The sequence below is a fragment of the Mustela nivalis genome (assembly GCF_964662115.1).
Source record: "Mustela nivalis genome assembly, chromosome: 2".
Taxonomy (NCBI): domain Eukaryota; kingdom Metazoa; phylum Chordata; class Mammalia; order Carnivora; family Mustelidae; genus Mustela; species Mustela nivalis.
In genome coordinates, this window is record NC_139021.1 from 50035888 (window position 1) to 50107976 (window position 72089).

Below are 72089 nucleotides of genomic sequence, written 5' to 3' on the forward strand. Positions count from 1 at the left end.
GAAGCAGGCTCCCTGCAGAGGAGAGAGCTGGATGCTGGGCTCTATCCCAGGACCCTGTGATCATGACCTGAGGCTTAACCCACTGAGCCACCCAGGCGTCCCTTGATTCACAACTTTAAAATGTCCTCCAACCCCAGGCTTCATATTCATGTCATTCACATTCACATAATGACAACCTATTAATTTAGTTCTTCAGTTTAAACACTGTCTGGTCACTTTTGAATACTTGTTTTCTTTAATAAAGAATTCATCAACAAATATTGATGAATCTTCTTTCATAATTTATTTAGAATCTGACCTCTTGTCCCCACCCCCACACTCTGAACCACTATATCTTTTCTGAGTTTTAGAGTTCTAGCCTTCTAACTGCCCACACATCTACAGACACACACACACACACAGAATATTTTCTATACTTATTCACAATAAGTAGGTATTCTCCACGTGGCAGTAAGAGTGATTATTGGCATATCATATAAGTTCTGGGCTAACAACTCCAATGCTTTTCATCTCTCTCAAAGTAAAATTCAAAGTCCTTACTATGCTTTGTCTGATTGATAATATTGAAATTAACTCCTTCCATGACTTAATGTGCTTACTGTCCACCAGTCACACAGATTTCTTCATGTTGCTAAACACATTAAAACTCGAGGACATTACATTCTGTTGTTCTTATCTTTAAAGATCATTCCTAGATATCACCCCTCAAATCTTCTTTTCTTCCCAATCTTTGCTCAAATATTCCCTTATCAGGAAGGTTTTTCCTGAACACTCTTTTGAAAATAAGATTCCCTGCACTCTTTCTGCTTTTATTCACAATTTTTGTTCTGTTTGTAACACTTACCATCATCTGACATGTTATGTATTTGTTTGGTTGCTTATTTTTTGCTTTCCTTTCCATATTATAAATTCTATGATAGTAAGACTTTCATTCTGCTCATTTTGTCCAGAATAAGATTCATACATAGTTAACATTCTATAAATATATTTTAAATGAGTAAATGGATATGGATTAGAAATAAAGTAAGTATGCATCAAGATGGGGTTCTGGGAGCACCTGGGTGGCTCAGTTTTTTAAGCAACTGCCTTCACCTCAGGTCATGATCCCAGGGTCCTGGGATCAAGCCCCACATCAGGCTCCCTGCTCAGTGGGATGCCTGCTTCTCCCTCTCCCACTCCCCTGCCTGTGTTCCCTTTCTCACTGTGTGTGTGTCTCTCTGTCAAATAAATAAATAAAATCTTTAAAAAAGAAAAAAAAAGATGGGGTTCTGATTTTATAGGTGAGGTAGACAAGCAACGGAGTCCTGGTGAATGGCACATACTGTCTTGGGATTCATTTTGCAGTACCAATTAGTTCTATAGATCTGTCTCTTGGTGCTCTCAAATTTGTCAGAATATGGCTACAGTGAATTCTTGTATCAATTTATCTCTAAGCTGAAGAGATTTAGCACAGATGCTTCATTACTATGAAGGATCCTACTTGAAATCATGATTTTAGACATGACAATAACATTGACTTCGAGCTTACAAATCGAGATGCTTTCTATGGAATGACATGGCAACCATCAAACAATAAATTTAGAAAACCAGCCATTTTTTTCACTTATCTTCTAAATATTTAAATTCTAATATTTTATTTCCAAATTTTAAAAAGGAATATGATAGTTTGGTAAGGATGATCAAATAATTTTATCTCTCTCTATGTGTATGACTTTGTACCATGCTATGCTAGCTATATCTGTATCTCTACTTCAATCTTTATTAAAAAGCCCAGCAAACATTAATAAAAAAGAAAATTGTGATGTTGCTGCAAACATTTCCTCTTCTAATTTTAACACATACATACACAAATACAAAATAGGAAAGAAATTAATAGAATACTACCACTCACATATACATATACACACAGAAGAAATATGGTTAAAAATGTTAAAATATAAAGTTTTACTGTATGTATCACTCCAAATACTAAGCAAATAACAAATAAAATTCAGAGAGAAAAAGTAAAGAAGAAAACTTCAATAATCAATACTAAGAACCAGCTATACCTCAAATTATAAATTAACAAAACTAGCTTTTAAATGCACTGCTCTTTTTACAAAATTAAGGGACAATGTTGAGTGTAAATGCACTCTTCTGCAGGCTATATAAAGCAGTAGGAGTTTTCCATATATAGATAAAACATCCCAAATAGAAGCAAATGAACGCCTGCTGTTGTATGTGTGTGTATGGGGAAGTGGTGGATTGGATGCTGGACCCTCTATTTACTAAACCTTTCACTTTAGCGAGGGAAACAGAGCATAAAAGAAGGAGGAGACGTAGAATATAAATTAATGCTTCAGCTACTAATAGTGGTCAGCTGAAGAAATCACTGTAAAGACCCTACATAAAAAAGGGTTGGCAAAGAGGTTATGTTGTGATGTTGTGAACCCGAAACACAATCAGCTAGTGCAAAGCAAACTTCCAGGATAAACTGTGGTGAGACGGTACAGTAAATAACACGCATAATCCCAACAACTCTGCCCAAGCTTCTTTTTCTTTTTTAATAAGATTTTAATTATTGGGGCACCTGGGTGGCTCAGTGGGTTAAAGCCTCTGCCTTTGGCTCAGGTCATGATCTCAGGGTCCTGGCATCCAGCCCTGCATCCTGCTGTCTGCTCATCAGGGAGCCTGCTTCCCTCTCTCTCTCTGCTGCTTCTCCACCTACTTGTGATCTTTGTCAAATAAATAAATAAAATCTTAAAAAAAACCAACTTGTTAAAAAAAAGATTTTATTTATTTATTTGAGAGAGAGAGCGTGCAACCTGGGGAAGCAGTAGAGGTGGAAGGAGAGGGGAGTAAAACATCTCAGTTGGGACTCCATGCTGAGCATAGCACATGGATGCAGGGCTGTATTCCAGGACCCTGAGATCATGACCTCAGTTGGAAACCAAGAGCCAGACCCTTAACAGACTGAGCCACCCAGGCACCCCATCTGCTCCTAGCCCCTTTTCTAAGCAAATTTTGGAGAAAAGCCAAACAAGAAAAAGCCATGCATTCATTCAAAAATAACTATTAATGATAAAGCAACTACAATGTCACTAAACCATATACAATGAAAAGTGAAAGGAAAGGAAAAAAATACACAAAAGACAGGTGAAAAAAAAAGCACATCTAAAGAATTATATTGCAGAGCAAAAGAACTATGCAATATAAGTCAGAGGTTTTATATTTGCTCAAGAAATTTTTAGAAATATGACTTTTCTGAAATAAAATTTCAAAGAAGAAACTCGGGCTCAAAGAAAGTATCACAAAATAACATTTGACATCTATATATTATTTTAAAGTAACATGATATAATACGAATAAAAGAATAATATCTGATACAATTAGCAATCAGAGGGAGACAGTGGAAGTGAAAATACTCCACATACAAGTGAATTTTATTTCAGGATTATAATGCTGATACAAAATCGAAAAATTTATTCTCTCATTCACCATGTTCACAGAAAAAAGATTTATAATTTGTGCTTAATTTGATAGACTTAAAAGACATCTTATAAAATTCAACATCCTGGGGTGCCTGGGTGGCTCAGTGGGTTAAAGTCTCTGCCTTCGGCTCAGGTCATGATCCCAGAGTCTTGGGATCGAGTCCTGCATCGGGCTCTCTACTCAGCAGAGAGTCGGCTTCCTCCTCTCTCTGTCTCTGCCTGCCTCTCTGCCTACTTGTGATCTCAGTCTGTCAAATAAATAAAATCTTCACAAAAAGTAAAATAAAAATCAACATCCTGATTATAAAAAGAGTAATATAAGATAAAGGACTTCGTATCTAAATTTTACGCAAACATGAAATCAATATAAACATGAAATCAAATCAAACATGAATCAATATAAAAGAAAAAGATATTTTTAAAGATAAAATACTGATCACTCTTCACACATAGGAAAAGATTGTCACAATCATCATTTAAAAAAAATTATTTATAGAGGGACTCCTGGGTGGCTCAGTCGGTTAAGCCGCTCCCTTTGGCTCAGGTCATGATCCCAGGGTCCTGAGATGGAGTTCCACATGGGGCTCCTGGCTCTGTAGGGAGCCTGCTTCTCTTTTGCTTCTACTCTGCCTCTGCCTGCCACTCTGCCTGCTTGTGCAGGCATGTTCTCTCTCTCTCTGATAAATAAATATATAAATAAATAAATAAATAAACAAAATCTTTAAAAAATATTTATGGAAATACTTGCCTTAGCAATTTGACAAGACAAACCTTAAGGAATATTTCTCTTAGAAAGGGAAAGAATAAAGTATCGTCATCTTCAGATATGTTTGTGTATCTGAGAATGAAATAATCATAAAATGAATTTCCTGCTTTCTTTTTAATTATGTGAATATTTTTCAAGTTCCCATTTAACTTGTCTATTGGAATTTTAATTTTATCTCTTTATGGTAGATTGACATTTTAATTCCATAACTTTTTACTGTATGCTCAAAATTAATATTCCACCAAATATGTAAAATGTAAAGATTTGGTCAAATAGTACAAACTTCTAATTATAAGGTTGTTTGCAGAACCTGATGTATATCATGGTGATAATAATTAACAATGCTGTGCTCTATAATTGAAAGTTACTAAGAGAGTAGGTCCTAAATGTTCTCGGCACCCCCAAAGGTAATTACATGTGGTGGTGCATGTATTAATTAACCTTACTGTGATAATCACTTTGTAATTTATATGTGAATCCAATCATCACATTGTACTCCTTAAACTTACAAAATGTTGATGTCAATTTTATCTCAATAAGCTGGAAAAAAGTAAACAATATAGATCTATTTACCCAATGTATTCTAATATAACTTTATGCATGCATTGTCCCAAGTATTGGATCTTTATAACCTATAAATCTCACAAGAAATATTATACATATTTTTTCTTTAAACATTCATTTAGATTTAAAAGGAATGAGGAAGAAGGAAGAAAATAATTTTAATTAATTTCTTTATATAGTCACCATATTCAATGTACATTTCTTCTTGAAGGGCTGTTTCTACTTGATATTATTTGCCTTCAGCTTGAAGAAATTCCTCTACCATTTCTTGTACTTTGTACTTCTATTGGAGACAAATCATCTTAGTTTGCATTAATCAGAAAATATTTTGCCTTCATGCTTGATGGTTATTTTTACTAAACAGAGATTTCTGGGTGTTGGTTGTTTTCTCTCAGCACTATATAGGTATTGTAACTTTGTCTTCTGTCTTCGAATTTTCTGATAATAAATCTATGCTCATTTAAATAATTGTTCTTTGTGATAACCTAACCTTTTCTTTTTCTGGCTACTTTTAAGAGTTTTTATTTAAATTTTCTTCTCAACAATTTGTCTGTAATGTCCCAGAAATAGCTGTTTCCTATTTACCCTTGTTAGGGAAATTAATAAAAAAGATGTGACTGCCAATTGACCTGTGAGCTGGACCCAGACACTCAGAGGCTCCTCACCCCTTCTCTGCCCTTGTAATGTTGATTCTACTTTTCTTTCTTGCTCCAAGAGCTTGCTATATCTCACAACATAGCTTGAGATAGTGATGTGGCTGAGAACATCTACATAGTATATGTGACTAAATCCATTGAAGGCCTCTTTATAAATTTTTGAGATTTGTCAAGGGGGGGAAGGATCCACTCACTTGGCTATGGTCCAAAACAAGCCTTGTATGTAAGTTCCTTTTGCTCATTAGAACTGCTACCTACCAACCTGGAGGGACCTGCCTCTTTCTACAGTCTCTCCCTGCCCTCTGGTACAGCGGATAGTTTCAGATTATAGTTGGGAATCTCCAAGAAGGTTTTTAACCAACAATCCTCTTTGGGCTCACTGAACTTTTTTTTTTTTTTTTTAAGATTTTATTTATTTATTTGACAGAGAGAGATCACAACTAGAGAGGCAGGCAGAGAGAGAGAGAGAGAGAGAGAGAGAGAGAAGCAGGCTCCCTGCTGAGCAGAGAGACCGATGCCGGCCTTGATCCCAGGACCCTGAGATCATGACCTGAGCCGAAGGCAGCGGCTTAACCCACTGAGCCACCCAGGTGCCCCATGAATTTTTAGAATCTGTAATTTGATGTACTTTACTAAATTAGGAATGGTTCTGGTTCTTATTTCTGGAATTTTCTTCTGCTAATATGCTAATATTTGCTCCGGGTGAGGAATCTAACATTTAATATTTCAGCTTCACTGTATTTAATGTATTGACCTTTATTCCCACCCTCATGCTCATAAAAAGATTGCTTTTATCAGGCATCACATTTCTATTTCAAGTAAAAAACAGTAGAAAGAATAAGGGAACCTAAGATAAAGCACCATGCCATAAGCCTGTTCCTTGAAATGAGGTAAACAAAATGTTTTTAGGAAACACCATCAATCAGACACTGTTTATGTCTCTCCAACTATATATGACTTACAAAGATCATTTGGCCCAATAACTGATGGGGAAAAAAAAGATTAAATATTTGAAATTTAGCAAGCCACTTACATGATTGATAATAATATTCAGATAATTATTTTAATAACTATTTAAAACCTTAAACTAATTTCCTAAATTTTTGTACTTAAAAAAAACAAGAAAACCTAATTTTGATGCTTGCTTTCTCAATGTTTGACCATAGAAACATCACCTACATTTTTTTTTTTTTTGAGTTTTGATCTCCTAACCAACAGAATAGGGAAAGAAGGGTGAAGGAAATGATTTCCCTCCTGTTTAACTCATAGACTTTTTGTAATGATCAAATAAGTATATGTATCTGAAATTATAAAGATCTATATAAAGGAAACAAAGCATTCAGAATCTTGAGAAATGATGATGTGATATACAGGTACATGATTATTAGAGTTCAAAACATCTTTTGAAAATCAGATAAATTATTTACCTTGTTCATATTATATAGGAAAATCACATCTTGCCAAACATTTTGATAGTATCTTATGAATATTTTTATTTAGTTCATTTCTAAAATTAGATTATTTTTCAAAACTATTATGTTGGCTGTAGCATTTTTTGAAAAATCAGATGTTAGTGCATAGCATTAAAATAATTTGTCTAGGTTATTAGTCTTTTTATTTCTTGATGTATCAAGGCCAATTTTTGTAGCAAACACACTGCGTATTTCCAGCAATAAACAGAAGCCCAGCATATGTAGATTAGCATTAATCACTATGGTTACATTAGTTTTGGAACAGTGGCAAGGGTCATGTGAATATACTAGGATCACCTCTTTGAATATTTGCTCATTTACTCTAATCTGACTTTTCATTTACTATTAAAAATTTGCCTGTTTCAAGGTTCTTAGATATCAGAGCAAAAAGTGCCAAGAGAATAATTAAATCCATAAACACATTTTATATGTACATTCATTTTTAAAAAAAAATTGTTTGAATTTCTAAAGAAATAATTAAGCTTTAAAAAGCACACAAATTTTATTTTCAACCTCGTATATGTTCTGTGCATTCTTACATATGTTCCCCTTCAGTTAAAACCAAAATTTCTCATTGATGTTTATAAAATAATATGTGAAGTGAAGAAGTCAGACATATTTCATAAACATGTGGTACTTAAGGAGTTTTTTATTTGATGCATCTGTTTCAGAATCTGAAAAAGTTACATTTTCCATTAATAATTGTATATACTCATAATATTATGGATATTATTTCAGTCTATTAACTTCCAGACCCTCTCAAAACATTTCATGCTCTTTTGTCCTGGATTGCAGTAGTTCTTTATCCTTCATTCAGAATCACACAGAAACCTAAGGTTTCACTTGAATAGACATTCTAGCATCAGCTCTGATGCTAGAAACAATGAAATCTCACTGACAGCTTATTTGGAAACAGTTGGAATGAATATGAATTTCTTCTGTTCATATCTAGGCATACATTCATTTATTCTTTCAAAGGGGTTTAACTCAGTCCTTAGTATGTTCTAGACAATCATGAAATGTTTACAAGAAATCAATTTGCTATAAGTCCAAGCCATTAATGGTGAGATAGAAGTCAGGGATATCATGATAAAAATTCCTAGAGCTGATCCTTATAATCAAAGCCATCGGAAATCTAATGAGCACCTGGTAACTACAAATATTAGAGTGGACAGAATATAGATTGCAGTAATTTTGGTTCCCAACATTAGTTAGGTATATATAGGATATTAACTGAGAGCATCTTCCCAGTAAGAAAGGAGATGTTAGTCACTTCCATTTTGTATTCTTTTGGAGTCTAACTGAAGCTTGAGATTAAATCAGAATTCCAAGACTTTCATTCTTTATGAATAGGAGACATGTTTCTATAAATAGCTTATGAATTGAAATAGTCAAGTTTCAAACGAAATTATTAAAATATTTGACAGGATTTTTCAGCCAATTTCAATTCATGTTTTAAAATTTCTGTACTTGACTTCTACAGCCTATATTTCCATTTTAGAAACAACCCACTAATTTTTGATCATCCACAATCACTTGACATAACAATTAGCAATGCCCAATACTTGATCTAGTAAAGTAAGCCAAACACAGCAATCATTATTCAAGAGAGCTTATCAGGTATAGGGGTGACATCAAATCATTAACATTAAATTCATTTTAAAAAGTGGATATCATTATTTAAAAATAGATTAAATTTCTACATATCGTTATGTTTTGTTTTTCTTTACTGAAAAAAGCCAGATATTTTGAAATATCAATAATACTTTTCAAAAAATCTTAAGTAACATTAATACAAAAAAGTATACATTGAATATAATTTTACCTGCTGAAACATCCATTTTCTTGTTGATTTTATCTAATACTTTTGGCTTTCAATTATTTTATATAATAAATACTCTGATTTATAGTAATTTCTGAAATGTGTTAGTGCCTTAGTGCTTTCTAGTGTGAATCCTTTGACGTTTATTTACATTAGATTATTTATGAAATACTTTTTAAATTTATTGCATCTGTGCGTTTTCTATCTAGTGTGAATTCTTTGAGGGTTTTGGACAATGATTTTTCAGCGGTAATGACATTCAAGGGGTTTTTTGAACCATGAAAGACCCCAAATACACAAGCAATCTTGAGAAAGAACAAAGTGGGAAACATCACACTTTCTGATTTCAAACTATTTTACAAAACTATGATAATAATAATAGTATGGTATTGTCATAAAAACAGACACATAGGTCAATGGAACAGAGTAGAGTCCACAAGTAAGCCCACCAATATATGGCAAAATGGGTAAAGATGATCAAAGATACAAATTTCCAGTTTTAAAATAAAGAAGCCCTCCAGGTGTAATAATATAGAGTATGGTGACTATAGCTAATCATACTGTATTGTATGTTGTTTTCCTTTTTTTATTTGAAGTTTTTATTGAAATTCTAGTCCATTAACATATGTGGTAAAATTGGTTTTAGGTGTAGAATTTCATAATTTATCACTTACATGTAATACTCAGTGCTCATCAAAAATGCCCTCATTAATACATACCATCCATTTACCACATCTTCTGACCACCTCTCTCCATCAATCCTCAGTGTCTTCTCTATAACAGAATCTTTATGGTTCGCTTCCCTCTCTTTCTCTCTTTCTCCCCTCCTGAATGTTCATCTGTTTTGTTTCTTAAAGTCCACATATGAATGAAATTATATGGTATGTCTCTATCTGACTGACTTATTTCACTTAGCATAATATACTCTAGCTCCATACACATCACTTTGAAATGCAAGATTTCATTTTGGATGAATGAATGAATAATATTCCATTGTATATATACTGCATTGTATATTTAAAAGTTGCTAATAAAGTAGATTTTTAAAGTTCTCATCACAAGAAAAGAATTTGCAACCATGTTTGTTCACAGATATTAACCAGACTTATTGTGTTGATTATATATATATATATATATAGTCATTATTTGTATACCTGAACTAACATAATGCTATATGTCAATTTTATCTCAATAAGAAGATAGGATATCTCATCAATAGAATAGAAAGATATTTTTTAAACCTAATTGAAAGTCTAGAGATGAAACATACAATATATGAAATTGAAAGGCACTGGATGAACTTTAAAACAAATGAAAAATTATAGAGAAGGGAGTAAATAAACTTGAAGATAGATCAATATCAAAAGAAAAATTTGAAAAGATTGAACAGAGTCTCAAGAATCTGTTAGGTAATATAATACAGTTAGGTGGAATGGTAGAAGGAGAGAGAGAAATCAGGGCAGGCAAGAAAAAATGTTTTTGATGGTAGGACCAAATGCAATAGCACAATAGACAAAATGCAGAACTCTATGCTACTTGCTCTGAACTAGAGAAGGCTCCCAGAGAAGGCTGAGTTAAGACAGCATAAATATATACACACATCATCTCTACTGACCCCATGGAAATTAAAAGGATAATAAAGAAATGTAAGAACAAAAATATGCCCACAGATATGATAGCTTAGGTAATACAACCACGTTCTTAAAAGTCACAGGTTATCTCAACTCACACAAGCATAAATAAATGACCTATACTATTGTTTGAAATTAAATCATCAATCAACAATCTTCAGAAATAAAAATCACTATGCCTAGGTGTTTTCACTGGAGAATTCTGTCAAAAGTTATGGCAGAAATAATGCTAGCTGTCCACAATATATTCAAGAAAATACAAGCAAGATGTAACACTTTTAACACATTCTGTGAGTATTACCCTAATACCAAAACCAGATAGAGACCTTATAAGAAAAGAAAACTACAGATTACTAACCCTCATGAACATAAGTATAAAAATCCTCAATAATACATGAGCAAATCAAATCTAATGATGTATAAAATGAATTATACACTATGACCAAGTGGGATTAATTCTAGCTATATAAGGCTGGTTTAGCACTTGAAAATTAATCAATGCAATCCACTTTATAAATAGCCTAAAAAATAAAAATAATATGATTTTATCAGTTGATATAGGGCTAGCATTTGACGAAATCCAAAACCCATTAATAATACAAAATCTCAACAAAGTAAGAATAGAGGGAACTTCTTCAGCTTGGTAAATAAACCCATCAAGAGAAGAAAGAAAGAAAGATGGGCATGGGAGAAAAGCAATATTAGAGAGACACTAAACAGATCAATGGTCCCCAGGAGTTCAGGACCCAGGACCACACAAAATATGAATAGGAAAAGCACAGGGGATTTTTTTAGAGTGGTATATCTATTCTGTCTGATACAGTAGTGGTATGTGACATTGCATTTGTTAAAACTTGTGAAACTTTACATAACAAAAGAGTAAATCTTGCTTTCTGCAAATTAAAAGGTCACTTGGGAGGTCATAAAAATCTCTGGATGAAATGCAAACTGTGGAGAAACAATCTAACTGTTGCAAATATAAGAACCAATCTCACTGAAGATGGCAGAGAGAAATGGTACCAAACTAAACAAGTTTTTAAATGCATGGAGTAAGAGTAAAGACTAAAGAAACAATACAAAGCACTGTCTTCTAGTTGATAAAGTTGTTTCCCATATGGTATCTATTAATAATTCTGAAACCACTCTATATGTATAATGAATTAGAACAATTAAATAAATGGATGACAGAGAGTAGAGACCATATTTCTTAATGTTGAAGTGGGAAGTGATAGATAATCAAAAGAAGGCTACAGTGAGTTATGACCACATGAATCAGAGTAATTCATGTTTATCTTCTTTTTATGTGGACATGAATGGATTAGTATATACTCCTGTATTTGTTTGATCTACCAGCTCTCAAGACCCGGAAACAACAAACATGATAATAGCAGTGAGTATACCTAGATACAAGATTTCGGTTTCTAATACTATTCTCCAATAAAAGGAATTAGGACTCCTGGGTGATGGCTGGTTCCCAAAAGGGAGCAGAAAAAATACAAGGTGATCTTGGAGCACCTTGCATTGCCAGAAAGTAAGGAAATGTTAAATAAATGCACACACACACACACACACACACACGAAATATATTAAGGAGACACAGGAGCTAACTGAAAAAATTCCAAGTTCTCAAAGCTGGAAAAAGTTGAGCAAAAGAAATAATATAGTGCTGTGTTAAAATCTAAAGTTTAATATAAATTTCCATTAGTCCATGTTGACACAAGTAAATGACTGAGTAAATATTTCATCCAGACAAATATTTCATCCAGAAGAATCCCAAGTGATCTAAGAAACTAGTCTGCTCTCAAGGACTTGGTACAGAACTCCCCACTCCTAAGTGAGATCTGTGCATCTTGACATCTTTCCAATGAGTACAGTATAGAAAGGGAAAAAGAAGTAACTTTACAATGGAGAAATCTGACAAGCACCAATAATTAAGAAGTCATGCTTCTAGTATGTAGCCTAGATGTGATATAATGAGTTAAGACAGCAGTTTTTCTATGGGATCAACCTTCTAGAAAACTATGAACGCAGTTTGGCCATAAGGAAAACATCAACTGAGAGACAAAATACCTGCCCAAGTCTCTACAAAATTGTCAAGGTCATCAAAGCAAGGAAAATCTGAGAAAAATGTCATAATCACAGAGCTCTGAAAAAAGGTAAGACAATGAAATATAAAATCATATCATAGATAAGATGCTGGAACAGAATAAGGACATTAGGTAAAAACTAAGGATATCTGAATAAAGTATAGGCCTCACTTAATAATAATGTCTCAGTACAGGTTCATTTATTATAACAAGTGTACCATACTAATGTATATTACATAATAATGAAACAGGGGAAGTAATAATAGAAGAAAATGATAGGCACAAACATATTATTATATAATATACTCATACATATTATTAAAGAAAGCACAAAAATGTCATAAAATGAATATAATTATATGTCACTTCATAGAAAAATGAGAGTGTTTGGTTGCTAGTGAAAAAGTTTCATTATATTTAAGAGTTGTACAGCATTTATCAGTCACATATACATTTTTGTTCTCAATGAAATATTATCATTGGCATTTTGAATAATGTGCTAAAATATTTCCATGGCAGTGTGAGATACAATCTTCCACTGTTTCTAAGTATATGAATGGCCACTGCAAGCCGCCTTCATTACCAACATTCCAGAAGCCCTTTTTTTATGGTTTGAAGGAAGAGGCCAGGGTTCATAGCAGTCTGTCTGAAGAAGATGATGGTTGAACTGGATCTTGAAGGAAAGCTGGATCTTAGCAGCTGGATATGAGACACAGTATCATGGACATTATAGACACAGGTGATTAAATGAGCAATATAATCCATATGCATACCATTTGCTAAACTCTTCAATACACAAAAAATATGCATGGTTCCAAACTCAAAGTTATTTTTTGGATGATTTTTAGAGGGCTCTGATGTTTGTATTGTAGTTTGTTTGGTAGACATGGACATTATAAAGGGTTTTGAGTTGGAAAGCAATCTCTTCTAGGATAATAAACCATAAAAACTGCAGAGTGAATTATCAAGAAATGAGATGCAGAAAACCTAATGGAAGGCCATTAATCCTTGAAGTTCAGTCTCCAATGCTTCCTTAATGGCGACTAGTACCAATAAACCTATAAATCTTATATACCAGATTCTACCAAGAGTTACCTCCCTTTGGGAGAACTTGACCTATCTTCTCATCTTCTTTAAATAAATACATGCAACTATTGAGAATGTGTCTGCAGATGCCCCTTCCATACCCCTGATTCACTCAGCTCTGAATAAAAGTGGACCATGACTTTCTTTTATAACTCCAAGAGGAATTTCCAAGTAAAGGTATATATAGTCCACATAAAATTATGAATATGAATCTTAGTGAACACGTGATATTCTTTAAAATTCTCCCATAGTGCAAAAAGGGGTCTTATGAATAATTTTACTTGAAAGAAATAGACAAACCCACTGGGAGTAGCCAGGAGAAACAAATACATATCAATGCAGTTTCTTTTATGTGTTTTTCCTTATTCTTCCATGGAAAATACTAAATTTTAAGACCTAATCAGTCTTCAGGTAATTGATAATTCAATACAAAGTAGATCCATTCATAGAAAATAATTATGCAACGTGTGTCATTTTCAAATGCTTTAGTTGATTCTATTGAAGCATAGAGGGATAAAATACATGTCTGAGAGTCATCTGAGAAATGCCATAGGATGAAGGTAAAGGAGCAGGGTCCCAAATTAGTGGAGAGAAATATGAAAAACATTTTCAATTTTAGGAAAACAGCTTTTCCACAGGAGAAGCAGGAAAATCATTTCAATCAAGAGAGTTATTATCCAATGTGCATAAAAATACAATAAAAATTATTCATCAGGAAAAAATACGATATGATGCTGACTTTGTAGAATGGTATCTGAACATCTTTCTAGGAACTACAGAAACTCAATCCAAGCCTGGTTCTGGGGAGAAGTTGTAGTTGGCTTGCAGTCATGTTGGTTTTACCTTTAGAACAATAATAGTTGTAGGTATGGCCGAAAGGAAAAGCTATAGGTTCCTCTAATAGTGAACCCGTTGCCAAAAAACACATTAAGTGTTACTTGTTGTGTATATATATATATATATATATATATATATATATATAGTTTAGATGATTAAATAACATTAAATAACATGTAAGAGAGAGAAGCAGAAGGTGTTGCTTGTTCTCATACCAAAACTTCTATTTAGAGTTTGTGGCCTCTGTAATTTTGGAATCACATAAATGAAACAAACCTTGTTATGTCTTAAAGACTTGAGACATTTTACTGATGTTAATAAGCTTAAGGCCTCATAAAGCTGCATTATGATTTTCTCTTGCTTAGCTCAATCAGATATCCCTATGTAATAATGAATCTGGCTAGTCTTTGTTCCTTTGTTCCTTGTTACTGGGAGGTAGCCTCCAGATCCTTGGAATTTCCTGAGTGACAGTAGAGACTTTCTTTTTTTTTTTTTTTTTTTTTTTTTTAAAGATTTTATTTATTTATTTGACAGAGAGAGATCACAAGTAGGCAGAGAGGCAGGCAGAGAGAGAGAGAGAGGAGGAAGCAGGCTCCCTGCTGAGCAGAGAGCCCGATGCGGGACTCAATCCCAGGACCCTGAGATCATGACCTGAGCCGAAGGCAGCGGCTTAACCACTGAGCCACCCAGGCGCCCGAGACTTTCTTATTCTTAGTGGTGATTCATGGTGAGTCCCTTGGTATCATATGCCACCAAGATAATTCAGGATGGGGGCTGGTCATGCTAGAGAGACCAGCCATGTGATCAGGGGTTGGGGCTTTGAGTCAGGTGATATCAGCTTGACCTCTAGGGAGAGAAGGCACTGGAGTTTGAAATCAACTATGTGGCCAATGATTCAATTAAGAATGCCTGTGTAATCAAACTCCAATAAAAACTCTGAACATTGAAACTTGGGTGAGCTTCACTACTTGGGAATCCTTTGTTTATTGTCATACATCTATATGCCAGGATGATTGTATATCCTCATTCCACAGAGAGAGGACAAGGGAAACTTTTGCATTTGGAAACCTCCCAGACCTTTTCCTATCCATCACTTCTTTTGGCTGATTCTAATTCATATCTTCTTTCTATAGGAAAACGGTAATCATAACCATAGTGGTTTTCTGTCTTATATATGCTGTCCTGTGAATGAACAAAGAAGAGAAGGTAGTGGAAACCCCTAAATTTGGGGCCAGATTATTTGAAGTGAGGATGACCCTAGGAACTCACAGCTGGTGGCTGGTGTGTGAAGTGAGGGTAGTCCTCCGGTGAAGGACTATTAAGTTTGGTTTGATTCTGGTAGTTGGTGTCAAAAGTCATTGCAAATATTTTCAAAACAAAGTTTATAAAAGATACTCACTCTTACCAATTTCCTTTTTTCTCACCTTGCATCAGAAAGAAAGAAAGAAAGAAAGAAAGAAAGAAAGGAAGAAAGAAAGAAAATATTATAATTCAGCCATTAATTCTTGGTACATGGGTATTTCTTAATTTCTTTCTTAATGGCCTCTACCTACCATCATGGATGAATAAAATTACAGTGAACAAATTTATTTTTAAGTGAAAGGCAAGCATCATGCATTTTAAGACAAATAAAACTCATTATTATTATATAGCTCTGCTTAATAGTTAAATAAAATAACAAAGGCTCTGATATTAGCTCATAGATAATTATGAGGAAAATACATCAACCATATCAACTTTGACTCAGACCACCACTTCTTATTCAGAGAACCTAGAAAATGGTCCCAAGTCTAATTAAAACCGTAGAATCAATGTAAGCACTTAAGAACTCTATCTCCAATACTGAACCCAAAGGCTAGAGTTAAGTTCAGTAAGTTAACTAACTTGTATTTCAGCTGTGATTCTCAATATTAAAATAGTGTTGAACACAACTGTAACCAGCAATCATGCTTCCTCCTTCCACCAACCTTCACACTCCAGTGACCAGAATGCCTTGACAATTTACAAATTGATAGATGCTTTCTTGGGCTGTTGTTATTTTCTGATGACACCAAAGTGCTTCCCTGGCCAAAAAGAGAATTAAACAAACTACATGAGCAACATAAAGACATGAAATTCAACTTTTCTGGGAGAAATACAGATTCATTCAATCTTTTTCTCTATAGATGTTATGAAATTTAAAACTGCTAAGAAAAAAGTAATTGGAATACTAAGAACTTAAATTGTGCATAATTTAATTGAACTCTTTTAGAAATTATTGAGCAGAAGCTCAAGAAATGACTCATTTAGAATATGCACTAAAAACAATGCAAAGTAGTAAAATGGCATTAGGTCCAGCTGAGGTACAGTTATTCAGAACATCTTGTGAAATCTTACTCATCACTTTCAGATTAAATTTAGATTTGAAAAGTGCTTTATGAACAAGCTATATTTAGAGATATAGTAATAGCCACAAAGTCTGGAAGTAAATAAGCTTATTTAGCATTTATGTATATGGGAAGTAGAAGGGAATTTTATTGCAAACAGAGGAAAGTTTGCTAGTCTAAAAAACCTAGAATTTTAATTCAGTAAAATAAGAAAAGAAAGAACCTTACAGAATTTATATTCCATTAAGTGACTTGAAAATCAGCTGTCTATTGCCAAAAACACTCTATTACTTTAGCTAAAGGCTTCTGGCATTTTAAATTATAATGAAAGGTGAATATCAAGATAACCATTAAAACAGGAAGATACATTTTGATTCTGGAAGACAAGAAAAACTTTGCATACATTTTATAATCTACTTATCAACTAATCTTCTGCCTCCCTCCCACATAAATCCTAGTTAGTCCTCAGGAACACAATCCCCTTAAATGTGCCAGGCACTGTCAAGCTTCATGCTCTTGCTAATGGAGTGGTCTCACGTAGATGAAGTTCAATTCCTTCTTAGAACTTGATAAAGAATGTCTTAGAGTCTTATAGGGGGAAGATCCTTAATGAAGAAATCTCTGTGGCTGATTCTTACCATCAATACAGCCTTGCCTGCAGAGGCTCAAACTCCATCACCAGAGAACTCTTGACAGCTAACAGACCCACATAGGCAAATGTGCAACGCGGTAAATGGTGATAAACACTTCAGAATAGAATGATGGTTGAAAAGTGTAAACTTGATAAGATATTAGAACTGATTTAAAGTTATTAAAAAGATGTCTATGGCAATTAAGCTCACTGAAATGTGAGGCATTTCTGCTATGCTAAGAAGAATAAGGAATTTGAAGTCTGAGTCATTTCAACATTTATCAATTTTAGTTTCTAATTTGTACAAGAAAATATAAAATTACTTCATACATTTTTATTCATGTGTTAAAGATTTTATTTAACTCAATTTCATAGGGAAAATAGGTAGGTGAAATAATCCGTTCAAAGAGGAAGTCAGGAAGCAGAGATTTGTGTGTACCAAAGAAAAGTTGAAATTCCATATAAATAGACATAAAACTGGTTTTCTCCATGCAAGGAAAAGTCAATTGAACATCCATCAGAAATCATTGATTTGCATGTCCATAGATGAGAATTATATTTCACTGCTGTAAGTTTTCTACACCATCAAGATTTGTAAAATAGCCCACCCATACAGAAAGGACAGAATCACCAAAAAGGTTTGTTCTAAACAATGCAGCTTTCTGATAAAAATATATAGTATTGTTTGTTTGTTTGTTTCAATTCTTGTTATGATCTCCTTTTGCAATTAAAAATTATTTCAATGAAAGATCAATTTTTTAAAAGATTTTATTTATTCATTTGACAGACAGAGATCACAAGTAGGCAGACAGGGGTTGGGGGGATCCCAGGACCTTGGGATCATGACCTGAGGCAAAGGCAGAGGCTTTAACCCATTGAGCCACTCAGGTGCCCCTAAAGATCAATTCTGATTACAATCTAAAGCTAGTCTTATTCTGCAGCCAGAATATTTTTTTATTATATAAGTCTTCTCAGGTTTGCTTTACTAGTAGTTTTTATAAGGACTTGACTATAACAGACTGGACTTATAAAAGGTTCCATTATTTGCTCTCTTGATTCTAGGAAGCCACGTTCAAGAAAATCTCTCTACCAGATTTTTTCTGTGATACCTATAAATTTAGGAAAGTTCCTTTCTTCTCAAGGTCTCTGAAATACTCTGAGGTTCCTTGTCAGGTGGAAAGTAACCTTCCTCATCACTTATAAAACTGGGACTTTGTGGGGCACCTGGGTGGCTCAGAGGGTTAAGCCTCTGCCTTCAGCTCGGGTTGTGATCTCAGGGTCCTGGGATCGAGCCTCGCATCGGGCTCTCTGCTCAGCAGGGAGCCTGCTTCCCCCTCTTTCTCTGCCTGCCTCTCTGCCTGCTTGTGATCTCTGTATGTCAAATTCATAAATAAAATGTTTAAAAAAAAAAAAAAACTGGGACTTTGCAAGCCATGCTAGTTTTCCAGAGAGGGTGTGTAAGTATTGGCTCCATATAATAGAACTTAGTTCCTTAGTTTATCCTGATTAAATGGGCATCATTCTCAAATATATTACAGGCAAAGCCATGGTTGCATAATTAGTTTTTGCCATTATATTCTGATAAAAAAAGGAAATACTCTGTAAGAATCTCTGCAAAAAAAGTATACTGCATATAAAGAGACTTAAGTAGATTTTTCTGATTTGGGAAAAGAGGTAAGTTAGAATAAGATATCATTTAAAGATGTTTCACTTCAGTTTAGAAAACGGATTCTACTAAGTTGTTATGATTTCCTAATAAGCACAGGAAGCAAAGGACTTCCTAACATATTTTGAAAATAAAACATTAAAGTAACATCCACAATGTACCAAATAAGTTAATATGATCATCTCCTATCAATTCAATCAATGAAGTTGTCTACTTCTTGAATAAAAAGTTCTGGGAAATCCTGCACATGTCCTCTTGAACAGTCTGAAAGTTTTCTGGGTGATACCATCACCATACCTTATCCCAAGAATTACTATTTGAAGTGTCAGTATCTTGACGTACCCAGCACTTTCCACAGGGCTATGAGACTGTGCTCTTTCCTTAAGACACAAACCCAGGCCAATGGCTGATTACAGAATCTTTACAGAGGCAAGAAAGGAATACAAATCCTATCTCTAGGTGACAGAGACTTAAGAGAGCTGTGATGAATTTATCAGTGGTAATTTCAAATGTAAAAGTTCTGAAAAGGGTCATGACAAGACAAGAGAAATTGACCAAAAAAAAAATGAGGTTTCTATGGTATACTAAAAATGCTAATGCTGTTTCAAGAAGCATTTTAGGAAAAAAATTATCTAATTATACTAAGACTCATTTCAAAGATCAGAGTGAGTATTTAATCAGATTTATAAAAAAGGAAGAACATAATTTTTTGAGGAAAAATTTGATGTGTAACATAAAATAATCTTGAGACATTATATAAACATTCTACCAAATGATATTCTAAGTACACACCAAAATTATAATATTAAGTAAAGAGAGTTAGTAATACTGAACATAAGTGTTTTTATAAAACTCTGTAGGTAAAAATTTTAGAATTCTGTTTCAGTTTCAACATGGTAAATAATGATTATTTTTCCCACCAAGACAAAAATAAATAGGGAAGAAGGTTGTCAAAAACTTCTAGCAATGTGCAGGGATCTGAAGACAAAATGTGTACACACACACACACACACACACACACACACACATCTTTTCTTTTAAAACCAGAAGGCAGGGGTGCCTAAGTAGCCCAGTCATTAAGCGTCTGCCCTCAGCTCAGTTCATGATTTCAGGGTGCTGGGATCAAGCCCTGGGTCGGGTTCCCTGCTCAGTGGGAAGCCTGCTTCTCCCTCTCTCACTCCCCCTGCCTGTGTTCCCTCTCTTGCTGTGTCTCTCTGTCAAATAAATAAATAAAATCTAAAAACAGAACAAAAAACAAAAAAACAGAATGCAAACAACATACACAGTTCTATTTCTTTCTTTTTTTTTAATTTCTTTTTCATTATACCTGTAGGGGCTTGCTTAGCCAGAGCGACTCCATCTCCATTAAACAGCCATTTTGTTGTTTATGCAGTAAAACTTAAACTGACCCTGCCCGCCCCTCCCCCCGGGGAACTTACTTAAAAGCAAGTCTGGAAAACCAGTAAAATATTGTGGACCAGTCCCTGATAACAGAGCCCAAATACAAGGACGGGTCAGGTCAGGTGGAGATAACAGAGCCTGGAATGCAAGGAGGAGTCAGGCCAGGCGAAGACATCCAATCAGTAAAGCATGCATACTATCTCCCTAACCACCAAAGAATGTAAACCCTGCCTTTTGGGCACCGAAGTAGGGCACCAATTCTGACCAGAGTAATAGGCTAGTTCAAACAGCTACTGCAGGATAAACTGTGATTCAATTGGCCACCCATGTGTGACCTAGCATGACTATGCAACTTTCTTCTGTGTATTAGTTTACTTAGCTAACTTAAGATTAGGCCAAAGTGTCAAGTTATCTAAAGATTCTGAAAATTGTCTTTAAGCTGACATATTACAAAACATAATCAATACTGAGATTAAAAAACAAATAAAAATATTTATTCAACTTAGTTAAAAATAAATCTTTCTTCATAGTATTAAAAGTTAGTAATGTGATTGATACTTTTTTTTCACCACTGAACCTGTATATGTTTAAGAAAAGCATATTCCAATAGATTGGTATTATACCTGATAAATCAGAGTAGATATAGCTGATTTTTGACCTGTTTTTATTAAACTGTAATTAAATTAGCCTTGTCTGCCAAAGTTTAATTTATGTGAACCTAGATTCATAATATATCTCTAAATTACATCTTATAGAAGTTAAAGTACATTTAATGCACACTTGTGTTTTAGAGATTAAATTTCCTTATATTTCTGGAATTTTAGGATATCTAATTTATATAAACAATTATTTATTTCCCTAAGTCATTCCAAACCAACTCTTTTTAATTTAAAAGCCTTGTCATCTAAGTTATTAATAACTCCTGAAAGAACAAAAATATTACACATTCATTCAATGAAAGACAAATGTCTTCTTTGAATTATAGACACATAGATGAAAGAGAGATATTAGAGCTTCAATTCCATAATTTCCATCATGGGTCAAATGTAAATACAGCAACACAAAAATATTCATTGGACTAGATATCCCAGTCGGCATAGGATTCTTAATTGATTTAAGCTTGAGTGGAAAAAATAAACAAAAAGACCAACAGAGCAGACACTTCATTGCCTTTCATCCAACAGAGAATAGATCTCTATGAATCTTACATTTAACAAATATTCAGAATATAAACTCAGACTTCAATCGTTGCTGCTATCAATGTGGAATGACTTACCAAAATTAAACAAAAAGAAAAATCCCAAAACTAAAATCAAAGCACATTATAGAAAGGAAAAATTTAAATTAGAAAACAAAAGAAACAAAAATGGGTTCTAGTACCACTTGGGATTCACCACTGGGAACCAAGAAGTGATAGTGCTAGTATTCAACTGCTCCTATCCAGTGAGTTTACTCATCTCTCAGAGTTTAATTCTTTCAGTATCTTGGTGGAAGACCTCCCAAACAGGTAAAAGATCCATTTTTTCTAGTTTAATAAAGATATAATTGACATAGAACATTGTATGTTTCCTGTGTACAGCATAATGATTTGATACATATATATAGTGAAATGACCCCCACAATAAGTTTAGTAACATCCAATACCTCCAATTTAAAATATGATTCTCATACAGATACAAAATGAAAACCTGTAGAAGATTTAACTTATTAATGAGAAAAATTAGAATTTATCATAACTAAAGTCACAATATTAAAGCTTAACTGTGTTTTATATGAAAATATATGGTATAATAAAATGTGCTTAATAATGATATCTTAATGTTAATGCCATTTATAAATTACTGTTTCTTCATTTTTCAAGTTGAAATTTAATTCAGTTTTATGTTTTAGCCCTGAAGAGATGTTTTTGTTGTGTGTACCTTTGTGTTGGGGCAATTTTATTTATGTCCCATATTTCTGGGAATGGCCAGCAATCCCTGTACCAGGGGATGAAAGATTACTCCCAGCTTTGCTGTGAAAGAGAGGGGAAGGAAAGGGGGTCAATGCTCAGAGACAAAGACCCTTTGCTCTTCTTTGCTCCTGCTTTTATTGGTCCTTCAGGATAATCACAAATCCTTCTCTCTGTTTTTCACTTGTGTGATGTGTGACAAGGAGTCTGACTGAAACTGGGAGGATCTGTTTAAGGGAAAGATAAGACATGCTAATCTGCATGGTCTATGAGTTCTGCTAAACATAGGGACAATGCAAAGGGACAATGCAAGAGGCCATGCAAAGGGCTAAGGGACAATGCAAAATAGCTCTTAGATCACAGGGCAGCTGTTTGGGCTGAGAAAACTTCCTGAAGGCAATTCCCTGCCCCATTCCAAAAGTGCAGGTCCTTGAATTCCACAGGCCTATGTCCTTCTCTGAAATCTTCCCTGCCCTCAGTGGACTTTGTTACATTTTAGCAAGCTGGGTGTTATGGCTGAGTTCATGCTCTACATTAACCCCAATATCTCCCCCTTTTTATTTCTTTCAAGGGGCAGCAATTAGTTTTTGAGACAGCTGCTCTGTGTAAATATGCTTCACATCTCTGGCAGTGGATAGGGCATTTATTCCAATTTTGAAGACTATGATGAGAAGAAGAACTAATTATTGTAATAGCAGCCCCTAAGAATCCCCATTTTGGGCAGGAGAACCATGTGGCTGGGATAAGCCACTGCAGATTGTTGCAAAGATATTGCCAAGCTTCTCTATGAAGCTTATGATTCTTCTCCACCGTCAATGAGTTGAGCATCTGATCCTTTAGCTGCTGAACATCAGAAGTTAAATGATCATGGAGTGATCCATGCATTTGTTTCTTTATCTTTTCCCTGTCACGTGTGATCTGGTTCCAAGGCATGGGGGTAACACAGATGGATCTGTCAGCCCAGTCACACAAGAGGCCTTGCCAATAGGCTAAGGCTTCTTGTTTTTCCCCAAGCTATTCAATAGCAGCTTCCATTAGTTGAAAATGTCCTGATATATTTTTTTAAGATTTTATTTATTTATTTATTTGACAGAGATTGCAAGTTGGCAGAGAGGCAGGCAGAGAGAGAGGAGGAAGCAGGCTCCCCGCTGACCAAAGAGCCAGAGGCGGGGCTCCATCCCAGGACCCTGGGATCATGACCTGAGCCAAAGGCAGAGACTTTAACCTGCTGAGCTACCCAGGTGCCCCATCGTACTGATATTTTTTTGATCAATAGTATGTTGAAGTTGAAATTCCCTTGTGGTATCAAGAGCCAGCTGATCCACAAAGGCAGAAGTCTGAACCACGTGAGAGAGGCAGGTGCCATAGTACTAGCAGGAATAATTGAGATAGCTGTGATAACGCCTGGGAAGGGTAGACCCAAGGCAATGAGTAGACCCAAGGAGCACTTGGGTGGGCTGATGTCAGATAATGCCTGATTCAGAATGGATTTGGATTCTTCCCAACCTCTGGTAAGCTTAACAGGGATAGTGGCATGGTTGAAAATAGGGAAAAGTGTATCTGCTCAAGTAACAGTCTTCCAGAGGGGGAATATATAGGCCCAATAAAAGAACGTGAGGCAGGAATAGAAAGACAGGAATACATGCCATGGTAGAACTGGTGTTAAGGGTAGACACAATAGCCAAGAACATGTTTTCAAGAATAGAGGGCTTGATGGTCTATTGTAGAATCTCCTCAGCTTTCTCGGTCACCTTCTTGAGATCTCCCCAGGTCATGAATTTGGCCTTGTGGGTGCCAGTCAGGCACATGATTATTATTTTTCTTCTAGATTCAGCTGCCTCCTTGGAGGGACTGGATTCTGGCTGTGCCGGGTCATGGTAATGTTTAACATTTCTCGTTGCCATGCTAGGAGTTCTTCTGGTCCCTGCCAAATGCCCATGTTTGGGTCCTTCCAGAGAACTTGGGCTCATGTTTTTGGTGGGAAGTGTGGTTTAAAATGCTTTTCTTTGGCAGAATTTAAATTAAAAAGAGTTAATCAATGGTTTCTGTAATTGTGCTACAGGACCCTTATTTCCCGCTTTTTGTTTTTGTATCATGTGTTTAAGGGTAGAAATGCTTTCTCAATAATAGCCTTATTATGACTGATTTTCTCGGAATAGCTTGCTGTAATTTATTGACAAATTCCATAAAGTGTTCTTGGGGGCTCTGCTTAATGGAGGCAAAGAGCCTTGAGGAGTACCCTGATCAGGAATCCATTCCCAAGTTCATTTTGCATGAAGAGAGCATTGTTCAAGAACTGAGGGTCCATAAGAACTCGTTGCCCTACTGTTAGCATGGACCTCTCCCCTGAAGCATATTAGCAACTGTAGAACTCCTGCTAAGTGATTGAGCAGCTCGTTTTTCACATAAATCGTCATAGTCAATAGGCCACAACAAATGCTGAGGGGCCCCAAGTATTGCTTTACCTAAATGCTTTTGTTTACAAATATTTTCTCACATTTCTGTAAATCATTCATATCTTAAGGGAATGTTTTCTTAATCTGGAAGATCAAACATTAGAGAATCAGCAATGTTTTAAATAAAAGTCACAAAACTACTAATCTTTTAGCTCATTTAGTCCCACATTACTAATTCTTGTTGAATTTGAATGCAAATTTAGTTAGTTCTGGAGTTTTAAGACCTTTCAGTTTTTTAGGTTTTTTTTTTTCAGTTTTTTAAAGATAACAAAAATCGTATTTGTCCTAAATCCTATATATGAATCTCTTTGAAGAGGAAGCTCATTTTGTAAGAGAATAAGAACGATTATAAATGATGCAAATCAAAAAATGGCTATTGTTAATGATCTAATATGGGGATTCTTTATTATGCTATTGACAGGAAACTCAGTTATTTCTGTGATACAGGAAACACTGCAATAACCAGAATATTGAGTGTTGATGACCTTACACCACACGGCAACATACCAAACAAAAAAGCCTAATTAGTCAATGAGAATTTTTTCATGATTTAAATCTTGGGGACGTTTGTTAGAACCTTACAAAGATTTAAAACACATACCCATATGGGATTAGGGGTCGTCAAAGACTTGATAAAGGCAAAGCATAGGAACTGGTTTTCTGGAGATAGCGGACTTTCAGTCTCACACCAGTGTCCTTATAAAATCACGCCTGGTCACCACTTGCCAGGAATGTCCAGCAATCCCTGTACTGAGGGATGAAAGATTACACCCAACTTTGCTGTGAAAAAGAGGAGAAGGCCAGGGGGTAAATGCTCAGAGAGGAAGACAATGTGTCTTATTGAAACTGGGAGGATCTGTCTACAGGAAAGATACTATATGCTAATCTGCATGTTCTATGCATTCTCTTAAACATAGCCTAAGGGACCATGCATACATCTTAGATCACAGGGTGGCTATCTGGGCTAAGTAAACTTTGGGAAGGCAACTCCCTGAGGCATTCCAATGGCCTAGGGGTCACATAGGTCTCAGCATTCTAAGGCCTACGCCCTTCTTCAAAACCTCCATTCAGCCCCAGCAGCCTCTGGGTTAACATTTTAGCGAGCCAGGTATTACAGCTGGGTTCATGCTCTACATTAACCCCAATACTATATTCTTTTATTAGTACCGGTTTCAATATTCCTGCTAGTGATTCATTTGAGGGTGACTTTAAAATTATCAAACTCTTCAATCCAGAAAATATTTCCATACCACTTTAGGTACTTGTTAGTATGAACAAAACCTGGATGTGGCCATTAGGAACTGCTGAATTAACAAGATTTCACATTTAGATTCCTCACATTGGGCCTCATCTTTCTACTAGGTATGATGACTGACATTGAGGGGATGATAGAATGTAGCACATATTTTCAAATTCACTCTAGTTAACTGAGATATGCGGCATCATATACTTCTTTGCCTGTGTAGGTTAAAATCCAACCGGAAAGTTGCCGTTTTTTCTTTTAGAACTATATCACTAGTCTCAATTCTTTCAGCATTACCACTCTAAGGGTCTTAAGAGTCACAGAAAGAGACTATATGGAAAGACTTCAAGAAGAGGACATTTTCTAAATAATATCCACATTCTAACTTGACTTGAGCCATTTTGACTTGAACACTGAAGACTGGAGAACTGCCAAAGGATGTATTAATGGAGTCATTTAGGTTCTCAGTTCCTGGAAAGCATATCACAGGATCCACTGCAACCTTTCTAATGGCTATAATTATCTACCTGTTAATATTTCTCTGTTTTACCCTGTTTAACCTAATAAGTGCAAAACAATTTGGAAACACTGAAATATGATTAATTTCAACACACATTTGTTCCTACAAATTTTTAAATAAATGTATTAAAACTTTTTTAGCATATATTTAGAAAGGCATATTTATGAAAAACTGCCCACCATATAAATAAATGCACAAAGACAATCCTTGCTGACAAACCACCCTTATACAGTTAGGAAAACTCCAATGCTGATTTTCAATTTAAATAGGTTTATTAATATTTATTTTAAGGAATTTTATAAAATGCATTGAAGACAAATGTGTTTTATGACATATTATTGAAAACACTCAAGCCAAGATGAGTATATTTTAAAAAAAAGATGACCATATAATTTATCATCCAAATCAGAATTATTTTAATATTTCTCACAGAAATATTAAAAATATTAAAATGAAACTAAAAACAGAAATGAAGCCTAAAGGGAAATGAAATTTTACTTTACTATATTGGATGAATATAACGAAAAAAGTGCATTAGTTCTTTCTTTTTATTTAAATTCCAGTTAGTTAACAGCATTACAACATGTGCCCTCCTTAATCCTTAATCATGATTAACTATTTAACCTATATCCCACCAACCTCTCCTCTGGCAAATATCAGTTTGTAGTTCAGTCAGTTAAGCATCTGCCTTCAGCTCAGGTCATGATCCCAGGGTCCTGAGTGGGGCTCCCTGCTCAGTGGAGAGCCTGGATCTCCCTCAGCTACTGCTCCCTGTGCTTGTGCTCACTCTTTCTCTGACAAATAAATAAATAAAATTTTTTAAAAATCTTTTTTCTTAGTTTTCCTTTCTTTCTTTTTTCCCTATGCTTCTTTGTTTTGTTTCTTAAATTCCACATATGAGTAAATCATATGATATTTGTCTTTCTCTGACTTATTTCACTTAGCATAATATGGTCCATTTCCATTCCATATCATTGAAAATGGCAAGATTTCATTCTTTTCTTAAAAAAGAAAAGCAAAGCTGGAGGCATCACAATTCTGGACTTCAAGTTCTATTACAAAGCTGTAATGATCAAAATAGTACAGTAGGAGCACAAGAACAGACAGAGAGATCAAATAGATCAGAAGAGAAAACCCAGAAATGAACCCACAACTATGTGGTCATTTCATCTTCAACAAAGCAGGGGAGACTATTCAAGGGGGAAAAAACAGTATGGTGTTAAGAAAACTGGACAGTTTTAAATTTTAAATTAAAAAATATAAAAATAATATTAAAAAAAAACTTATCAAACTCAATACTCAGAAACCAAATAATCGAGTTAAAAAATGGGCAGAAGACATATGAATTAACATTTTTACAAAGAAGATATCCAGATGGCCAACAGACACATGAAAAGATGCTCAACATCTTTTATCTTTTATGCTCAACTCATTATCAAGGAAATATAAATCAAAACTATAATGTGATATCACCTCACACCTGTCAGAATGTTTAAAATCAACAACAGAAGAAACAGCTATTGACGAGGATACAGAGAAAGGGGAACCCTCTTGCACAGTTAGTGGGAATGCAAACTGGGGTAGCCACTCTGGAAATAGTACAAAGTTTCCTACAAGAGTTAAAAATATGACTACCCTATGATCCAGCAATTGCATCACTAGGCATTTACTCAAAGAATACAAAAATACTAAAATATTAACTTAAAGGAATACATGTATCCCAGTGTACATGTATCCCAAATGTCCATTGACTGAAGAATGGATAAAGAAATTGTGTTATATAAATACAATGGAATATTACCCAACCATAAAAAAGAATTTAAGATTGCTTTGTCTATGCATTTATATGGTTCCATATAAATTTTACGATTGTTTGTTCTAACTCTGTAAAAAATGCCAGTGGTATTTTGATAGGGATTGTATTTATTGTGTAGATTCCTTTGGGTACTATACATATTTTAACAATATTTGTTCTTCCAATCCATGAGCATAAAATATCTTTCCATTTCTTTGTGTCCTGTTCAATATATTTCACCAGTGTATTATAGTTTTTGGAGTACAGGTCTTTTACCTTTCTGGTTAGGTTTATTCTGAAGGTGTCCTATTGTTTTTGGTGAAATTGTAAATGGGATTGATTATTGATTCTTTATTTTCCTGCTGCATCCTTACTGTTATATAGAAATGCAACAGTTTTCTGTATATTAATTTTGTATCCTGTGACTTTACTGAAGCCATTTGTCAGTTCTAGCAATTTTCTGGTGGAGTCTTTCAGGTTTTCTACCTAGTCTATCATGTCATCTGCAGAGAGTGAGCATTTCACTTTTTCCTAGTTGATTTGGAGGACTTTTATTTCTTTTTGTTGTCTGATTGCTGTGGCTAGGACTTTCACATTAGTTCTTTGTAAGAGGTTGAAAGTGGTATCTCAATTGCTATAATTTCTGTTACATTCAAGTAACAATGTTAAAAAAAAGTTTAAATCTAATTAAATGTGCTATCCACTTTCCAAAAGAGAATATGCCCTGAAATTAAATAATTATGGTTAGCATTTTCAAAGACTGACCTTAAAATATAATTTTCTCTTGTTCTAGTGTTACTCAAATGACATACTATGTCAGAATGGAAATCACACTTATTACATGGGATATTACTTTTTCTTTGAAACATCTGGTCTTTATTTTTTCCAGTTAATTCTATTTCATAAAGAAAGGGACTATGTTTGTTTATATTTAAAGCTTACAGTGGAACTTTATTAATTTCAACAGACCACAGTGACTGCCAGAATGAGAGGGTTTTTTTCTCTTTTGTTTGTTTGTTTCAGTCATGAGATGTTAAAGAACATCTCACCAAGAAGATAAGAAGTTAAAAGATAAAAATTAATGTGAAAAGTAATTGGTCTGTAATTTAAGACATCTGAAACCCTAAATGGTATTTAATAGCATTTCCCAAAACACATCTTATTTTCACATCTTCATTTTACAGTTTAAAAAATCTCATTAAAATTTTTTCAGTAAAGGTCTTGTACCTTGCTTGCTTGTTCATTGCAACTACATCTTAAAAGTAATGAATTTCTGTGTGCCCCATGTAAATGACTAAGTTGATGGACCAGTTATCCCAAGATTATTATGAGATTGCAGATGTAATTGCGTAATTTTCTTCTAAATTAGAAAAATAAACTTTACCACATCATGATATACTTTAAAAAGAACATTTGAAAACACTATGCTATATATTTTTACTTTTATTTCTCCAAACAGAAAACTGAATGAAGAAGATACTTCCAGGATTTTATATGTTTATATAACCTATTAAAGTTAATTCAAATATATATTACACTGGGCATTATTTTCCTCAAAAACTTCTGAGATTTTTGAATTTCCAGATACTGACTGGAAATTATGTGGATTAAAATGACCTCATGCTAATATCAATACATGTAGTTTTCACCATCAGCAATGCCACTAACATTTCTCTGTCTTTAAATCATCAACTTCTTCGTTGGGCTTTCATACCTTTTACCTTGACTGTGATTATTTTACGTTTCCTGTGATTATTCAAGTTAATAATATTTATTTTTGGTCTTATAAGTACTATGGTTTCCTTTATAGACCATATTTACAAACATTAGTTTTCAAATTTAATTTGACTATTTTAAAGGAATTTAAATATAAAATTAATCATTTAGGAGAAGTCAAGATCGTTAAATAAAAGACCATTAATGGGAGGCCTGGGTGGCTCAATGGGTTAAGCCTCTGCCTTCAACTCAGGTCATGATCCCAGGGTTCTGGGATCGAGCCCCACATCAGGCTTTCTACTCAGCAGGGAGCCTGCTTCTCCCTCTCTCTCTCCCTGCCTCTTTGCCTACTTGTGATCTCTCTCTCTGTCAAATAAATAAATAAAAGGTCTTTAAAAAGACCATTAATAAAAGAGATGAAAAAATAAAAATAAATAAAAGAGATGAAGTACACAAGAGTTTATTCATTTTTCCTTCCTTCATCTTGTCCTCCCTGTCTTTTTTTTCACAAAGTTCTCCTGTTTACCAAGATTTGTGTATTGAAGATACAAAAAAAAGAAAAAGAAAAAAAATGAACACGGGTCTATTCCCCTAGGAGCAAACAGCAATCAGGCAGAGCAATGCCAAATCTAAAATCTAGACTCCACTTATTTTTTTAAAAATTATATTCATAGCATCTGCAAAACTGAGTATTGCATGCTTCACTATTTAGTTTTTGACCTACATTCTAAATAGTTTTTTACAACTGATATAATAAAATATTGCAAATACATCATGTAGCTGAGTGAAAATTTTAGAATTTGATAATAAAAGGACTGATAGGTGAGCATAATTGGAGTTAAAATTTTTGAGACAAAAATGTGAGCTGATGGGGCACCTGGGTGGCTCAGTGGGTTAAAGCCTGTGCCTTTGGCTCAGGTCATGATCCTAGGATTCTGGGATCGAGCCCCGCATCAGGCTCTCTGATCAGCGGGGCGCCTGCTTCCCCCTCTATCTCTGCCTGCTTGTGATTTCTCTCTCTCTGTCAAATAAATAAAAATGTGAGCTGAAATTACACATAGAATGCCTAGATGACTCAGCCGTTAATATGTCAGACTCTTGGTCTCCGCTCAGGTTATGATCTCAAGGTTGTGAGGTTGAGCCCCTTGTCCAGCTTCACACTCAGTGTGGAATCTGCTTGAGATTCTTTCTTTCCCTCTGCCCCTCCCTCACCCCCAAACCACACCTCATGCATGCACTCTCTTTCTCTCTCAAATAAATAAATAAATCTAAAAAAAAAAAAAAGAAGAAGAAAGAAAGAAAAGAAAAAGAAATCACACACACGTAGCCAAACTTATTCCAGCAAAAAATCAACAACCAGTTAACAAACTATTGACCAATCCTGTTGGCTTTAGAAGGGCAGTAGTTTGTCTGAATTCAACTCAGTAGTCAACTCAATAGTATGTATAGAAGAACCCCGCCAAATTTCTGTTGTTCTCTGATCTTCCTATCTTAGTCCCTGATGGACTGAGCAGTATAATAAAGATCATAGGCTTTCCTTTTAACATTTCCTGCAAATACACTGTGGAGAGAAAGACTGGAGTTTTGTTATAGAATAATGCTAGGCTCTAGTCAACTATGCCATTCCAAGGAGCTGAGAAGCTGAGAGAAGATTTTATACCCACTGCCATGGTTCCTCCTCACTTATGTAATATTGGGTTCAAACTCTAACATTTTAACTTATATGGTGTTCAACAAGTAGCCAGTAATTTTAAAATAAAAGTTTACTAAGTGAGCCTGGTGGTGGGTATTATGGAGGGCACGTATTGCATTGAGCACTGGGTGTGGTGCAGAAACAATGAATTCTGGAACACTGAAAAGAAATTAAATGAAAAAATAAATAAATAAATAAATAAATAAGAGTTTACTAAGAAGAGTGAGTACCCAGAATAGAAGAATGGATGGTTATAGTCAACCATCATTTTTACAAATAAATGCTATTTGGATTTGATTGCTATATTCTCAAATATTGAAAATAAATATAAATATCTATTCCAAAGCAATATCTGATTTTACAGTACTTTTGAGTAAACATGTAGCATGTGCCATGTGGTAGGTAGAATTCTAAGATGGTAAACAAGATTCCTGCTTACTTCCTTCCCCTTGAATATGGGAAAAACTGTGAATATGACATGATATCATTTCCATGATTAGATTACTAAGTAATTGACTCAGAGTTAATAAAAAAGGATATTATTATGGGTATATCTGACCTAATCAAGAAAGGTTTTGAAAAAGAGATGCTTTTCCTGTTGCCCTTGAAGATGCACCTTCCAAGAGTTACACTGGTAATACAAGGTAATGGTAATACACTCTTCCAAAAACCATGTGAGCTTGGGAGAGTGCTCCAAGCCTCATATTATTCCATCCCCTGTAGACACTTTAATGGCAGCCTTGTGAGACCCTGATAAAAGGCCCACTTAAACCTTATCCAGACTTGTGACCCACAGTACTGTGACATGATAAGTGGTCATTGTTTTAAGCCCCTGAGTATGTGGTAATTTGTTACACAACAAATACACATCTAAAAAATTAAAAACAAACAAACAAACAAACAAAAACCTTAAAAGCTTAATGAGAAATTAAAAGCTTCAAAGCTTAATGAAAAATATTTCATAGACATCACTATTTATTATACTACTAAATACCAAATTTAGAGGAGTAGTTATTGTTTTTGGAGGGAAGGGGCTCATAGACTTTTGTATCTTCTTCAGTATAGAAGGATGCCCAGAATATACAAGGGAAATTCACACACATACACAAACAAACATAATCTCTCATACACATTCAGAAAAACTAAAATAAAGTTACACTGGGACACATTTATTGTTTTCATCGTTTGAACAAAAGCTGGTAGGGCATGTGAGTGGCTCAGTCAGTTAAGCCTCTCTCTTTGGCTCAGGTCATGATTCCGGGGTCCTGCGATCCAGCCCCATTTTGGGCTCTCTGCTCCGCACGGAGTCTTCTCCCTCTCCCTGTGCCTCTCCCCGGGCTTGTGCTCTTTCCCTCTCTCTCAAATAAATAAGTAAAATCTTTAAAAAATAAACAAGAGCTAGTAACATATTGTTTACCCTTCTAACTAGCAATCTATGCCAACTTGCAAGAATTTGTAACAATTTTAAAATATTTTATTACTTCATACATTTATGGGATTTATTACCCTAGGAACTGGTGACACTCAGTAAATGTATTTGAATAAATAAATTTCTTTTTAAGTGAAATTTTATTTTTTAAAGATTGTATTTATTTACTTGACAGAGAAAGCAAGAGAACACAAGCATGGGAAACTGTAGAGGGAGAGAGAGAAGCAAGATCCTGGCTGAACAGGGAACCTGATGTGGGGCTTAGTCCCAGGACCCTGGGATCATGACCTGAGCAGAAGGCAGATGCTTAACCATTCGAGCCACCCAGGCACCCTTAAGTAAGTTTCTTGATATACGCTATTTAAAGGAAGATAATTATCACAGTAAATATCGAAATATTTCCTATATGTGAAATGAGATCTTTAGTCTCCACTGAGTATATAAAACACCTTTCTCATAAGAGTGCTAAGATTTGAATATCCTGAGCATAAAACTTCATTGTAATCACTGTATTTCATTAGAAGTTATGTCCCTTATAGATTTTGAGATCTTATGTGTCTCATTTACTTTTATGCCTGGTTCATGTTAGGTACCCAATGAATGCTGGCTGAAGGCTATTTGAGCCTATATTTACCTCTTTTTCTCTAAAAGTATTAATGAAATTGTCAAAAAAATAAACAAATAAGGAAACTGGGGAAAATGAATAGGGGTATTAATGGCCAAAAAAATTGAGGGATTTTGGAAGATAAATGCAAAGGGAAAATAGCAAGTTAATAGTGGAGGAACAAGGCAGATACCACACTAAAAATGCAATCAGCAAAATTAATACTACAAATAATAAGATAAAGCTATAGTACATATCTCTGATGTAATGCATTGAGAAAGGCACATCATCATTTTTTTCTAAATCTAAGCATGAGAGCACATTATACAAATGCTAATTGAGGGACATTCTGGAAATGACTGGGCTAGACATTTTAGAAATGTGAAGGTCATGAAAGACAAAGAAAAATGAATCATAGATTACATACCAAAGGATATTAAACATATGACAACAAAATACAACTTGGGATCCTGATTTGGCTCATAGATCTCCCCACCCTTAGCCAAAAATATATTTGTGGGAAACTAGCAAAATTCAAATAAAGTCTATAGTTTAGGTGAGAGTTTTGCATTAAGGTTAAATGCGTTGGTTTCTAAAATTATATTATTTCCATATAAGATGTTAACATTAGGAAAAGCAAGTGAAAAGTATATAGGAACACACTCTATTATTTTTGCAACATTTCTAAAGGTCTAAACATACTTAAAAATAAAAAAAAATTATGCAGGAGACAACTAATTGTGGAAATTAATATAGAACTCTAGTAGTCTAGATGCATTGTGGTTACATTTCTATTTCTAAGAACAAAGAAAGAATCTAAGTTTCTTGTTTGAAAACCAAATGGAGCCAAGTAAGATGTCTCAAAAAAAAGAAAGAGGACTAAATTAGCGCTACTTTATAAACATGAATTCACTAGGCACTTTTTAAAGATTTGGGAAGAGAAAAACATATGTCTTTTTAAAAATGTGCTTGAAGGAAACCTTTTTGCAATAAGTTTCTGTTTTCATGATTTCATGCCATACAACCCAATTTCTTCTCTGCTACCATGCTATTTCCAAAATGCAATTCTGTTATTTCCTTGGTTAAAGCCTTTCCATTTACTATTGACCGAAAATCCAGTGTACAAAGTCCTTGTTATATAGCTCATGCTTTGGACAAAGATCATGACTCGTGGCTGCCCAGCATGTAAACACACTATATTCAGATAATTTCACTGTCCTGTCTTCATTACACTAATGAATACAAACTGTCCAATCCTTGCTTTCTCCTTTAAGCTCCTTCTCACCTTCCTTTGTGCTCTAACATACATGACCATTATCTGTCAATGAGATGAAATAACCTGACTTACAAATCTGAGATAAATACACCAAACAAGCAATAATAGACTCTATTCAGATGTTGATGTTGAGAATTCCATCCCTGTTCCACAATACATACAGAAATAGTCGTAAGCAGGACAACTGTCATTGACACTGGCAGATGAGCTTGGGTCTGTGCTCGATGGTGTCAGCACTGTGTTATTAGACAAATTCTGCCTCTTAATCTGTTGTGTCTGGACCTGATTGTTTAGGAGCCCCCCCCCCAAAAAAATGTGATACTCTTTTAAAAAAGATTTTATTTACTGGGGCACCTGGGTGGCTCAGGGTGTTCAATCCTCTGCCTTTGGCTCAGGTCATGATCCCAGAGTCCTGGGATCAAGCCCCACATCAGGCTCTCTGCTCAGCAGGGAGCCTGCTTCCTCCTCTCTCTCTGCCTGCCTCTCTGCCTACTTGTGATCTCTGTCTATCAAATAAATAAACAAAATCTTAAAAAAATAAAAAGATTTTATTTACTTATCAGAGAGAAGGGAAGCAATAGCTGAGGGAAAAGCAGACTCCCCTCTGAGTCCCGCTGCAGGACTCGAGCCCAGGACCCTGGGATCATGACCTGAGCCAAAGGCAGACCTTAACTGGCTGAGCCACCCAGGTATCCCACTCTGATACTTTTAAAAATGCACTATATTCTTTTTGAAAACATCCTTTTCTGCTTGCATTAGTCTGATTCCACTTACTGCTTGCAACTAAGAATTCAGATTCTTTTAACTCTCCCATTGTGCTTCCAAAGGATACTTCTTCAAAAGCATACTTCTTCAAAAGCATGTCAAAGATTTGAATGAGCAAAGGCATAATTAGAAAAACTTGAATGTGATAAAAACTGCCATAACTTAAAAATAATTGCTCAGGTTTCAACTGAAGTCCACTATCTTCTCTATAGAAAACTTACTTTACCACATTTTAATTTAATATATTTCAAATACAATTAGCATGTTAAGTGTAGAAATGAAATTTTCTTAGTGTTTTTCAAAAAACAGGTTACAATTAAAATAATGGTAAAATAAAATTTTGATAGTATCTTACTAGCAGGGAAATTTTGTAGATCTGGAACAATCCAGATTTAATATCTGTAGAGTTGTTTTGTTGATAGTACTCTGTATGGCTCCCATATTGTGATTATTTTTGGGATTCCTAAGTTTGGACAACTGTTCTGGCAATAATAAGCATTCGTTTTTTCTAACCTTGCTAAGTGTGAACACTGAGCAAAAGGACCTTCCTTAGGAGGCCAGGGGAAAATAAAATAAAACAAGAAGTAAAATAAAGGATTTTCTAATATAATGTCTACAATTTGACAATTAAAAAAATTTAATTGAATGGTTCTTAGGACAACAAAACCTGGTTTTTGTTGTTGTTGTTGTTGTTTTTCTTATTTAAACCACCTCAATACATGAGCAAGAAAATAGGGGGATAACTATTACATCCAGGTCTGCTTCTGGGCCATTTCTCTGGATATGCTTACCCAGGTAATTGTTTAGTTCAAGATGTTTTTTACTGCCACACTGTATTTTCTGGGTCATTCTCAAATTCAGCTGTTTCTGAACTTTCTTCTATGGGAATATTTACTTCCTTTCTGGATAAAGATTATTTTTCCAGGTTAGCATAACTGGTGCTTGTTTTACAGATACTGTTCCCCTTTTTTTGTCTATAAATTCTTTTGTGTTTGTCTCATGAGAATTCAGAATTTCAGTCTAACCTGTACACTTGGTTTCCAATATGTTTATTATTTGTTTGATGCTTAAAAATTTGCTGTCATTTGGTAAAATCTGGTTGATCTTCGTTTCAGACTGGTAAATGGATCTCATCTCTCCAACAAGCATAGAACCCCTCTGACTCAGACAATCCTTGGATCCATTATATCAGGTTCATTAAAAGCTCAGAGGTTCTTTGTGTACTCTTATTTTAATATTTCTTCTGTTTTGTTTTCACGGTATTTCGATGAATCTTGTTTTCATATGGGTAATATAACTAAGATCAATTCAAGAATTTACATCATAATACTAGGTAAACTACATCATCTGAGTGGGCTGCACATTATTTGCATCATTGTTCACACATACATATTTTATACATTTTTTCCAACATCTCTATGAAATAAGTGTTATCATTACTTATTTTTTTTTTAAGATTTTATTTATTTTGGAGAGGGAGAGAGAATGAGAGAGAGTGGGAGAGAGGCAGAGGGAGAGAAAATCTGGAGCACACCCCGTGCTGAACCTGGAACCTGACATAAGGCTTGATCTCACTTCCCTGAGATTAGGACCTGAACCAAAACCAAGAGTTGGGTGTTCAACCCACTGGCCCACTCAGGGGCCCGCAGTGAGGATAAAGATGAGGATAAAGATCTTAGGGAGAATGAATATCTTGAACAGAGTTAGGAAGTAGATTTTTTTTTATTTATTTTTTTAAATTTATTTGACAGAGATCACAGGTAGGCAGAGAGGCAGGCAGAGAGAGAGGAAGGAAAGCAGGCTCCCTGCTGAGCAGAGAGCCCGATGCGGGGCTCAATCCCAGGACCCTGTGATCATGACCTGAGCTGAAAGCAGAGGCTTTAACCCACTGAGCCACTCAGGCGCCCCAGGAAGTAGATTTTTTTTAATTCCAAAATTTTTTCTACTAATTTTCAACTCCGTAAGGACTGAATTCCTTGATCTATCTCAAGGATTCTGAAAAGGACATCAACAATGTTCACTCAAATTATGCTAAAGAAGTTCCTTTTCACTGTAGTTTATTACAATCCACCAAATAAAATCAATTAGGTAAGTTTTGAAAGATAACAGGGTTTCTTGGTGCTACTCTTGTTTTTTTTTTAGAGGCAAGACCCACGTTTATGTCTTAGCAGACCTCTTAGTTTTGGGAATCTACTGGGTAAGAGATATCTGGAATCCCAAACTGATTGAAATTTGTACTCTATTAGACTGTGATAAAGGGATGGGAAAAGAGAACCATCCCTTAAGTGTTTACCTGATTACAATAAGAATAATTTTATCACTACCTAATAGCATGAGCTATCATGTTTATTCCATACTGCATCAACATGTTTGCCTAAAAGAGGATTCTGTGCTGTGGGGTTGGTCATAGCCCACCACAGTATTTTTCATTACCTAGTAAATATTCATTTCTCACACAATTTCATTATCTCTTCATTTTAAAAGTGAAAAAAAGTAGGGACACCTGACTGGCTCAGTCTGTAGAGGACGCAACTCTTGATCTTGAGGTCATGAATTTGAGCCCTATGTTGGGTATGAAGATTACCTAAAAATAAATAAATTAATTAATGATACTGTTATGCTGAAAATAAATAAATTTTAAAAATATATATTAAAAAATTAATTAACAAGTAAATAAGAAAAGATCATTTTCTGCCGGCTAGTTACCTAGTCCCATTCTGAATTTTTAAAAATACATCATTAAATAAATATTTTTACAAATGGTAATATGCTATATACAGTGTATTATACATATTTGTTACTGTAACATATCTTTAAAATGTATCTATATACATTTATATATCTACATAATTATTTTAAAGGTTTTCTGATATTCCAACTCATAAAACTGGATATAAATATTATTTATTTATTAATGTTTTCCTACTGATGATGCACATTTGACCAATTATGAAATTAACATTCTTTTCAATTTTTCTATGTATCTGTTTGTATGTATTCCTACATATGGTTGAAACTTGTATTTTTTTAGTAACCAGAATCCTGGAATTTTTTTTTAATGTTTCCTGATTTTAAGAAAAAAGTGAAAAATAATATATGTAAATTTAGGCTTATAATTTCAGTATTTTTTTAAATTAAAATATAAATTTTCTCTAGCGATGAGAATTATTCCTAACCCAAATGTATGCATTTTCTCTTCAGTTTATCAGTTCTACCTAATTGTCACCATCTATTTTAATCATGTATCTATTACCACACAAGTTATCACCCAATATCCCAAAATCATAATTATAGAATTTTGAATAAGAAGATTCAATAAGTAAAAGATTCTGTCTTATAATACTCCTTCATATTAGCCAATTGAGTTTTAGCTCAATTTATTTAGCATCGATCAAATGTTATTTAAAAAACTAGTTTGACAGTTATATCTAGAATAGTCTAAAATGGATCTAGGTGGGAAATAAGAATGCCACAGAAGAAGAGATTTTCATGATACACCTTATGTAGTTCTCAGAACTTAAATAAAAGATCTGGCCAAACCTAGAAAAAAACCACAAACTAACATTTCATTTACACTCAAAAGCCTTTATCTTGGGAAGCCTGGGTGGCAGTTGGTTAAGCGGCTGCCTTTGGCTCAGGTCATGATCCCAGCATCCTGGGACTGAGTCCCACATCGGGCTCCTTGCTCAGCAGGAAGCCTGCTTCTCCCTCTGCCTCTGCCTGCCACTCGGTCTGCCTGTGCTCACTCTGACAAAAAAAAAAAAAAGCCTTTATCTTCATTTAGGCAAAAAATATTCAATTTTTATTACATGAAAGAAGAAAACATTGCATCACCAAGAAATAAAAGGAGAAAGCTATCGAAGTTATGCTGTCTTCTGATTTTTGTTTAAGGCATTATGTTAAGATGTCTATTAATTTCTATTAAATATTTTAATAGAAAATACTAAAATCAATGAAAATAAGCATCTACTGAAAGTTTAAATTTTATTTTAAAAATTATTTGATAACACTATCTTACTTTTTGAAAACAATTCTTAAAATTCTTTCAAAACACACTTTCACATCTTGTCTTATATTGTCTTTATACCAAGCAGGTACATAGGTAATAAGGTAATAACTCCATTTCACAAGTGAGTGAACTAAAATACTTAAATGCTAATTGGTAATAGCTAATTAAAAGCTAAAAATAAAATTGTTTTCAGAGGCAGGATTAGAGAGTGTGTTTTGGGCACCCAGCTTTCAAAATTTGCCAACAAACCATTTCACCACTAATGATAAATAACTTTAATTTTAAACTTTCGTTTCTGAAAAATTTTTTATTTAAATTCCACTTAGTTAACTTAATATATTATGTTAATTTCAGGTGTGGAATATAGTGATTCAACACATCCATTCAACAGCTGGTGCTCATCACAGGTGCCCTGCTTAATTCCCATCAGGTATCTCACTCATCCCCCAAACATCTCCCCTCTGGCAACCATCAGTTTGTTCTATATAGTTAAGAGCCTGTTTCTTGGTTTGCCCATGTTCATTTGTTTTGTCTCTTATATTCCACATATGAGTGAAATCATATGGTATTTGTCTTCCTTCAAATGACATTGCATTTAGCATAATTCTCTCTAGCTCCATCCATGTCTTGAAATAATTTTTGACTTATATAAAAGTTGTAATTAAAATAAAAATAATTGGGTACCTGGGTGGCTCAGTGGGTTAAGCTGCAGCCTTCGGCTCAGGTCATGATCTCAGAGTCCTGGGATCGAGTCCCGCATCGGGCTCTCTGCTCAGCAGGAAGTCTGCTTTCCTCTCTCTCTGCCTGTCTCTCTGCCTACTTGTGATCTCTGTCTGTCAAATAAACAAATAAAATCTTTAAAAAAAATAAAAAATAAAATAAAATACAAATAATTGTTATATATATTGACTTTTAAGATACATATCACTTTTTAGGTAGTTTTAGGATACAAAAAAATTTTTTTAAGTTTTTTTTTTTTTTTTTTTTTTTTTTTTTTGACAGAGAGACACATAGCAAGAAAGGGAACACAAACAGGGGGAGTGGGAGAGGGAGAGGCAGGCTTCCCACTGAACAAGGAGCTATGCAGGAATCATGACCTGAACTGAAAGTAGATGCTTAACAACTGGGCCACCCAGGTGCCAAATAATTAATGAACCAAAATTGATACATTTTTTATTAAGTGAAGTCCATTCTTTATTCAAATGTCTGTAGTTTTCATCTAATATATGTTGTCTGTTCCAGAATCCCATCAAGGAAAATATATTACATCTACATGTCATGTCTCTTTAGCCTCCTTTTACTGTTGACAAATGACCAAGCTCTCTTTTCTTTTGATGACCTTGACAGTTTTGAGGAGTAATGGTCAAGTATTTTGTAGAATGTCCCTCAGTTGGGATTTGTCTGATATTTTTCTCATGATTAGCCTGCAGAAATGTGTTTTTTGGGAAGGAAGACCACAGAGGGAAAGTGCCATTTTCATCCTATCTTATCAAGGACACATGCTACCAACATGACATATCACTGTTGGTCTAAAACTTATCACCTGGCTGAGGAACTCTGTCAGATCTCTCCTCTGTAAGGATTACTCTTTCCTTTCTTTCCTTTTCTTTCTTTTTATTTATTCCCCCCCCTCCCTTTCTATATTATACTGTTTGGAAGGAAACCACTATGCATAACCCACATGTAGGAAGTAGGAAGTTAGGCATAACTCCTTTGGACAGAGTGTTTAGACAAATTATTTGGAATTTTTTGACACCAATTTGTCCCTTCACCTGATTGATTGATTGATTGATTACCATTAGTTTTGACTTATAGATATTTACCAATTGGGTTTCACCCAGTACTATTTTATTTCATTGTTCAAATTGTTTCAGCCTTAACCTCAGGGAGACTTTGAAGTTGGTTCCTGTGTCCCTTTCACGTGCCCATCACTATTTGTTGTTGTTTCTCAGCTTTTCTTTCTTTCTTTTTCCTTTTTAGCACTTTTTCCTTTTTTGAAGCTACAAGATAATTAAGGCTTATCTTATCTATTTTCTGCTCTAGTCCTAAAATCAGGCCATGGGGCGCCTGGGTGGCTCAGTCCTTGAGCATCTGCCTTTGGCTCGGGTCATAATCTCAGGGTCCTGAAATAGAGCTCTGCATTGGGCTCCCTCCCCAGGGAGAAACCTGTTTCTCCCTCTCCTACTCCCTCTACTTGTGTTCCCTCTCTCGCTGTGTCTCTCTCTGTCAAATAAATAAAATATTCAAAAAAATAAATAAAAATCAGGCTGAATCCCACAAATGTTCCTATTTTATAACTTTATTGTGTTTTATCATTTCCTCTCTCTCTTCCTCTTTCTCCCTCTTTGCAATGCTTTTAATAATCTACTCCAATGTCTATAATTTATTTCTCAGTATATCTTATAATATTCCTCAAAATAAATATTAGCATTAGATTTGAATTGAAAAATACCATTACCTAATCTGCAAACCTCATTCACAACTTTAAATCATTACTTTACTTTCACAGCAGAGTAAAATAATATATATTTCCTCGTTCAACTGAAAGCAGTTTCTCCACCTTTTTTGTGGGGGGGTCACTGATGGCCTGTCATTTCTGAAGTATTGACTTTTTATTTTGTGGAATGCCCGCCAATTTGGGCAGGTCTGTTATTTCTTCACGATAAAATAATGACTGACAGTTTTGACAAGATTAGCCTAGAAGTAATGCATTATATCCGGATTCACATTCTATTTATTTGTTTCTTTATTGGTGATATTGATTAATTTCGAGTAATTGATTAAGGTAGTATCTGTTATAATTCTCAACTCTAAATTTATCATTTTTCTTTAGGGTGTTAAAATGTACTATGTAGGGAGATAATTTAAGGCTATGTCATTTGTAACGAAATGCCATTTATGAGTTTTAACATCCATTGATGATTTTTTTCTTGGCCTGAAACTCATTACTCTGGTGACTTCCAAATGGCAGTTTTTTTTTTAATTCCATTATTCTTTTAGTGTTATGAATTTCATTATAATGAAGAACTTTCCTTATCTTCTATGTCTTTATATGACTATTTATTTGATTATATTAGTATGGACTCATAGAATGATAAAAATTCAATGTTTCAAAAATCATCACTGCATTAATTATTTATTTTAATGCACTATCTGTCCCTTGTTTGGCAAATGGGATCTTATCCAAAATACTTTGTATTATATTTCAATATGTGAATTGATTATTGTATAAATAACAGTGTCTCAAATAATGATTTCTAAGAACCCAGAAATACAAAACTATCACCAAAATATAAATCTTTCTCTGCTCCATAAATTAGTAAATGTTTCAATAATACAGCAAGAACAGAATATTAAGCAAATTTTTGACCAAAAATAATTGCCAGAAAATCCTTAAATCATTTTATTCAATATAGATATACTAGCTAGAAGAGTAATTTTCTTTAGCTTTCTTTTTCTTAGAAAACAATATTAGAAGGATTGACTGAGATGATAAAATTAGATTTTCAACCTGAGGCTATATTTTATTGTGAAAGTTTCAAATGAGGGTTGCATGAATTTCTTCAACCTATGCTTATCAAGCTTAAATTTCTCTAGACTTCATCTGGAAGTGACAGTGTAGTAATAACTGCTGAATGTCGTGGATATCTGTAATTTCTGAAGGTAATCATCACTCCAACTCTAGTGCTTCCCTGCTGTGTTCAATGAATTAAGAACAATAGATGATGATGGCCAAATAATTAATTCAGTATTAGAAATCTGAGTAGATTTTTTCTTGGTTTTTTTTAATGCAAATCAATGTACAAATTAGAGGATTATGACAAAGAAACAATGGAGAATCTTATATTTTACTGCCAAAGAAAGTTTATCAATGTTCTCATTTTTATGCCTTTGATACTATAGCCAGAGTTCTGATTGAATATCCTAAAACAGACAAAAGTAAAAGTTTGGGAGATAGTTACCATGTTTGCATTTAAAAATCATGAACAGGGGTGCCTGGGTGGCTCAGTGGATTAAAGCCTCTGCTTTGGCTCAGGTCATGATCTCAGGGTCATGGGATCAAGCCCCACATCTGGCTTTCCGCTCAGCAGGGAACCTGCTTTCTCCTCTTTCTCTGCCTGCTTCTCTGCCTATTTGTGATCTCTGTCAAAATAAATAAATAAAACCCTAAAAAAAAATCATGAACAAATGTTCTTCCAAAAGTTAAATATCAGTGTGTGTATCAAAGCCATTACCTATATTAAATAGTAGTATTAAACAGAGACATAAAAAACAAAGCTTTTGAGTAAAAGTAGTTAAATATAAGCTAGTAAAGTTCAGGAAAGAAGTGTCAGAAAAATATCATATAAAAATTATGTAAACGTAGTAACAGTATAAACAAAAATAAATATATCCTTGCTGAAAATATTAAAAGATATAAAGTTTTCATAGGAATAGGAAAAGTCAAGAAAAGAAAACAGAGGGGAGTTAGGGAGTATCAGAGAAAACGATGGTTATGAGGGTCTTTAGGTAAATACCCTATAGTAATATTTCCTAAAGAAAGAGTATAGAATAATAGGACAGGGAAATAGTTTTGTCATGATATGATTCTGGTAAAATTTTAAGGACTGCACATGTAGGATCTCATAGGTCATTGTGCTGATATTCACTCCTATTTTATTGAGACAAAGACAGTAGTCATCTCTGACTAGATCCAGGTGTTGGCCTGAATGTTTGAAAGGATGGAGGGACATCAGCTGAAATCCAGAAAACCATAATTATATTAGATTTGGGGGGAAAGATAGGAAGTTAACTTTTTAAATGTTTATTTGTGGCTATGTTTGTTCATACTTTGAATTTATTCAATGGATTTATGAAATCCAATTCAACCATTTTTTTTTAAGATTTTATTTATTTGACAGAGAGAGACATAGCATGAGAGGGAACAGAAGCAGTGGGAGAGGGAGAGGGAGAAGCAGCCTTTCCAATGAGCAGGGAGCCCAATGTGGAGCTTGATCCTGGGACCCTGCGATCATGGCCTGAGGCAAAGGCAGACGCTTAACTGACTGAGCCACCCAGGCACCCCAAACCATTTGTTTTTTGATAAAACTTTCATTAATTTAGCCATATTCTACTTAAAACTTCTTACATATAGCATAGCAGGTATCAAATCTGAGATATCCATAACTCATTAATTAGAGAAAGAATCCTCTGAATGAATGTAACATTTGAATATTCTGTTGAAAGAAGTTAAAAGTTATACACTGTCAAAAAAATTGGAAATGGAACCAGTATCTATGACTACTTTTTAACATGATAGTAATTTTAGACGTATTGACAATAATATGAATATTGGCAATATTGGTTAAGTCATTAAGCATCTTTTATTTGAAACATGTTAAAAAATTTCATGTAAAAATCTTTCTTTTTTTCAGATTTTATCTATTTATTTGAGAGAAAGAGAGAGTAGGGGGAGGAGCAGAGGGAGAAAGAGAATCTCAAGCAAATTACCCATGAAGCAAGGAGCCCATGCGGGCTCATTTTCACAACCCTGAGATCATGACCTGAGGCAAAATCAAGAGTTGGACACTCAAGTGACTGAGTTACCCAGACACCCTTAAAATCTATTTATGGAAAATCACTTTACATTTTCTAAGTAGATGAGTTTAAAGCTACTGTAAAGTCATAATCAGTACATCTCATATTTTAACTTCACCCAGAAATATGAACAATAAAATTCTGAAAAATGTTCTATTGTCTATTGTTGATCTTAAAATTCATCTCATCGGGGCGCCTGGGTGGCTCAGTGGGTTAAGCCTCTGCTTTCAGCTGGGTTCTTGATCTCAGGGTCCTGGGATCGAGCCTCTCATTGGGCTCTCTGCTCAGTGGAAAGCCTGCTTTCCTCTCTCTTTGTCTGCTGCTCTGCCTACTTCTGATTTTTCTCTCTCTCTCTCTCTCTGTCAAATAAATAAGATCTTTAAAAATAAAATAAAATTCAACTCATAATTACATCTATAGGTGCCATTTTCAAATAGCAAAACCTTTAGATTGATGAGATCTAAGGTAGTTCCAATTTCTTTTCATGGAAATTAGAGCAGTAGTTTCTATTGAAATGCAATTAAAGAGGCATAATAACATAACTAAGTGAAGAAATATCAAATGCGTAAATAATGAGTAAATTTTTGGAGATGAATTTTATTTTAAAGATTTTATTTATTTGACAGAAAGAGATCACAGTATACAGAGAGGCAGGCAGAGAGGGTGGGGAAGGAAGGTCCCTGCTGAGCAGAGAGCTCCATGCTGGGCTCAATCTCAGGACCCTGGGATCCTGACCTGAGCCTAAGGCAGAGACTTTAATCCACTGAGTTATCCAGGCGCCCCTTGGAGATGAATTTTAATTCAGTTTTCACAAAGATATAAACTTCAATTATGGAATTTCCAAAATAGTAATATCCTAACTAAGATTATGGAAAAATAGACTATTTTGTTAATTTTTGCCTACATATTTTCTAAAAATCGTATTTCTTTGCAGTAATATTTTTAACAAGATTATTACGGAACTTTTTCACCCCTCTGTCTCATTTTTAAATCAGGAGTATGGAGACATATCTTTTCTTTCTTTCCATCAGGACTCTTTATAAGAATAGGTGATTTTCACAGAAAAATCAATAAATAATAATTCTAAAATATTTTTTCTGCCCCAATAATTAGGATATAAGAATACATGTAGCATTCAAAATTGCTTTGTGAATTACAAATTGATATTGGTTTTTAAAATTACTCCCTTCATAGATTTCAATGGGTATATATAGGTGTAAAAATATTGTGGTGTGATAAAATCATGGTGTATAAAAATAAAGATCTCCCTTTGTAAAGTCAAAGTCTATGGACTTAGAGTATAATTAGGAAAAATGTGTCACTTGAAGCTGACATTATTATTCTTGCCAATGTTAAAATCCAGAGAAAAATTAATAGTAACAGAAATCTATTTTAATGGCAGAAGCTCTTTCAAGTTCTGAAAATAATTCAATAACAATGTGACTAAGTAATTTCTTAAAAATGAGAACCATGTTAATGAACTGGAATTTCAAATACAGCAAGTGTCAAATATATGCATTGCAAGGAAACAAATAAAATATCTGGTATGTATGGAACTAGCAATTATAGCAGTGGGATCTAAATCAAGTCATATTGACAAAACACTGAAAAATTCAGAATATTGCTTAAATGAGATTACACTTAAAAGCATCAAAGCAGGGCACCTGGGTGGCTCAGTGGATTAAGCCGCTGCCTTCGGCTCAGGTCATGATCTTAGGGTCCTGGGATCCAGTCCCGCATCGGGCTCTCTGCTCAGCAGGGAGCCTGCTTCCTCCTCTCTCTCTCTCTGCCTGCCTCTCTGCCTACTTGTAATCTCTCTCTGTCAAATAAATAAATAAATATTTAAAAAAAAAAGCATCAAAGCAAAAGAAAACCATTCAAGCAGTTTAATATACATTTGATGTGAATTATAATGTTTTCTAAGTGTATACATAAGTAGTATGAGAAATAATACCTATGATTCTTATTTTTTCTTGAGTACCTTAACTAGTTATGCCTAGGAATTTAAGCAAAAATATAAAGAAAATAGGGATTCAATGCCTGACAGTTTGTACTCTTTCAGCTTCCAATTTTATTAGTATGCCTACTATTTTTCTATAGCAGTGCTTTTTTAAAAATTCTTATGACAACTTAATTTTTCAGCAGGATTATTCACATATGTCATGTCCATTATTTAGGGTGGGAAAAGAGGATTACACTGGGGGATGAATTTACACTATCTCAAAGATTGAAGGGAAGGCTACAATCTTGCACTGTCTTGTTAACTTTGGATAGACATTTAGATAAACTCTTAGTAAAGTGTAGTCTCTTTATTGGGACTATTGAGTCCCTTAAAAAAAAAAAATGTTCGTTTATTGGTACCTTTAGTATGAACCTCTCCTTCTACCACTTAGAATTTTCTCTTGAATACTATTTATTTGAATATGACAGTGATTCATCCTGGATAGATTCAGAACAAAACAATAATATTTTATTGCAATATAACATTGGTCCCAGGATAGTCCGAGAGTCCAGATTTATTTATTAATTCCTCTCCCATGTTGAACTGTCTCCAGAACCCTGTTCCATAAGTTAATATATTGGAAAATATTATATTAGCATTACAGACCTGGTAACATTAACAAACTATTTTTCATGACATACACTTTTTAAATCCCATCTTTGTAACCCTAAAATTAAATTCACAACAATATAATCTATCTACAAAATATACTTTAAAATTAAATACTATAACTGTAACACAAAGGAGAAATACAACTAAATCAACCTACAGTGAATTAATACAAATTCATTATATAAATGTTTGAGCAAAACTCCACAAAAGATATAATGAGGTAATCAAATGTCTGCTTCAATATGTAGTCACCATAGGTATGATTTCAACAAATGTCGACAAATACATTTGGTTGAGTTGGTGACTCTCATACAATTAGCATTGCTATTCACTGCATGATTTTTTAAATGTGAGGATCCAAAGAATGCTCTTAGCTACAGTTCATTGTATTTGTTATTTCTTTTTAAAAAATAACTGATTTTCACCAACAGTGTAGGAGGGTTCCCCTTTCTCCGCATCCTCGCCAGCATCTGTCATTTCCCGACTTGTTTATTTTAGCCATTCTGACTGGTGTGAGGTGATATCTCATTGTGATTTTGATTTGTATTTCCCTGATGCCGAGTGATATGGAGCACTTAAAACAGCATGGAGGTTCCTCAAAATGTTGAAAATAGAACTGCCCTATGACCCAGCAATTGCACTATTGGGCATTTACCCTAAAGATACAAACGTAGTGATCCAAAGGGGCACGTGCACCCGAATGTTTACAGCAGCAATGTCCACAATAGCCAAACTATGGAAAGAACCTAGATGTCCATCAACAGATGAATGGATCAAGAAGATGTGGTATATATACACAATGGAATACTATGCAGCCATCAAAAGAAATGAAATCTTGCCATTTGCGACAACATGGATGGAACTAGAGCGTATCATGCTTAGCGAAATAAGTCAAGCAGAGAAAGACAACTATCATATGATCTCCCTGATATGAGGAAGTGGTGATGCAACATGGGGGCTTAAGTGGGTAGGAGAAGAATCAATGAAACAAGATGGGATTGGGAGGGAGACAAACCATAAGTGACTCTTAATCTCACAAAATAAACTGAGGGTTGCTGCGGGGAGGGGATTTGGGAGAAGGGGGTGGGATTATGGACATTGGGGAGGGTATGTGCTTTGGTGAGAGCTGTGAAGTGTGTAAACCTGGTGATTCACAGACCTGTACCCCTGGGGATAAAAATATATGTTTATAAAAAATAAAAAATAAAAAAAAATAAAAAAATAACTGATTTTTTTTTACGATTGTGCAAAAATACTCTATGTTTATTGTAAAATGTGGTTACAATGTAGACTTCAATAATAATGAACAGATTGTTATCTGATATGAATGACCAGAGGGACATGTGAAAGTTGCATGGGTTGAGGGATGATTCTGTTTTGCATAACATTCTGCAGGCTATCAAGCATCCAGGTTCCCAGTAGTTTTCTGCTCAAATCATTGTAATAGTAAAAAATGCCACCACTCACAAACTGCCTAAGAATTCCCAGGTGAGAAGCATGACCATAGGCATAACTGCCTTGCAAGATATTTTGTGCATGAGGTCTGGGGATAAAGACAGGAGTAATGGAGAGAGCGTGGAAGTGTCTCTTGTACAGAGAGCAGAGCAAATTTATGCTTGTGAAGATAGAAGGTGAAGTTACCAGGCTGAAAGTAACAAACAAGATATACTTGAGAAATAGAAATGTGAGCAGTGCTTATTTATGACTCAGATGACAAGTTTGGGCAAGTAGGAGATTGATCAATCTCTCTGTATCTCTGAGGAAACACATTGCTCCAACACAATGATAACAGAAGAGAGTGAAGTATTCTTTTGGTGCAGCAAGGACTTTGCAGCCTTTTGCTACGGAATGGTACTCCAAGAGTTAGTACTCTAGGAAAAGAATTAGACTTTCTGTAGTCTGAAGTCATTCAGAGGCTATAGATATGAGGAAGAATATCAGAGCAAAAAGAACCTCAGGAATATTACAAAATAACTGAGAGAGACTTTAAGCTAGCTTGAGGAATGCCAAGCCAACGATAATTGAATATTAATGCTAATATGGTTTCATATATACTAGAAGCTGATAGTCTCTGATATAATTCTAGTTATATTGGTTTAATTAATTCAGAAACTTATTAATTCCTATTAAATATCTTATATCTTCGGGAAATGAATTACGGTGGGTGTTCTCCCACAGTAAAACAAATAAAACGGTACAAACAAACAAAACCCCTGTTCTCCAATCCCACAGAGATTTTGAAGTTTATATGATAAGAATAACTACAAAAGCCAAGACCATGTAAGAATACCTGTTTTATGAATGAAGATTAAATAGGTCAACAGTAAAGATTTAATCTCTTTGGAAAAGATGAACATAAAACTAGATCGAGGAATCATGTAGGAAGTGCCAAGCTATGAAACTCAAGAGGAATATGACCCAGAGAACTTCGAAAGTTGTGTAAGAAGGTCCTAATGCCTTTAATTAGAACTTGTATTTAAGGGCACCTAGGTGGCTCAGTCAGTTAGGCGTCTGCCTTCAACTCAGATCATGATCCCAGCATCCTGGGATAGAGTCCACATTCAGCTCCCTGTTCTTCTGTCCCTCTCCTTCTGCCCCTCCCCCTCAGCTTGTGTGCTGTCTCTCTTTCTCTCTCTCTCTCAAAATGAATAAATAAAATCTTAAAAAAAAAGAACTTGGGGGTGCCTGGGTCACTCAGTGGGTTAAGCCTCTGCCTTCAGCTCAGGTCATGATCTCAGGGTCCTGGGATCCAGCCCCGCATCGGGCTCTTTGCTCAGCAGGAACCCTGCTTCCTCCTCTCTCTCTGCGTGCTGCTCTGTGTACTTGTGATTTCTGTCAAATAAATAAATAAAATCTTTAAAAAGAAACCTTGTATTTGATCAATAGACAATAGAGACTGATAAACAGATGGCAGTTGATGGAACAGGAGAAGGAGATCATTAAAACATTAATTTTTAGTTTATGACTTTTTAAAATGGTTAAAAATGTTTAATTCTAGCAATTCAAATATTTGCTGCTTCCAGTTATTGAATAAATTTCTAAGTGGTCTTATTAATCCATGTTCCCATTTTAGAGAGAGACAGTACTACATGGTACTTAAGAATATGGTTTCTAGGGGCACTGGGGTGGCTCAGTCATTAAACATCTGCCTTGGCTCACGTCATGAACCCAGAGTCCTAGGATCGAACCCCATATCAGGCTCCCTGCTCCTCGGGAAGCCTGCTTCTTCCTCTCCCACTCCCTTTGCTTGTGTTCCCTTTCTCTTTGTCTCTCCCTCTGTCAAATAAATAAAATCTTTAGAAAAAATATGGTTTCCAGAATTTGAATTCCAGTTGCATCACTAAATGGCTATATAACCATAGATAGGATATTCAATCTATCATTCTTTCCTCTTCTATAAAACAATAATATGAATGTTGCCTCCACTGTGGAATCATAAGATTAATAAATCATATGTAAAATTTTAGAACAGGGCCTTGCATAGAGTAAGCAATCTATAATGTTAGCTAATACTATCTACATCCTTAAAGCTAAGAATATTATGTTTATATTAACACGTGTAGGAGCTGTACTAGACAAGTACACAAACACTCAACAGTGATTCATTTTCCATTTTTATATTTATTCATCCAACACATATTTATTGATAATCTACCATCCACTCGGTAGAGCTACTAGAGATACAATGATAAAAAAGCCTCTAAAACGAGGAATTTGGAGAGTTCTAAGTTTGGTTTTTCTAACTTTTTGCTATGTATTACAATTCAGTATATCAATATATTAGATTTTAATTGTCAATAGGATGTCTAAATTGTGATCCCCAAAGGTAGTTGAAAATATGATGACTTAGAAAAAACAGCAGGTTAAGTCTGGATGTGTGACACCTTTATGTTTTAGTCTTAATACAACAAATTTGTACATTACAGAATACATTGGTTCTATCATGGGAATATATTGCTATTCCACCTATTTTAATTTATTTTTAACAGTATATAATGATAGACTAAAATCAGGTTAATAAATTTTCTTATTAAATAACCTAAAATAGTTAAAACATTCACTTAATTAATTTTGACTCTATGACTTTTTAAAATGTATAAAAATGTTTGATTCTAGCAATTCAAATACCTGACAAACTACAAAAGATATGTAGTTTACTTGACTTCAAAAATCTTGGTTTAAACAAACCAAGTGCTCAGTTAAGTAAGTGCTCTAATTCTTAACTGCCCTGAAATTTCTGTCCTCTCATTCAAGTCTTTTTGCGAGCATGGGCTTGAAACACATTTCTCCATATATTTATGTATAATTCTGATCTTTTGTTACAATTTTCCTTTAATTTGCTCCATTTTTCTTATTTTATCTCTTTATTTTTTTTTCTAGTTTATCTCTTTCAAGGTAAAATGTTTACAACTGAATTTTTAATATAAGACCCCAATTCAGAAAGTGTTCCGGGTTGGGGGCTGGAGAGAAGACAAGTTTGAGTAGTGAAGGGCAAAACTTGATAAACATATCCTGGTGAGGCTTCACCACACATTTTGACCTGCTTTCTAAATCTTCCACTTTGCAAAATTGATAATAATTAACAATATTAATAATAATATTGTTATTAAAAGAGGACTCCTTCTTCCTGTGCTTTTTATGTCCTCAGTTTCATTAGCTTTCATTTCCCTACATTGAATTTCAAAAGCCACTTAGCTACCCGGGCTCTTCGTTTATCCAAGTCGTTCTGATTTTTACTGTTCAGCTTTTTTGTGGTGATTGGCTCACTGCTTCTTTCCAATAATCAGCAGATTTCCTCACCTAATGCACACTCTTTGTAGCAAGTGTATGTGTGGGCAGCCATTTCCCCGCACTCCAGTCCTCTGACTGCCTGTGAAACACTCCATCTCCAACTGCTCAGCAAGTTTTTAAATCCACACACAGATTAACCTTGACTAGCCTATATTTTCTAGTGACTAGAACTCAATAGAGTTCTTCTAAGAGTGAGATAAATCAGGGTCAGTTTTTGTGTCCTAAATACCAAGAATTCACTCTGTTCATTTTTTTCCCCCCTTGGCTGCTCCAGAGTTGTTTTATCAAGTTATGCTGAGTATACAATCTTACTCAGTGCTAACACACACACACACACACACATACACACACACACAAGCAAATGACTTTCACATTTTCACAAAAATTTGCCTGGCTGTAGAAGCAAAACATATTGATTAAATCTTTTAATAATTTACCATTGAATCTTCTTCTCCATTCAAACCTCCCCCCCCACACACACACCTATTTAGGGCAAAGCAGGTTGTTTCCTGGTCTGTGTTACCAGGGATGTCATCTGGAGAGCAAATCTTTTTTATTGTTTTTAATCAATCTTTCCCATTTTTAATTACACTATATTTGGTTTGATAATTTGAAAAGAATCATAATAATTCTAATGCATTGGAATGTAGACTTAAAATACTGCATGTTTTTCAATGGAATTTGAAAACAATATGAATTTGTAATCCAGCTTCAATAAATTTTATGATTAATGCAAAACAAGGAAGTTTAGAAGCAACTGCCATTAGTTAAGTGGCAAAACTTAACGGCCATCTAATTGGTGTGATATACCACTAGGATACTCTATTTTAGAGAAACATGGAACAGTTCATTGGTGAACCCTACAGAAAAAATATAACCTCATTTGTAGCCCCTTTATAATCAAATATTGATTTTTATATAACTGAAGAGAATGTATTCAGGCTTTTGCTTCCATAGATATATTTCAATATTGTTCTCATATTTCAAATACTCAACTTTTATTAAATACAAACATGCATATGGTATATGAAGAGCCCTTTGAACTCATCTTCCTATGCTTCCTGTGAATTTCATGGATTAGCTGGTGCTCAGATCTTCCACGTGCTCTCCCTAACCCATACTTCACTTTTATCAATGTTTATCAGTTTTTCTCTTGGTGCAAGCATGGCTTTTTGTGGAAGTGCTTAAATATTATGTTTTGTTTCCCTTACCTTATAAAACTTAAAAAAAATTATATGATATGAAAAGTCTTTGTATTTGTAATCCTACCATTTAGGTAAATGCACAATTCATTAGGGAAGCCCAAAGTTCTGACACTTAAGCCTTAATTAGATCTTTCTAAGATACAACCTGTCATCTATATTCACCTATGGATATAAAAACAGAACATGTAAGATATTTTAGAAATATGTTGTACAGAATTAGGTTTCTTACTATAGTAAATGGCTCTCAGATTCTACATATAACACAGGAGGTGCCCTGGGTAAGTATCAAATGAAGGCTTTTCATATGCCTCTCTGTATCTGTATGAAAGAAAAGAAAGCCAGCCAGTTTTTCTTTACTAGATGACAATTTTTAATCATCTCATTTTCCTTCAAACTTTAGACTATTTTCTTTCATCAAAATAAATGTCACTGTATTTCAATTTTTTATCCATGTATTTACATGTCTGGTCACAAGATGAACATCTAATTATAATGTGGCATTATTAAATGGAGTATTGACTCAAACGTGGGGTTTATGGTGATTAAGATGAATAGATGTCTCTAAAGCAAATTGATTATGCTCTAAATAGCTATGCACATTTCGAAAGGGGGATTGCTTAGGCTAGAATATAATTTCAACAAAACAAACCCATTTACATATTCTATCCTATTACTTTGTTTGGAATAAACATGCAAGCAATCATCCTAACCTGCACTGAACTCTTCTTTGGGATTCATAAACTCACCCAGATCATGACCTGATGTATCATTTTTGACTATTAAAAAGCTGGCTCATTTTCTGACAATTTCATCTTAGGAAATGGGCAGCTGTATCCTGTAACAGCATGAATACAGCAGACATAAAATCAGTTCAAAATACAGCCTTTTGGAGCTTGCTATAAACTTCAAATCTAGTTGTAACTTCCTTCATCCGTCTCTATGTGGTGCTTGGTTATGCAGTAAAGTTTTGCTAATGAAATAACTTGGCACTTAAAAATCTGAGACAAACTTTAAATATTCTGCAAAGTATGCAATGGTTTGGATTGTTTTTAGGTGCTCTGACTGGTTCAGCTAATTAAATATTACTTACACATGTGTTTGGTCTCATTTACTATACAAAGTATGGCTCTGTGCAGTAACTGCTTAAACTTTTGGAACTGGGGAATCTCAGGCTAGAGATTTCTAGACCTCCTGAATCAGAGTGGGCATTTTCAAAGGATCCCCCAGCTGATTCTGATGCATGTTAAGGTTTGAGAAGTCCCGCTCTGTTTGATCCTTCATGTATTTAGAGTTCGAACCTAAAATCGCTTTATTCCCCCCATTTCCCCCATTCAATTGTGCCTGTGTACAGTTGGAGAGAGGATGATATCAGCGTTATTTTGTTTTTGTTTTTGTTTTAACATGTGTCCAGTAAACATGTATTAAATACCTAGTATGTGCCAGGCTTTGTTCTAGGCATTGACTTTACAAAGGTGGCAAAAACAAACAACAACAACAACAAAAAAAATACCCCAAAAGACTGCTCATGCACTGTGGGGGTTCCATGTCAAGGGTAAGGACAGATAGAAAACTACTTGTGGTTCAGTGTAACAAGTGCTTCCTCTAACTGGAGTTAAATTCACCTCTGTAAGGCAAAACTAATCTGAAAAGAGGTAGCTATAATTTGATAGACAGGCCTATTTATAAATTGCCTCTTAAAACTACATAAACAAGTCATCCTAGATATTTGCCAAAGAACTATATGCTTAGCAAATTGTGCTATCAACCTGACTTATACATACATTTGTATCTACATGTAGCTTCATTTACATATAACTAAAATATAAATAATCTAATACATGCATTTTGTATATTTCATGAACACATTTTAGGTTTACATTTACATTTTATACACAGGGTAATTAAGAACAAAAGGGCAAAATAATTACCCACAGTTCACAGAAGGGGTAACAAATCAAGCTAAGATTCAAGTTTATCTATTCAATGAAACAAAATAAATGTTTTCCTTCCTAGATCTAACAAAGAAGCATTTAAGGAATTGACTTTGTAATAAAACTTCTTGTTTTGCAACAGTTTTGTTGTTGTTGTTATGTTGCTGACAAAATACTTGATTGGGAAATGTTATAATTGTTAATATGGTAAGTAGTGTCATAGAACATCTCAAAGTAGGGGTTTGGGGTTGTTACATCATGAAAGTTTTATTAATCACCAAAGGTTCCCCATTTTCTACTTTTTATGTCATTAAATTACTCATATTGAAAAAAAAAAAAGAATAGATATGGTTTTTGACCAGATATATCATGTAGTTGACCAATTTATCTCATATCGGATATACCGTAATCATGACTTAGAAACACTATCCGAAGACATTCATTTTAGCGGAAAATTAATGGGAAAGTAAAAATTGTCTTCAACTGTCTTCAGTTCTATAATTCTAGACAACAATACTTTTAAAATATCTTTAAATGTTTCATTTTGCCTTTTAATTGCAATCAACATTTGAAAACATCAAAATTATGACTTTCTATATATTAGCTGTGTAGGGAGATTTTTAACTGTGGTTGCATCAAAGTAGCAATGATGTGAGCTTGAGCAGTTGAGCCCTCCAAAAGGAGCAGATGGCTTGTCTGAGATTTTGCAGCTCAGAGCAAAGCCTCATTTAAAAGCAGCCAGAAAGCAATGGACAGTGTTCAAACTCTGAATGCAGAAGAACAAACACTTGTTCTAGGGTTTATTTGGAAAACTCTGTGACAGTTGGGCATCTGGATATGATAAAAAGAAAAAAAAATTAAAGCTATCATTGAAACCTGTCCATTTGAATTAGATGATCCATTCTCTGTAATTAAGACTAAGTAGTGGGTATCTGTCATGAGCCAAATTAATAGAAATTAATTCAAAAACCTTGGAAGGGACATGCCATGCTGATCTGTGTAGCATGACCCTGAAGAGGACATTTTATTATATGAGTAAGATTTCATTGTCAAAAAGAAATGTCACTCCGGCAAATGCTGAATAAGGCAACTAAGTTTTTCAGAGGGTAAAGTGCTTATTAATTAAATGTAAATTAGTATGCCGAGGGTGCCATTTGATAAATTACTGCTTCCAGAAAACTAAATGGTACCCTCTTGTATAGAAAAGTCACTCATTCAAGGGTGAGGATACTACTTTTAAAGATTAGTCTATTTCTTTTACAACATGATTTGCTTCCTCTTTAAATAATGGTGTAGAGAGGTTAAAATACTCTGCCATTTTAGGTTTGTGAATGCAAGAACGAGGAAACCAATCTAACATTCCTTAGTATATGTACTACAAGCAATTCATGATTCACCCACCAGACTGGAGACTTATCACAGGAAGTCAAATATCACTAACTTGATCAGGATTTCTAGAAACTTCACGATCATCTCAGCCAGCAGAAAGGCTCTAGAAGCTGTGGTCCACAGAGAACCCTTATACATCTGGTTAGCTAGGCAATTCTATTTTTTTTTTTAAGATTTTTATTTACTTGAGAGAGAAAGAGTGGGGGCAGAGGGAAGAGCAGAGAGAGAGAGGGAGAAGCAGATTCCTAGTTGAGCGCAGAGCCTAGCAGGGGACTGGATCTCAGGACCCTGAGATCATGACGTGAGCTGAAGTCAGATCTTAACCAACTGAGCCACCCAGGCACCCCAAGCTAGGCAATTCTGATGGAATAACAAAAAAGACTATAATAAAAAAATGTTATGCATATAAATACACATATATAAATGTATAAATATACATAGATATGAATTTCTTTTTTATGGCTGAATAATATTACATGTAGTAAAGAAGGAAATCCTGCCATTTACATAAATATATGTATAAATATACATTACATTTTCTTCATCCACTCATCTATTGATAGGCAAATATGGCTTGGCTTTTATAAATAATGTTGCAGTGAACATGGGGACACATATATTTTTGTATATAGTGATTTCATTCCCTTCAACATATATCCATTGCTGGATCATACAGTAGTTATATTTTAGTTTTTTCAGGAGCCTCCATACTGTTTTCTATACTGGGCACTCCAATTTGCATTCCCAGCAACAGTATACAAGGGTTTTCTTTTCTCCATAGCTTTGCAAAATTATTGTCTCTTCTCTCTCTCTCTCTCTCTCTCTCTCTCTATATATATATATATATATATATATATTTTAGTAATAGCCATTCTATTAGATAGTGAGGTGATATCTCTGTGGATTTGACTTGTATTTTCCGGGTGATTAATGATATCAAGCATTTTTTAATGTACTTGCTGGTGACACTATGTCTTTGGAAAATGTCTGTTCAATTCCTTTGTCCATTTCCTTCTTTCTTTCTTTTTTTTTTTTTCAGTGTTCCAAGATTCATTGTTTATGCACCACACCCAGTACTCCATGCAATGCATGCCCTCCATAATACCCACCACCAGGCTTATGCATGCCCCCACCCCCTTCTCCTCCAAAACCCTTAGTTTGTTTCTCAGAGTCTGCAGTCTCTCATGGTTTGTCTTCCCCTCTGAATTCCCCTAACTCACTTCTCCTCTCCATCTCCCATGTCCTCTGTGTTATTCCTTATGCTCCACAAGTAAGTGAAACTATATGATAACTCACTCTCTCTACTTGACATAGTTCACTCAGCATAATCTCCTTCATTTCTGTCCATGCTGATACAAAAGTTGGGTATTCATCCTTTCTGATGGAGGCATAATACTTCTTTGTATATATGGACCATATCTTCTTTACCCATTCATCTGTTGAAGGGCATCTTGGCCCTTTCCACATTTTGGTGACTGTGGCCGTTGCTGCTATGAACATTAGAGTGCAGATGGCCCTTCTTTTCACTACATCTGTGTCTTTGGGGAAAATACCCAGTAGTCAATTGCAGGGTCACAGGGTATCTCTATTTTTAATTTCTTAAGGAATCTCCACACTGTTTTCCAAAGTGGCTGAACAAACTTGCACTCCCACCAACAGTGTAAGTATTTCTCCACATACTCTCCAATATTTTCTGTTTACTGTCTTGTTGATTTTGGTCATTTTAACTGGTGTAATGTGGTATCTCAATGTGGTTTTGATTGGAATCTCCCTGATGACTAATGATGTGTCTGTTAGCCATTTGCACGACTTCTTTGGAAGAGGCAAATGCCTTTGCCCATTTCTGAATAAGATTTTTTTCTCCAAAAATTTATTGCCAGGACCAAAAAGTCAAGGAATTTTTCCCCTTGTTTTCTCCTGGTACTTTTAGAGTTTGAGGTGTTATATTTAAGTCTCTAAACTATTTTCAAGTTTTCGATTTTGTGAATGGTTTAAGAGTCCAACTTCATTCTTCTGTGTTTGGTTAACCACTTTCCCCAACATCATCTGAAGAAATTATCCTTTCCCTATTGAATATTTTTGGCTGAAATTATATTTGGGGATTATTTCTGAGCTCTTTATTTTCTTCCTTTGGTGCATGTGTCTATATTTATGCCAGTACCATACTGCTGTAATTACTATACTTTGTAATAAAGTTGGAAGTCAGAAATTTTGATACCTCAAGCTTCGTCTTTCTTTCTCAGAATTGCTTTGGTTTCTCAAAGTCTTTTGTGGTTCTATGTAAATTATAAGATTATATTCTTCATTTCTATTTTAAAAATGCCATTAGAATTTTGATAGTAATTGTATTGAATCCAGAGATGAGCTTTGGGTAGTATGAACATTTTAATGTTAGTTCTTCTGAACCAAGAACACGGGCTATCTTTCTATTTTTGTGTGTGTCTTTCTCAATTTCTTTCATCAATATCTTACAATTTTCAGTGTAAAGATCTTTTTTTTTCCTTGGTCTGCAAGGTTTTTCCTGAAAACTCTGCTGATAGCGTTATGGAGGTTTTCTTACACATGACAGATTTTTTTTTTTCTTCTGTTTCTACTTTTACTATTCTCTCTGCCTTTGGTTTTAGACAGTTTTATTTTTAATGTACCTAGGAAAAAATTATTTGGAGTTGAAATTGAGGTGACTTACTAGCTGTATGAAATTATATATCTAATTCCCTCTCCAGATTTGGGGGGTTCTCAGACATTCTTTCTTCTTTTTTTTCTTTTTCTTTTTTTAACACTTTAAGTAAAATCTTTATTGAGAGCAGGTTATTTGATATCTTATTTGTCCTCATAGTTCTAAGCCTCACAATGACTAATGCCTTTACTAGGCTCTGTTGCCCTTTTTTTCCCCTTAATATTTGATTAATTAATTAATTTTAAAAAATATTTTACTTATTTGAGAGACAGAGAGTGAGGGAGAGAGAGCATAAGCTGCAGGAGGGGCAGAGGAGGAAGCAGGCTTCCCACTGAGAGGAGAGCCCAATGCAGGGCTAGATCTCAGGACGCTGAGCCAAAGGCAGATGCTTAACTGATTGAGCCACACAGGCACATAGGCACACAGCCCCACAGGGACCCCATTTATTTATTTGAGAGAGAGAGAGAGAGAGAGTACATGAGCTGGGGGAGGGAGAAAAGGCAGAGGGAGAGAGAGATTCTTAGCAGGGAGCCCAACTCAGGGTGATCCCAGGACCCGGGGAATCGAAGGCTGATGCTTAACCTGTTGAACCAGGGCATCTGGACAGCTCAGTAGGTCAGCCATTATTTCTTTAAATAATCTTTCTACCCCTTTTCTTCCTCTCTTCTTCTCTAGGATTCCAAGAATGTATAAATTGTTCCTTTTAATTGTATCCTATAATTCATGTAGGATCCTTCACTCTTTTGTACTCTTTTTCTTTTTGGTTCTCTGACTGCATGATTTCAAATAACCTGTCTTTCTATTCACTAATTCTTTCATCTGCTTAGCTGAATTTGATGTTGGATTTTTCTATTGAATTCTTCAATTCATTCACTGTATTCCTCAACTTTAGGATTTCTGTGTGTTTTTTTTAATTTTATTTTTTATGGTTTCCCTGTCTTTGTTAACTTCTCATTTTGTTCATTTATTGATTTCCTAATTTTATTTAGTTGCATATCTGTGTCTGCTTGTGGTTCATTAAATTTCATTAAGGGATTATTCTTAATTCTTTGTACCTTATAGGTCTTCATTTCTTTATGATTGGTCACTGACATTTTATTAGTTTCCTTTGGTGGAGTCATGTTTCCTTGATTATTCATTATGCTTGTGACCTTGTGTTGAAATTTGCACACTTGACAACAAGGCACCCTTTCTAGTTTTCATAGCTTGGCTTCAGTAGTTGAAACACTTCCCCATTTAGCTTGTCCAGATATTGTAATGGGTCATCGAATTGTATCTGGGAGTGGGCTGGCTGTGTGAGTCCTTGGGTAACCTGGTGCTGAGGTGGTCAAAAATATGTTTCCACGGTAGTTAGCCTGGCACTAGGTCCAGTTGTGATCCTGGGTTCACAGATGGCCCATGTAACCTAGCTTTCCAGGCACTGACTGAATACCTAAAGTCCCAGAGCCTACCCAGCACTGCAGGAGCTAAAAGGTGTTGGGATGTGCTGGGAGGTTGAGTTTGTAGAAACCTGATGAAATCCAGTGCCATAGAAACTACCCAGTGCCATGTGAGCAGCTGGTGCTGAGGTGAGCCAAAAGCTTGAGTTCATGGGAGCCTGTTGGGAGACTAGGTTTGTGGTGTTCATTAGGAACCTGAGGCCACAACAGCCACCTCAGGCTGTGGATACACATTTGCCAAAGTGGATTGAATCTCTCTAGTTTTTCAGAGACCTTCTAAGAACCAAGATGCAGAGGAAACCACTGAGCCACTTGGGGCTACTGGAGCTGACTGGTGTCCAGATGGGCCAGGATCTTGGGCTCTCACTTACTGTACTTTAATATTTCTGTCTCCACCTTCCTATCTCACTCTCTTGCCCTCTAACTTCCATTCTTCTCTCCCTCCTCCATCCTCTTTATCCCCTTTCCCTTGTTCTTCTCCTCTTTCCTCTGTTCAGTCTTCAACACTGCCCCTCTTGGCCATCCTTTCTTTACCAAGACCCTGTCCCCTTTTGATGTGTCTTAATATCTCTGTTGTCCTCTATCTGCTGCTCCCCCTCAGCCAGAATGATGATTATCCCAATCACCCACCTGTTTTCAGTATCTTTTGTTTGTTTGTTTTCAGTTTCTTATCATGAATGGGCCAAAGAGAAGGATTTCATTGCTGTCTTATCCATCTAAATATGTGGAACACAAGATCCTAGTTAGAGTTATGTTGCTCTTTTTGTGCATTTTGTCACTGTTTCCTCTTAGGTGAAGCCTATTATTGCAACAACATTATATAGCTTTATTTTGTTTTAGATAATGGAGAAAAAAAAAAATCAACTAACCTTCCTGATTTTTTTTTTTTTTTTGAGAGAGAGAGCAGAGTGAGCAAGAGACAACTTTAGTTGTGGGGGGAAGGGAGAAGCAGGCTCCCGACTGAGTAGGGACCCCCCCACCCACATTGGTCTTGGGCTGAGCCACCCGGGCACCCACTTCCTGGTCATCCTTAAATATGGTGTAACTGTTTCCAGATAGTTTAGATTAATTTGTCAAAACTGCCTAATTATCTATTGGGGGAAAAACATGGGAATTATAGAAAAAGGCAGCCATTTCAATAGCTTTTCCCCTTCCTCTTGGATTATGAAGTAATTCCAGTTTTGAAAATTGGTAGAATGCAGAGGAAGCTTGAACAATGACATGGGACATTAGGATACCTGCTTACTAGTATTCTGTATGGTTTGAGTTAATCCAGTTTCCCTTAAAAATGATGATTTGTTTAATTTCACAACCTTGGATATAATTTTAAACACAATACATTTTCAACACAATACAAATTTCAACACAATACATGCAAATTCAAATACGAAGATATCTTTGTAAGGACTGAATTTAAAGTCTTTTTTTTTCAATATTCCCTAAAGGTAATCAATTCTTGATTAGCTACATTACCGTAATTAGTTACATTGTGTGATAGATCTAACTTAATTAATTTTGACGATTTCATACTGAAATTCCAGTGCATGACAATTTTCTTTTGGTAGTTGTATACTATAAAATATCATTATCTATCTTTCATTAATTATTCCAAATACTTCCTCCCACAAGTTAAAACCATCCTCTGGGTTCATAACCATGAAAATCTTTCAAAGATAGGGAAACCATGTCTGACAGTTCATTGGAATAAGTACCAGTGGTGTTAATGAGAGCATATCTAGTCCAAACCTGGCAGACTATTAGGAAATGTGTAAGAATGACATTAGGACATGAATGAAATAATATTTGCTGATGAGGTTTAATGAGATATTTTTCTTAGAGTTCTGAGATTTTATACTTATTTGGTTGACCTTCCAAATGGCAGCATTCCATAATCATTACTTTTAGTAGTCAATTCTTGTTTAAGGTTTCAAATTCAAATTGGAATTATAAACATAGAAAGTTAACTATGTGTGTGTATGTGTATATACTTACATTTTAACATTTTGTCAGCTATTTCCACTCTACATCTAGATAAAATGGCTTTCTGAATAAATTAGTAGGGTAGAGAGAAGTGGAGAATGAAAGGAAGCTTTAAAGACTCAGAAGAGGCTTTGCTGGAGGGTACTTTGGAAAGACAGAAGGCAATGTAGAAGAAAATATCTGTTTTTTCTAATTTATGTTGTTTCAGTATTCTGGGGTTTGCTTTTTTTTTTGTTTTTTTACCCCTAGTTGTCCTGGTATTCCTTTACTTTACATATAGAAAATTGAGTATCAGTACAATCTACATATATATGAATGGATAGCCAAGTCAAAGAAAGCGTTAGAGGTTGTTGTGAGCAAGAGGAAGAATTGCACAAATCCACAAATCCAAATCGGTTAATAATTTTGTTTTGGAAGGTTTTTAATGTGTCACTTTAAAGTATCCACTGTAACAAAACTTGTATTTGCTAAGCTTCTTTACTCTTTTATAAGGTGAAACCTATGTATCTCACACACATTTGAGATTAAAACACATTATCATTCATTGATCAGTAGTTTGTTTTCTTTCAACTGGGGTAAAAGATAGAGAGCATAAAACTTGTGATTTTCATTATCTTAAACATATAGTGAATGCACTCGTGAATGCAAAGGAAGGAGGCAAGATTGGGCCCTGAGAATCTGGACTGTAATTCAATCTCAGCAAAAGCCTAAGCCAGCTCTATAGAGCCCTCCATTGCTGTCTTGAGCAGGTAGAAAGGCCAGGCTTCTATATACCTGTAGCTACCCGTAATTGGATGCATACCACCCCAAAAATGGGATGGGACCATGATCCCGAGGAAGCTCTGCAGCCAAATCAATTCCAGAGCTGACAGCTGAGGGCTGTCTAGTGGCAACCATCCCAGCAGCAGAGAAAGTGTTTAGGAATGAAGAGGCATCTGGGGAGAATGTGACAGCCACAACCTCAGTGCTTCCCCACACACAATTCTCATGTGTTCTGGTAACAGTGCAAGATAACTAGGGTGAGTATTATTAACCATGATGCCAGTTAATAAGGGAATTTAACGTTTACACTACACAAGGAGCTCATTTATTTTATTAAATATTAAATATACAATTAGTTAAGTAACACTAGCAAAAACTGGTAATTCAAAAGCATGTGCTTATGACTCTTCAACTTGTAATACATGGAAGAATGATTCTGAGTAGTTTGATGCTAAGAAAAAAGCCTCATAGAAAACAAAAACAGAAATAAACCTGATGTATATCTGATGATTGACAAGGAAGCTCAAATCTCTTGCTGTGATTTAGCATTGGCTGTAGCTAATATCTGCATTTAGATGTTTATAATGCCACTTGGTATGAGGTAACTCGGCAGTAAGATGACTCATAGAGATTTTTCTTTGTCAATTACCTTTATTTTGCCCACTTTTTTGTATATTTTCTTGTACTAAAACTTCAGATAGTCTCCTGCTGAGAAATGAAGGTAGGCACAGTAGTGGATCATGGGTTTGACAGCCCGAAGCTCTGTGACCCATGCACAATATACTTACTTGACACCTTTTTGTCACCATCTTGACAAGGTCATCGTGCATTAAAGAGAAACATTCAGACTCTAACACTCTAATGCTCACTTTTCTTGAAGAAAGTGTGTAAAAAGCTATAATTTTTAACACATCACGATCATGTCTGACTACACAGTAGGCAGTTTTGTTCACTGCAGTGAACTTAATGCATGCAAATACATCAATCAGAAAGTAAAGTGGTCTGAACAATGGAGAGGGAGGTCTCAGAAAGATGCATTGCTTGACCTCTACATATCCTTGAGGCTTAAAACTAAACCAGGTGTTTTCAAGCATGTTTAGCTGAGGAGCACTTTCATTAAGCAAAGACTGAAAATAGAGTTGTTTATCTATCATCTGTCGATCTAATCTATCTAGACATATTTATCTAATTTATCTAGATATAGATATCTCTACCTATCATCTGTCTATCATCCATCACCTCTCATCTATCTATATATCAAGGGCTGGAGGCCCTTTCATTTGTCCCTGCCTCCAACCCAAGCATAATTAAGACTTTAATCTCTAAGGATCCTGGGGATACTCTAGGGAAAATTTTGAAATTCTCTTACTATTGTAAAATTTTAAGAGGCTATTAAGGGACTATAATAATAGATATGTTCTTGACCCCCAATGACACGTTTCAAATATCTATTTTAGCACTTAACATCTGCATGAGGCTAGCTTACCCATGCATATTATATCTCTGACTGTATTTTGACTCAGAATTATGTCCTTTTTTATTTTCTTTATCTCTCTCTGCATTAACTGAATGAAAGTTTGGCACAACTGTGTTGAATTGAACAGAACAAAATTTGATAAATATTATCTTAAAATGGCTATCAAATCCTTCCTAGCAAATAAAATATCTATATTAGTATTCCAGCTATAAAATCTTAACACTTATGTCGAAAGAATATGAGCCAAAAGTCGTAATTACTATATATCTAAGAATCTTTTCTTGGCCTGCAAAGCTTAATCTCTATCCGGGGTACAATTTCCTCAAGGTTATAAGTCAGACAAGAATATCATGGATGAGGACAGCCACATGCAGAAAAATGAAACTGGACCATTTCCTTACACCACACACGAAAATAGACTCAAAATGGATGAAGGACCTCAATGTGCGAAAGGAATCCATCAAAATCCTTGAGGAGAACACAGGCAGCAACCTCTTCGACCTCAGCCGCAGCAACATCTTCCTAGGAACATCACCAAAGGCAAGGGAAGCAAGGGCAAAAATGAACTATTGGGATTTCATCAAGATCAAAAGCTTTTGCACAGCAAAGGAAACAGTTAACAAAATCAAAAGACAACTGACAGAATGGGAGAAGATATTTGCAAAAGACATATCAGATAAAGGACTAGTGTTCAAAATCTATAAAGAACTTAGCAAACTCAACACCCAAAGAACAAATAATCCAATCAAGAAATGGGCAGAGGACATGAACAGACATTTCTGCAAAGAAGACATCCAGATGGCCAACAGACACATGAAAAAGTGCTCCATATCACTCGGCATCAGGGAAATACAGATCAAACCCACAATGAGATATCACCTCACACCAGTCAGAATGGCTAAAATCAACAAGTCAGGAAATGACAGATGCTGGCGAGGATGCGGAGAAAGGGGAACCCTCCTACACTGTTGGTGGGAATGCAAGCTGGTGCAGCCACTCTGGAAAACAGCATGGAGGTTCCTCAAAATGTTGAAAATAGAACTGCCCTATGACCCAGCAATTGCACTACTGGGTATTTACCCTAAAGATACAAACGCAGTGGTCCAAAGGGGCACGTGCACCCGAATGTTTATAGCATCAATGTCCACAATAGCCAAACTATGGAAAGAACCTAGATGTCCATCAACAGATGAATGGATCAAGAAGATGTGGTATATATACACAATGGAATACTATGCAGCCATCAAAAGAAATGAAATCTTGCCATTTGCGACAACATGGATGGAACTAGAGCGTATCGGGCTTAGCGAAATAAGTCAAGCAGAGAAAGACAACTCTCATATGATCTCCCTGATATGAGGAAGTGGTGATGCAACATGGGGGCTTAAGTGGGTAGGAGAAGAATCAATGAAACAAGATGGGATTGGGAGGGAGACAAACCATAAGTGACTCTTAATCTTACAAAACAAACTGAGGGTTGCTGGGGGGAGGGGAGTTTGGAGAAGGGGGGGTGGGGTTGTGGACATTGGGGAGGGTATGTGCTTTGGTGAGTGCTGTGAAGTGTGTAAACCTGGTGATTCACAGACCTGTACCGCTGGGGATAAAAATACATGTTTATAAAAAATAAATAAATAAATAAAAATAATATCATGGATGAGAGGTGTAGGACAGCCAAGAGATTAAAAAAAAAAAAGAGGGGGATACACTCCGAAATCATAACACACTAGTAATTTTTTTAAGGATATCATGTATTTACTTATTTGAGTGAGAGAGAAAGGGAGGAGCAGGGGGAGGTACAGAGGGAGAAACAGATGCTCCGCTGAGCAGGGGCCAAAGACATGGGGCTCGATCCCAGGACTCTGGGATCATAACCTGGGCCAAAGGCAGATGCTTAACTGACTGAGCCACCCAGGTGCCCCACACAAGTAATTTTAGACAGAACTGTACAATATTCGTCTATTGGCAAGCAGAGTAGAACTTGGAGATTTCACCTAATAGTAACCACTTCTCTTAGGAATATGTTAAGAGAATCCAATTTTACCACACCTAGGAACCTAGGTTGTTAGGATATTTCTTTGGCTACAGTCCATTGACTTCTATTTCTGGATCCTGACATGCTAAGTATCTACATTCTAAAGAACCTACAAGCTTATGATAGTTATTTTCCTTATTTTAAAGTTTTGACAAAGAGCTGTTATCCCCCATATTTTCTAAAACCCCCTTCTTAACCTATAATCTGCCCAACTGTCCAGTTTACACGTACAGAGAGAAAGAGAAAATATATATTCACATACATAAATAATAGGCATACCATCCATATATACAATATTATGGATGGTATGCCTATTATTCACTCCCATCTTTTAAGTGTGACAGGATGAATCATATGCACAAAACCTATGCATATACACACACATGCACACACACATTTATATATTTTATAAGATAGTATTTTATAATTAGGCTGATAATCCCAAGGAAAAGTCTAAGTTCATTAAATTTATAAACTCAATCTTTTATCATGATAATGAATAAAAAGTGTTAAAAACAATTGAATGCATAAATCAAGGTTTTAAATGTTTGTATGAAAGTATATCTTTAAAAACAAGTAAATAAGCAATGAAACAAAAATTTTACAGTTAATTACAGCAATTTTGTTAATGTTTTGTATTCCATCATTCCTCTCGAAAAGCTGTTGAACTCCAGCAGAGATATGCTAACCCCATTATGAAGAACCACAGTGGCATTTATATAGACTTACAGTGTTCACCAGTTCCTCCAATAAACATTTATGAAGCATAGGACATTTCTAAAATTTTGCATAAAAGATGAAGAAAATTAAGTGAACACCCCATTGAGATTCTGATTAATAAGCTTTCTCAAGGAAACTTAATACTGCCCACTGTTAAATGATTGAGGAAGAACAAAAGAATCACAAACATGAGGGATTTAGCTTTAAAATTATTTACTTTACATAAAATAATAGCATGTACTTAACTTCGTGCATGTAAAGTGTAATTCAATTTATATAATAACAATCTAAGTTGACACTGAAGACTCCATTGTTCTTGTCTCAGATAATTTTGTCTATGTGTGTTTTCTATTCAAATTTCAAAAGGTTGACACAGAAACTTTCTTAACTCACTGTCTTTGAGTTTGAGTAGACTATATGTAAACAATCAGTCTATGACTTGAAAAAACTACTGTCTTCTATAAACAATTTATTTCATATATATAAGGCTAAGACCTGGTCAGTTTGAAAAAGAGTCTTAGACATTTATGTAAGTGTGTGCTTTACACATATGTTCACATTATAATACCTCATTGAGTTTGATATCATTGAGTTCAGTGATCTCAAAAAATGAAGTATGTCTACTCCCACTTTTAGAAAATGGAGTATGAGAGTAAGAATCAAAAATCAACTGGAAAATTGGGATTTGACCTAGGTTATTTGGTTTATTTTTTATGTTAAGTACCAATGTATTTTCATTTGTAATATTAAGCAATAGCAAGGGGAATGAATAGCAAAGATCTGAAAAAAAATTTTAAATTGTTTTCATTTCTATGACTTTAAAATATAGTCTTTATTAAATATTTATTTCATAAAAGAAGCAGACAAAAATTCTACCCTGGCTTGCTCCCAGGTCACTACTCTGGCTTGGCTCTCACTGGTCTTGAGGAAGGAGAAGCCAGGAACAGCTGAGCCAAAAGGCACATCCAGAGAATCATTGTCATCACAACAAGGCTAATAATGATAACAGCTGCCAAAAGGAAAGACAACAGTGATGATATAGGTGCCAAAGCACTCAATAGTTTTGTTGAGTCTTGGAAGTTATGCATAGAATTCTGTGTGATCACAGTGTTGTAGCACTGGGAAACTATGGTGTGTTTAATCATCCCTCTGGCATACTCTAGCTTGTTTCTTTTCTGTCAGTGTCATACTTGCCTAGTCTTTTAAAGATTTCAGCTTTAAGTAAGAAACAAAAAGAAAAAAATGTAAAAGCCTGCAATTTTGCAAGGACTGAATTTCTAATGGAATGACATTATAATAGTTCAGTTTCAAGCAATACTAACAGTTAAAATTAACCAATAAACCTGACAGCACATAGAGCGATCTTTAAGTACAAGTAAATTCACTACTAGCTGTCATCCAGGCACAGAAAAGCTGCATTGCTAATGCTATTTCTGAACTTAATTCAATATTTTATAAAACTATGTCTCTCAAAATGACAGCAAGCAATAAGGAGCTGCATAATGTTTTACTTTCATGAGTTAAATGGAACATTTTTTAAATGATAAAAAAATTCCCTGACTCAAATAAATGATATAAACCAGCAGTTTTAATTGCCTTTGGCTGAGTATAAAACGAAGACCTATAAAGCATTATTATATGGTCAACATTTATAACGATAAGCTCAAGAAAGTCAGTGTCATTTACATTTGCTTTTAAGAAAAACTGGAAGTCTTTGAACACATTTATGATTCAGATTCCAATAGAATTTTGGGGGAAGTAAAATGGCAGCTAGAAAAGATAAGAGTATGCTAGTAACAAGAGTATGCTAGTATAGATCAACATAGGCATTTATATGCCTATAAAGATTCTGTTGTCTATGCTTGGAAAAATGGTTCTACAGTGTGGCAATATGGGATATAAGAAAAAGCCTTGTAGAGTGTTAGATTTGTTTCATGTTGGAATAAGCATAGAAGGGCATGTTAGAGTGCCTGTGCAAGAAGATTCATTGAATTACATAAATTAAATGAATAATACAGTCTATTTGATTGAATCTTCTATTTAAAGATGAGAAACTTAAATCCTCCAAAAGTCAAATTAATTTCCCAAAGTGACAAAATGGCACAGGAAAAAGAAATAAAGTCCAAAATGTATTTCCTCAATCTTTTTAAAAATTAATTAATAGCCTTATTTTTAAGTAATCTCTACACCCGCACGGGGCTCAGACTCATAACCCAAGATCAAGAGTCACATGCTCTACTGACTGAGCCTGCCAGGTGGCTGTGTATTTCCTCAGTCTTAATCCTTAACATTTTCCCTGACAGGCTCCTGGAGGACTAAAAACATAATGCTATTCATTCAATGAATATTTCTTAAGATGTTTAAATTAATTACACTGAGGACTAACTTTAAAAATATTGTCTAGGGGCACCTGGGTGGCTCAGTGGGTTAAGACTCTGCCTTCGTCTCAGGTCATGATCTTGGGGTCCTGGGATGGAGCCCCACCTCGGGCTCTCTGCTCAGCGGGGAGCCTGCTTCCTCCTCTCTCTCTCTGCCTGCCTCTCTGCCTACTTGTGATCTCTGTCAAATAAATAAAATCTTAAAAAAAATATATTGTCTAGAAGTTAGATGGCTAGTAAATATATATCAAAAGAATGATTGCATTGCAGATGTGCTAATTTGTTTTCTTCTTGAGCTTAACATCACTCACACTTTCTTTTATTATCAAACATAATTGACTGCCTCACGATTTTTAAATCACAATATGGCCATGTAAAAATATAATCGGATGAAGTTTCACAGATCAGCTTCATTTGCCACACAAGAAATCCAATATTATCAATTTACAAAAGAGGATCACTCCTATAAGATACTTTTGTTTCTAAATTTTATTTTAAATCTTCATGTTTATAGTCATCCCACAATCAAGCCATATATACTCCTAAATCTACTTCTATAGTTAGCAGATCTTCAGATTCTCATCAGATCTGTCAGGAATAAGGAATTCTTATTTTTTAGAGGTGTTAAATATACTGGATACTTCTTATATGCCACTTCAAAATCCTCCTTCTCTGCTACTTCACTGCCTGTTGTGACAACCAGTCACACAAAGGACTTCTGTCAGCTCTGTGCAGGTGCAATCTCACAGAGCCTTCTCCCCTGACCCATACTACTTGCTTCTTGCTCTGGTCTTCTCTGATGCTGCAACATGGGAACACCTAAAGACATCAGCTCTGTGCTGATAAACACACTTCTCTCACACGTGTACAACCTGTATTTGTGGCAGAGTTCATGTTCATAACTTGATCAATGAGGACCTGAAGTCAGCAGTTAAAGTAATTAATTAACTTAATTAATTAATCTCCTTTTTTTTTTTTTTTTGTTCTGATTAGAAAATCTGAAACAGAGTTCTTGGGTTTCTCCACAGATCTCACAGGGCCAAGTTAACAGGGGACAGTGTCAGTAGCTAACTTTATAACACACCTTTCTACTGACTTTCTTTCACTTGCACTTCCCATAATTCATTTCACAACCATCTTCTTCTCCATCCCTTACACTCAGTGCCTAGTTTCAGTTCACAAATACACTACAGATGTGCATGCTTGTG